This window comes from Arachis ipaensis, chromosome B4 (genome assembly GCF_059453495.1).
Source record: "Arachis ipaensis isolate K30076 ecotype BB chromosome B4, ASM5945349v1, whole genome shotgun sequence".
Classification (NCBI taxonomy): domain Eukaryota; kingdom Viridiplantae; phylum Streptophyta; class Magnoliopsida; order Fabales; family Fabaceae; genus Arachis; species Arachis ipaensis.
In genome coordinates this window covers 78,006,347-78,078,435 of record NC_142439.1, presented here as the reverse complement: position 1 = coordinate 78,078,435, position 72,089 = coordinate 78,006,347, and the positions used below count along the sequence as shown (strand labels likewise).

At 38.9% G+C, this 72,089-nt stretch overlaps 2 non-coding genes across 2 annotated transcripts; one reads left to right on the top strand and one right to left on the bottom strand.

Moving 5' to 3' along the window:
• The first annotated feature begins 29,553 nt into the window (after window positions 1-29,553).
• On the top strand, window positions 29,554-29,661 carry LOC148568037 (small nucleolar RNA R71). The gene has a single exon (XR_015882997.1). It is a non-coding gene; the product is annotated as a small nucleolar RNA R71 (small nucleolar RNA).
• A 36,074-nt stretch (window positions 29,662-65,735) lies between these two features.
• Window positions 65,736-65,839, bottom strand: LOC148568036 (small nucleolar RNA R71). The gene has a single exon (XR_015882192.1). It is a non-coding gene; the product is annotated as a small nucleolar RNA R71 (small nucleolar RNA).
• Window positions 65,840-72,089: the final 6,250 nt, after the last annotated feature.

The following is a 72,089-nucleotide window of genomic DNA, read 5'->3' as shown; positions in this document are numbered from 1 at the left end:
TCTCCCTCAATTTTTCTTCATGGTCCCTTTTTGCTATTTTCTCCTGTTCGATGGTTTTTATTATTTCTTCAAGGAGGAGTTCTATCCTAGTGAGTCTCTCCTCTACTCTACTTTTTCTGAGTTCTTCAATGATGAGTTCCACCCTAGCAAGTTTATCTAAAGGAGGTTGGGTAGGTTGTAATGGTTGGGCGGGGTTGGCTTGTGAATGGAATTGGTTGTTTTGTGGTTGTGTGTTCTGAAAGTGGTATGACTCTTGTGGGTAGTGGATTGAGTTTTGTGGATGGTGAAATGAATTGTATAGATTTGGGATAGACTTTTGTGCTGAGGCATACTCAAATGATGAAGAATTTAGGCATGTAAAACTTGGAGGTGAGGTTGTATAATTGAGAGGTGATGGCTCTTGATGAATGGGGTATGAATGAGTGAAATCTCTTTGATTATGATCTTCCCAACCACAACTTGAGTAGTGATCAATTTCACCAAAATATGGACCATTTTGTGGCTCTGGAAAGTACCCCATTTCATGTTCTTGATACTCCCACCCACCATGAGCATAGTAAAGTGAATCATTCTGTGGTGGTGGAGAGTTTCCCATGAAATTTGATTGACTAAAATATGATGGATGCTCCTTTCTTTCCTGCAAAAAGCTCTGTCTCAAACAATAATCACCAAAAAAAAATAGAATTTCCATTGTCACAGATTAGGAAATTCCCAGTGAGGCAATATCACAAACAGTTAGTTAGCACAAGAAAATAAGAAAGAAAAGAAAACAAAGAAAAAAGAAAAGTGTCTAATCTAGTAAATCAATCAACCGGTAGTTTGTTAATCACGATTAATCCCCGGCAACGGCGCCATAAACTTGATGCACGGAAAACTTGTCTCGCAACAAATTTTCCTTCGGCAAGTGTACCGAATTGTCGTCAAGTAATAACTCACAAAAGAGTGAGGTCGAATCCCACAGAGATTAACGGATTAAGCAATCAATGATTAATTGATTATCCTAGTTAGACGGTTCAGATTTGAATGATGAGCAGCAGGAAGTGTAAATAACATGAATGTAAAGGAAAAACTATAAAGTGCAGAAAAGTAAAATAGTAAGAAAAGTAAATGTAAGAACTAAAAATAAAATGAACATTGGGATCAAGAGATATTGCAATCCTCCGGATCAAGTTCATTCTCATCTCTTCCTCAATCAATGCATTCGTTGATCTCCTTGGCAATCTTAAGTGATCGAATTACAATTCCTTGTAATTCGATCTCTCAAATCTTGATCAATAGCCAATTCCTTGGTCAATTGCTCATGAGAAGAGATGAAGTATGGTCACTGATTATACCACATGCATTTCCCAAATCAAGTGTTGGAAGGATTATAGTCACATATCCATCCACACCCAATTTGGTCCAGCATGAGAAAGCATTTCTAGCATGATCTCTTCATTCCTCTTTCAAGGTTCAGAAGAGATCCAAGTATGAATAGTTTCTTTTCCAAGATAACTACCCAATTGGATGAAGATCAAAAGCCCTCTAGTAAAATCAAGAGGAAAGAAAGAAGAAGAAGAATAAGAACTACACTTAATCCATTGAATCACAATAGAGCTCTCTAACCCAATGTAAAGAGTTAGTTGATCATTGCTCTACAAAAATAGAAAAGAAAGAAAGTGCAGAAAAGTAAATATGAAGATTCAAACTGAAATTGAAAATTCAACATTTATAAATGAAAATTACAACTAAAAGAAAGAGAAGGAAAAGTGTGTGAGAGGAGGGAGTCCGAAGACCCCTCTTCAATCCCCCATTCCAGAATTTTAGTCTAGCCTCCTTTCAATGTAAAAACTAAGGCCTTTATATAGGCTCTCCTAAATTACAAAATGAAATTAAAAGCAAATTACAATTAAATGAAAATTCCTATTCTAGATGCTTCTTGTGGTCTTGATTGGTTGACAATTGTGGGCTTGCTTGCTTGAGCTTTGGAGTGGACTTGAGAGAGAAATGAGTCAAGTTGAGGTCCAGGTGCTAAAGTTGGTGCTAAAGTTAGCCACACTAACGCTACAAGTGTGGCGTTAGTGCTAAAGGTATTGTGGCTAATGTTGCACTTGTTGCCAGTTGGTGTTTTTGGGGCTTAAAAGATGCCTCTTGTTTGTGTTTCAATTTCATGCCTACTATAGATTATTATATATCGTTAGAAAGCTCTGAATTTCAGCTTTCTAACGCAACTGGAATCACCTCAATTGGACCTCTGTAGCTCAGGTTATGCTCCTTTGAAGTGGACATGGTCGCTGGCATAGTTGCTAGCGTTAATGAAAAACTTGAGTGCCAATAACGCTAGCGATCAGGGCTTCATTATTCCCAGTTTCTGAAGCTTAAAATTAGTGTCCACCCCATACTATTATATATTTTTAGAAAGCCCTGGATGTCTACTTTCCAATGCCTTTGGAAGCGCATCAATTGGAGCTCTACAACTCGAGTTACACTTCTTGGAAGGTGAAGAGGTCAGCTGGCCTTACTACAGGTTAATACCATGTTCATCTTTGAACTTTCAGGGTAGGTTTTCTCCCTTAAATTTAGTGTCAACCATATAGTGCTATATATTCTTGGAAAGCTCTAGAATCCTACTTTCTAATGCCACTGGAATCACCTCATTTGGAGCTTTGTGGCTCAAGTTATGCGTGTTTGAAGAAGGCATGGTCAGGCTGCCAGGTGGGACTTTTGCCCACGTTAACTACCACGTTAACTAAGTTAACGTGGCTCATAGTGGCTTGTGTGGGCTCATTCCAACGTTAGTGACAATGTTGGGTGTCACTAATGTTGGCGATCACCTCCCTTCTTCACGTTAGCTTCCACGTTAACTAGGTTAACGTGGGAGTTAACGTGGCTTACTGTGACTTGGCCAACGTTAGTGATAAAGTTGAATGTCACTAACGTTGGCTTCCCCTTTACTTCTTAACGTTAGAAGCCACGTTAACTAAGTTAATGTGGCAACTAACGTGGCCACTTATGAGCTTGGTCCAACGTTAGTGATAATATTAAGTGTCACTAACGTTGGCTCCATTTCCTTTATTCAAAGTTAATGCCACTAACTTTTCTCACTAACATTGGGGCTTTCCTTCCTTCCACGTTAGTGACCACGTTAGTGTAACTAACGTAGCCACTAACGTGGCTTCTTTTCTTCTTCTTTTGGCCTGAAATCAATTAAACAAAGTGCATCAAAGTCTTGCTCTTAATCATGGGATCATGCATCATCCAATTTATCATATAATTCATGCAAAATTCTCATGAAATCATGTAAAGTGCACAATGTATGCTTGAATCAAGATGTAAGTGAATATCTACCCAAAACTAGCTTATTTTCCAAGAAAATGCATGAAACTACCTTAAAAATAGTAAAGAAAAGGTCAGTGAAACTGGCCAAAATGCCCTGGCATCAAGAACCGACAGATGATTAGCCGTGCGGTAGCTGTGCCTGGTATTTTTCATTCAAGATGAGAGATCTGACAGTTGATTAGCCGTGCAAAAACCGTACATGGTATTTTTCATCCGAGAGGACGGATGGTAGCCATTGACAACGGTGATCTACCAACATACAGCTTCTCATGGAAGGGAGCAAGCATGATTGGATGTAGACAATAGAAAAGTAGAGGTTCAGAAGCAACAAAGCTTCTCCAAACGCTTATCTGAAATTTCCACCAATGAATTAGATATGTATCTTTATTTTATTTTATGTTTTGTTTATCTTTTAATTATCAAAACCTCATAATCATTTGAATTCGCCCGACTAATATTTATAGGATAACCATGACTTGCTTCAAGTCGACAATCTCTGTGGGATCGACCCTTACTCGCCTAAGGTTTTATTACTTGGACGACCCAATACACTTGCTGGTTAGTTGGACGGGAGTTGTGAAAAGTGTGATCACAATTCCGTGCACCACGTACGCGTAAAGCACGCGTGCGCGTCCCTGAGGTTTTTACGTTCCACGCGTACTGACGATCGGATTTTCTATCGGTAAAGAAATTCACAAATATAATCGCGTTGTAAGTATAGCTTCTAAATCAACAGAAAATCCTTTCGTACAAACGTTTGGGTGTCACAAGTAACAAACCCCTTTGAAATTGATAACCGAAGTATTTAAACCTCGGGTCGTCTTCTGAAGGAAATGCAGGGAAGTATGATTTATTATTGGTAATGCAAAGGTATATTTTCGGGCTTTTAAAAGTTTTGAACAAGGAAATAAATTGCTAAGAAAAATAAATTAATAATTAATAAAATTCTTGGCAAGGTATGAAAATCAGAAGTCCTATCCTAGTTATCCTTATCAATTGTGATGAGAATTGGATTTTTCTCCTACCTTGTTAACCTCTAACTATGAAGGTAAGTTAAGTGGATGAATTAATTTGAATCCTCAAGTCCTAGTCTTTCCTTGAGAAAGCCTAGAGTTAGTGGAACTCGATTTAATTCTTGAAGAATTCCAATTTTCAGTCAACACCTCGAGTTTGATAACTCAAGCATCACTAATTATTTAACCAAAGCCAAAAGGAAGAAAATATCTAAATTAAATTAAAAGCATTCATAAATAGAATAAAGTAATCATAAATCTGAAACACATCAAATTACGTTTAAACATAAATTCAAATCTAACATGGAAAAGTTCATAAAGTAAATTGGGAAAATAAATAAAAGGAACGTTGAACCTAAGAAGCAGTTGAAATCCTAAATCTTTTAAGAGAAATCCTAATCCTAAAACCTAAGAGAGAGGCGAGAACCTCTCTCTCTAAAAACTACATCTAAATTATGAAAAGTGAATTATGAGCTGGTGATTATGAATGAATGGATTCCCCCATTTTCTGAGCCACAAATTGGGTCAAAAACAGCCCAGAAATCGCTGGAGAAGAAATCTGCCACGCTGATTTTTGTCACTGCGACGCGTCTGCGTAGAGCGTGCGTTCGCGTCACCTAGCACTAGGGCAACTATGGTATATTATATATTAAATCGAAGCTCCTGACGTTAGCTTTTCAACGCAACTAGAACCGCGTCGTTTGGACCTTTATAGCTCAAGTTATGACCATTTTAGTGCGAGAGGGTCAGGTTGACAGCTTTGCAGTTCCTTCAACTTCTTGTATTCCTTCCACTTTTGCATGCTTCCTTTCCATCCTCCAAGCCATTCCTGCCCTGTAATCTCTAAAAACACTTAAAACACATATCAAGGCATCGAATGGTAATAGGAGAGGATTAATAATTAGCAATTTAAAGGCCAAAGAAACATGTTTTCAATCATAGCACAAAATCGGGAAGGAAAACGTAAAACATGCGATTAGTATGAATGAGTGGGTAAAAAGTTGATAAAAATCACTCAATTGAGCACAAGATAAACCATAAAATAGTGGTTTATCAACCTCCCCACACTTAAACATTAGCATGTCCTCATGCTAAGCTCAAGAGAAACTATAAGAGTGAAGAGGAATGGTAGAATTTATGAAATGCAACCTATCTATGTGAATGCAACTACATGCAAAAAATGTTTCTACCTACTTGGTTAAAAGTAAATAAGTTCTCCAAGACAAAAATAATTCAAATTCCACTAATTAAAATCATATAAAATAAAGACAAGTAAACTTGTAAGAAGATAGCTCATGAAAGCAGGGAACATAGAATCAAGCATTGAACCCTCACTGGTAGTGTATATCACTCTAACTCTCAAGTGTCTAGGGTCAATCACTCTAATCTTTCCTAGTCATGCTTTCTCAACCTTGTTCTTCATCTAACCAATCAACAAATATTTAATTTACCAATGCAAACATCATGAGGTCTTTCCAGGGTTGTAATGTGGTTGAGGAAAAGGTAAGGATATATGTATGGCCAAGTGAGCTTTATAAAGTGAATCCTTGATTAGTCTAAGATCTCACCTAATGGTTGATGTGCGGAAAACGATCCGACATAAAACTCACCGGCAAGTGCACCGGGTCGCATCAAGTAATAATAACTCACGTGAGTGAGGTCGATCCCACAGGGATTGAAGGATTGAGCAATTTTAGTTTCGTGATTGATTTAGTCAAGCGAATCAAGTGTTGAGTTGAGTGAAGTATGATTTCAGAAACTAAATTACTTGAAATGTAAAGGGGAGTGGGTGGATTGCAAGAAATTAAAGAGAACAGAAAATAAAAGTGCTGATTCTTAAAGAACAAGAAATTAAATGGCAGAAACTTAGAACGCAAGAAATGTAAATTGCAGAATCTTAAAGTGCAAGAAATGTAAATGACTGAAATTGTAAAGGGAATTGGGAATTGGATTTGCAGAAATTAAACAAGGAAATGTAAAATTGCAATAAGCAGAGAAATAGAAGAAGACTTGGATTGAACCGGATCTAAAAACAGAATTGTAAATGAGCATGAAAACAGTAAACAGGGAATGGGAAATGGAAATTTTGGATCTCAGGACCCAAGAGACTAGAAAGCCAAGTCTAGATCTCAATGCCTTCCTAGATCCAACAAGAACAATTGCAAAGAAAATGTAGATTGCAAAGAAAGTAAACGAAAAGCAATTAACCGAAACTGAATTCAATTGTGCAGTAAAATAAAGCAAGATCCTAAGGTGAGATTGAAACAGAATTTCTTCAATTCTCCACCCAAAATCCAAGACAAGAAAAGTAAAGAGTGTTGGGCAAGAACAAAGAAGAAGAGAGATCAATTCTCCTCCCAAATTCTCTTGAATTAAAATAACAATGCTAGGAAAAATAAAAGTGAGCTCTAAGCAAAAAAACTCAAAAGAAAGCTATTCTGAAAAACTGAAAAAGGAAGACTCCCCTAAACTTCAAATCCTAAGCTATTTATACACTTTCTTCAAATGATCATTAAGCCTTGAATTGGGCCTTTAGCCTTGATGGAATTGGGTTGATAGTAGCCTCCGTTGATTGCTCTTGGTGTTGGGAAGAAATCCATTAGTGAACCGGGGCATGAACCATTCACGTTTGAGCCAACGTTTGAGGCAAACGTTGACTTAAATGTTACTTGAGTAAGGCATTATGCAGCTAGGCCATTTGCTGTCATCCACGTTTGAGCCAACGTTTGAGGTCAAACGTGAGCTTAAACGTGGTTCTTCCCTTTTGTATGCTTCTTTGGGGCTACTTTGTCCTCTTGTTGTGTTGCCAATTTTTGTGCCCAATAGAGACTATTATATATGGTTGGAAAGCTCTGAATGTCAGCTTTCTAACCCACTTAGAATCACCTCAATTGGACATCTACAACTCAAGTTATTCTTGTTTGAAGTATGCCCCTTCATGCTGTTTGGTGCCAACGTTTGACCTCACGTTTGAGTCAAACGTTGGCTCAAACGTTGCTGCCTCCAGGGATGCCATTTCTCTTCTCTTTGGCGCCAATGTTTGACCTCACGTTTGAGGCAAACGTTGGCACAAACGTTGCCTTCCCAGGAGCTTCAATTCCCTTCTCTTTTGGAGCCAACGTTTGACCTCACGTTTGAGGCAAACGTTGGCTCAAACGTTGCTTTCCAGGAGCTTCATTCTTCAGCCAACGTTGGCTTTTCCCCAGGGTGTTCTTCAACTGCTACTCACGTTTGAGTTGACGTTTGAGGCAAACGTTAGCTCAAACGTGGATTCCATTTTCTCAAACCCATTCTTGCAACCTTCTTCCATAATGTTGGCACACCTTTTGTTTCCTTTCTTCACCTACAAGTAATCAAAACAACCGATCAAAGTATCACAAAATTCACAAGGTTTATAAATCAATTAATTATCAACTAAAGTTAGCTTGAACCTCATGATTTTGTATCAATTAAAAGGTGGTTGATTGATTTAAGGAAACCAAGCAATTCCAATTCAAATGGCTAATTTATAATGCAAGAAAGTGCATAAAACTAAATGAAAACAACAGAAAAAGGCTAGTGAAACTAGGCTAAGATGATTTGTCATCACAACACCAAACTTAAAGCTTGCTTGTCCCCAAGCAAGAAAAGAATTATGCTCAAAGGTTCTTTCAATTTTGAATGGATTTGAAGAATTACATGTTCTATCCGGTGAGTGAAGTGATTAAGTAACAGTGGGGTGAACTCTAAGTCATATGCTCTTGCACAGGCTTCAGTGCTCACTAGTCCTCACATATTGGGAGTCTTAGGTCTTAGGATTTTCATCCAAATGGTATCATGGAGATCTCTTTATATGTAGTCACCTTGAAGCAGCTTATAGTTTCTTTGCTTTGGCCTTGACTCTAAGTGTCATGTCTCAAAGCGGCTCTTTAGATAAGCTTTCAATCAATACTCCTAAACCAGTTGGTTTTAGGGTATTAGGTGTTGAAGCACCCCTAAGGATTTACTTGCTCAAGCCTCTTTCTTTGACACAACTCAACCACAAGCATTTTACTAGGCTAACAACTCTTTGAGTCATTGTTTCTTCTTTCTTTTCTGCCTAGTAATTGATGCTCAGAGCCTTGGGCCATGTTCTTTTTGTCTTTGTATTTTCTTTTCTTTCTTTTGTTTTGTTTACTGCTTCTTGGTTCATTAGATTTTTGAGAATCTCCACAATACTTCTTTGAACTTCATGTCCTGCCTATGAGCTCCCATGCAAGTTTTCACAAGCATGCAACCGTAATACATATTCATACAACTAGAACCACCACTTCTCCTAATCTTTTGCTTGCCTCAAAATTGTTTAATTCCTCAATCCTTCTTTTCAAAGAACTTTCATGTGATGCAATTTTTTTTGAACATTGAGTGCAAACAAGTTTTGAAGAGAAAAATGTTGTGAATGATCAAGCATCTTGCTTATTGAATTGCAGAAAAGAAACCATGCTAAACAGACAGATAATCAGGGAAACTAAACCACTCTCAATCATAGCAGTGTTTGATGTAAGATAATCACTTAACAATACAACCTTTTGGAGTTCACTTGCTTTCCTTCTTCTCATCATCATCATTGCTGGCCTTTAGGTTCATCCCTTGTTTCTTTGGTTGATGATGTTTAACCCTTCCAAAAGCTTGTATGGACCTCTGCAATGATATTGAAAGTTGCTTGTTCCCCAAGCACTTGGAAACAATGGTTAATCTGCATGATTTATTTGTGGGCCTTTATACTTACTTTGGTGTGGGAACACCAAACTTAGTACCTTGCCAATGATTCTTGTTCATCAAACTAACCAGCTGTGAAACTCTTTTTCTTTTTCAAAGGCAGTTAAACTGAAAACAGCAGAATGGTTAACTAGTTTGTCTACATGCTTGAAGCTAGCATTATGCAGAAGGTGAGAATATGTTTTATGATGAAATTTTGGTGAAACACCAAACTTAGAATCCTTCATTCTCCCTTATCTTGTTTTGGTGTGCAACACCAAACTTAGCTTCTTGCAATATAGATAAAACTAATTAATCTTTTTATTAAAATAGCTATGGAAAGAAAACTACCTCACGTTGGGTTGCCTCCCAACAAGCGCTCTTTTATTGTCATTAGCTTGACATCCTCTGTGCTTGCTCAGTTCAGATTTTGAGCTTCCTTCTCCTTGTCCCCTTGTCCTCCTAAGTGAGGCTTTGCTTTGTGATGCTCATCCTGGATGAGTGATTCTTTTCCTTCAGCCCTTTTCTCACTCATTCCTGTGAGATTCTTAGTTAATTGTCCCATTTGCCTCTCAATTCTCCCGAGTGAGGCCTCCTGGTGTTTGCTTATCATCTCTTGATGTGTCATCATTCTCTCTACTAAGATCTCCAGATTGGTGATCCTCTGAGAGTCTTGTGAAATTTGTAGGTTGTGGGGTGTTGGGGGTCGAAAGTGTGTGCATTGGGGTGGTGTGTGATGGTTGTTGTTATGGGGGTTGTTTTTATGCTGGTTTTTGAAATTGGGGTTGTTGTAGTTGAAGTCCCTTGGTCTTTGATTTTGGTTTTCAACCCCCTCCAAGTGGATTGAGTTCTCCAAGGTGGGTTGTACACATCATTCTGAGTCCTACGTTGGGACATGCTTGAGGAGCTGTTTGGAGAGTGTGATTGCTCATGATTTTGTTGCTCATAGTTAATTACTCCAGAACCGTTTTCAGGTTGATTCCAACAATGGGGATATTGAGGTGAGTTCTGTGCATTTCCCACAGCATGTTGCAACTCATCTACTTTTCGGTTGATCAGCTCCAATTGTTGCTTAAGCTGTTGATATATCTGCTCGCTTTGGGCCATGATTGCACGAATACCTTCAATTTCCTTCTCTTGTGCGGATGGTTGCATTCCTGCCTCTGGTTTAACCGTTCTTTGAGGTGGCTTCAGCTTGACTAGGAGTTCACTCATTAGTGCTTCCCATCCGATGATGTTTCCTTGTGGGAAAGCTTCAAACCACTGAGCAATGTCGTTCATGGTGATGAGTGGTTGCTTGTCATCTAAGGTGGGGATATCGCTCCCATGATTGCTGGCATTTATCGATTTCCCTTCCATGGTCTGCACAATCACATATAATTCAAATGAAGATGGAGTACATTTATGCCAGGATATGATTAAAGGGTTAGTTAACGCAATGTGTCAAACAGTTGGTAAACTTGAGAGATTAATGATCGAAAATCACTTTTCTCGTTGATTTATCAAGCTATGAGAATCATACTTAGCAGGTTAAACCAAGAGACTTTCACTCTAGTGCTAAAGTGAGGTTTTAATTAGCTCAAGCAAAAATTCAAACAGTTAGTGTGTCAGTCAAAAATTAGAGAAACAGAAAAGAAAAAGTGCTTGATCTAAACTACCACCTCACTTAATCATTGTCAATCTAATCAATCCCCGGCAACGGCGCCAAAAACTTGATGTGCAGAAAATAATCCGACACAAAACTCACCGGCAAGTGCACCGGGTCGCATCAAGTAATAATAACTCACGTGAGTGAGGTCGATCCCACAGGGATTGAAGGATTGAGCAATTTTAGTTTAGTGATTGATTTAGTCAAGCGAATCAAGTGTTGAGTTGAGTGAAGTATGATTTCAGAATCTAAATTACTTGAAATGTAAAGGGGAGTGGGTGGATTGCAAGAAATTAAAGAGAACAGAAAATAAAAGTGCTGAATCTTAAAGAACAAGAAATTAAATGGCAGAAACTTAGAACGCAAGAAATGTAAATTACAGAATCTTAAAGTGCAAGAAATGTAAATGACTGGAATTGTAAAGGGAATTGGGAATTGGATTTGCAGAAATTAAACAAGGAAATGTAAAATTGCAACAAGCAGAGAAATAGAAGAAGACTTGGATTGAACCGGATCTAAAAACAGAATTGTAAATGAGCATGAAAATAGTAAACAGGGAATGGGAAATGAAAATTTCGGATCTCAGGACCCAAGAGACTAGAAACCAAGTCTAGATCTCAATACCTTCCTAGATCCAACAAGAACAATTGCAAAGAAAATGTAGATTGCAAAGAAAGTAAACGAAAAGCAATTAACCGAAACTGAATTCAATTGTGCAGTAAAATAAAGCAAGATCCTAAGGTGAGATTGAAACAGAATTTCTTCAATTCTCCACCCAAAATCCAAGACAAGAAAAGTAAAGAGTGTTGGGCAAGAACAAAGAAGAAGAGAGATCAATTCTCCTCCCAAATTCTCTTGAATTAAAATAACAATGCTAGGAAAAATAAAAGTGAGCTCTAAGCAAAAAAACTCAAAAGAAAGCTATTCTAAAAAACTGAAAAAGGAAGACTCCCCTAAACTTCAAATCCTAAGCTATTTATACACTTTCTTCAAATGATCATTAAGCCTTGAATTGGGCCTTTAGCCTTGATGGAATTGGATTGATAGTAGCCTCCGTTGATTGCTCTTGGTGTTGGGAAGAAATCCATTAGTGAACCGGGCCACGAACCATTCACGTTTGAGCCAACGTTTGAGGCAAACGTTGACTTAAACGTTACTTGAGTGAGGCATTATGCAGCTAGGCCATTTGCTGTCATCCACGTTTGAGCCAACGTTTGAGGTCAAACGTGAGCTCAAACGTGGTTCTTCCCTTTTGTATGCTTCTTGGGGGCTACTTTGTCCTCTTGTTGTGTTGCCAATTTTTGTGCCCAATAGAGACTATTATATATGGTTGGAAAGCTCTGAATGTCAGCTTTCTAACCAACTTGGAATCACCTCAATTGGACATCTAAACCTCAAGTTATTCTTGTTTGAAGTATGCCCCTTCATGCTGTTTGGTGCCAACGTTTGACCTCACGTTTGAGTCAAACGTTGGCTCAAACGTTGCTACCTCCAGGGATGCCATTTCTCTTCTCTTTGGCACCAACGTTTGACCTCACGTTTGAGGCAAACGTTGGCGCAAACGTTGCCTTCCCAGGAGCTTCAATTCCCTTCTCTTTTGGAGCCAACGTTTGACCTCACATTTGAGGCAAACGTTGGCTCAAACATTGCTTTCCAGGAGCTTCATTCTTCATCCAACGTTTGACCTCAACGTTTGAGGCAAACGTTGGCGCAAACGTTGGCTTTTCCCCAGGGTGTTCTTCAACTGCTACTCACGTTTGAGTTGACGTTTGAGGCAAACGTTAGCTCAAACGTGGATTCCATTTTCTCAAACCCATTCTTGCAACCTTCTTCCATAATGTTGGCACACCTTTTGTTTCCTTTCTTCACCTACAAGTAATCAAAACAACCGATCAAAGTATCACAAAATTTACAAGGTTTATAAATCAATTAATTATCAACTAAAGTTAGCTTGAACCTCATGATTTTGTATCAATTAAAAGGTGGTTGATTGATTTAAGGAAACCAAGCAATTCCAATTCAAATGGCTAATTTATAATGCAAGAAAGTGCATAAAACTAAATGAAAACAACAGAAAAAGGCTAGTGAAACTAGGCTAAGATGACTTGTCATCAATGGTGCGTAGAAATCGTGATCGTTCATTCCTTGGTAACGGCACTGAAAACTTAATACGCACGTTCATAATCTTAGTTCTTTGTCACAACTTCGCACAACTAACCAGCAAGTGCACTGGGTCGTCCAAGTAATAAACCTTACGTGAGTAAGGGTCGATCCCATGGAGACTGTCGACTTGAAGCAAGCTATGGTCACTTTGTAAATCTCAGTCAGGTGGATTTAAATAGTTATGGTGAATTGATAATTAAAATATAATTAAAATATAAAATAGGATAGAGATACTTATGTAATTCCTTGGTGAGAATTTCAGATAAGCGTGTAGAGATGCTTTTGTTCTTCCTGAACCTTTAGTTTCCTGCTGTCTTCATCCAATCATTCCTACTCCTTTCCATGCCAAGCTTTATGTAGGGCATCACCGTTGTCAATGGCTACTTCCCGTCCTCTCAATGAAAATGGTCCAACATGCGCTGTCACCGCACGGCTAATCATCTGTCGGTTCTCGGTCATACTGGAATAGGATTCATTAATCCTTTTGCGTCTGTCACTATGCCCAGCACTCGCGAGTTTGAAGCTCGTCACAGCCATCCCTTCCCAGATCCTACTCGGAATACCACAGACAAGGTTTAGACTTTTTGGATCTCAAGAATGGCCGCCAATAGTTCTAGCCTATACCACGAAGACTCTGATCGTGAATCAGAAGGCTAAGAGATACACATTCAAGCTTGTTTGCATGTAGAACGGAAGTGGTTGTCAGGAATGCGTTCATAAGTGAGAATGATGATGAGCGTCACATAATCATCACATTTATCATGTTCTTGTGTGCGAATGAATATCTTAGAGAAAAAATAGGCTTGGATTGAATAGAAAAACAATAGTACTTTGCATTAATTCATGAGGAACAGCAGAGCTCCACACCTTAATCTATGGTGTGTAGAAACTCTACCGTTGAAAATACATAAGAACAAGGTCTAGGCATGGCCGAATGGCCAGCCTCCAAGTCTAAGGAAAAATGTTCCAAAGATGTCCAAAGATGTCTAATACAATAGTAAAAGGTCCTATTTATACTAAATGATATAGAAATCCACTTCTGGGACCCACTTGGTGTGTGCTTGGGCTGAGCATTGAAGCTTTCACGTGTAGAGGTCTTTCTTGGAGTTAAACGCCAGTTTGTAACCTGTTTCTAGCGTTTAACTCTGCTTTGCCACCTGTTTATGGCATTTAAACTCGGAGAAAGTATAGACTATTATAAATTGCTGGAAAGCCCAGGATATCTACTTTCCAACGCAATTGAGAGCGCGCCATTTGGACTCCTGTAGCTCCAGAAAATCTACTTTGAGTGCAGGGAGGTCAGAATCCAACAGCATCTGCAGTCCTTCTTCAACCTCTGAATCTAATTTTTGCTCAAGTCCCTCAATTTTAGCTAGAAAATACCTGAAATCACCGAATAACACACAAATTTATAGTAAAGTCCAGAAATGTGATTTTTATTTAAAAACTAATAAAAATATACTAAAAACTAATCAAATCATACTGAAAACTATGTAAAAACAATGCCAAAAAGTGTATAAATTATCCGCTCATCACAACACCAAACTTAAATTGTTGCTTGTCCCCAAGCAACTAAAAATCAAATGGGATGAAAAGAAGAGAATATACTATAAATTCCAAAATATCAATGAAACTTAGCTCCAATCAGATGAGTGGGAATAGTAGCTTTTTGCCTCTTGAATAGTTTTGGCATCTCACTTTATCCCTTGAAGTTCAGAATGATTGGCATCTATAGGAACTTAGAATTCAGATAGTGTTATTGATTCTCCTAGTTCAGTATGTTGATTCTTGAACATAGCTACTTTATGAGTCTTGGCCGTGGCCCTAAGCTCTTTGTTTTCCAGTATTACCACCGGATACATACATGCCACAGACACATAACTGGGTGAACCTTTTCAGATTGTGACTCAGCTTTGCTAAAGTCCCCAATTGGAGGTGTCCAGGGTTCTTAAGCACACTCTTTTTTTTTTTTGCTTTGGACCTTGAATTTAACCGCTCAGTCTCAAGTTTTCACTTGACACTTTCACGCCACAAGCACATGGTTAGGGACAGCTTGGTTTAGCCTCTTAGGCCAGGATTTTATTCCTTCAGGACCTCCTATCCACTGATGCTCAAAGCCTTGGATCCTTTTTATTATCCTTGCCTTTTGGTTTTGAGGGCTATTGGCTTTTTGCTCTTACCTTTTGGTTTAAAGAGCTTTTGGCTTTTTCTGCTTGATTTTTCTTTTTTTTTTCTTTCTCTCTTTTTTTCGCCATTTTTTTTTCACAAGCTTTTGTATTCACTGCTTTTTCTTGCTTCAAGAATCATTTTTATGATTTTTCAGATTATCAAATAACATGTCTCCTTTTTCATCATTCTTTCAAGAGCCAACATATTTAACATTCATAAACAACAATTTCAAAAGACATATACACTGTTCAAGCATTCATTCAGAGAACAGAAAGTATTGTCATCACATCAAAACAATTAAACTAGTGTCAAGGATGAATTCAAAATCATGTACTTCTTGTTCTTTTGTAATTAAAACATTTTTCATTTAAGAGAGGTGATGGATTCATAGGACATTCATAACTTTAAGGCATAGACACTTAAATACTAATGATCATGTAATAAGACACAAAAATAAACATAAATATAAAGCATTGTAAACAGAAAACAGGAAAATAAGAACAAGGAGATTAAGGAATGGGTCCACCTTAGTGAGGTGACATCTTCCTCTTCTTGAAGAACCAATGGTGCTCTTGAGCTCCTCTATGTCTCTTCCTTGTCTTTGTTGCTCCTCCCTCATAGCTCTTTGATCTTCTCTAATCTCATGGAGGATGATGGAGTGCTCTTGGTGCTCCATCCTTAGTTGTCCCATGTTGGAGCTTAATTCTCCTAGGGAAGTGTTGATTTGCTCCCAATAGTTTTGTGGAAGGAAGTGCATCCCTTGAGGCATCTCAGGGATTTCATGGTGAGGAATTTCCTCATGCTTTTGTTCAGGTCCATGACCTCTTGTTTGCTCCATCCTCTTCTTAGTGATGGGCTTGTCCTCTTCAATGAGGATGTCTCCCTCTATGTCAATTCCAGCCGAATTGCAGAGGTGACAAATGAGATGAGGAAAGGCTAACCTTGCCAAAGTGGAGGACTTGTCAGCCACCTTGTAGAGTTCTTGAGGTATAATCTCATGAACTTCCACTTCCTCCCCAATCATGATACTATGGATCATGATGGCCCGGTCTATAGTAACTTCAGACCGGTTGCTAGTAGGAATGATTGAGCGTTGTATAAACTCTAACCATCCTCTAGCCACAGGCTTAAGGTCCAGTCTTCTCAATTGAACCGGCTTGCCTCTTGAGTCAACTTTCCATTGAGCTCCTTCCACACATATGTCCATGAGAACTTGGTCCAACCTTTGATCAAAGTTGACCCTTCTAGTGTAGGGGCGTGCGTTTTCTTGCATCATTGGCAAGTTGAACGCCAACCTTACATTTTCCGGACTGAAATCTAAGTATTTCCCCCGAACCATGGTAAGCCAATGCTTTGGATTCGGGTTCACACTTTGATAATGGTTGCTAGTGATCTATGCGTTTGCATAGAACTCTTGAATCATTAAGATCCCGACTTGTTGAATAGGATTAGAGAGAACTTCCCATCCTCTTCTTCTAATCTCTTGTCGGATCTCCGGATATTCACTCTTTTTGAGCTTGAAAGGAACCTCAGGGATCACTTTCTTCTTGGCCACAACTTCATAGAAGTAGTCTTGATGGACCTTTGAGATGAATCTCTCCATCTCCCATGACTCAGAGGTGGAAGCAATTGCCTTCCCTTTCCTCTTTCTTCAGGTTTCTCTGGCCTTAGGTGCCATTAATGGTTATGGAAAAACAAAAAGCTATGCTTTTACCACACCAAACTTAAAATGTTTGCTCGTCCTCGAGCAAAAGAAGAAAGAAATATGGAGAAGAAGAACAAAATGGAGGAGATAGAGGGAGAAGGTGTATTCGGTCAAGGAGGAGAAAAGAGGGTTGTGTTATGTGAAAATGAAGAAGGAGTGAGGGGTTTATATAGGAGTGGGGAAGGGTTTAGGGTTTGGCCATTGGGGTTGGGTTTGGGAGGGAAAAGAGTTTGAATTTTGGAGGTAGGTGGGGTTTTTGGAGAAGAGAGGATGGATGTGAGTGGTGAAGAGGTATTTGTGGAAGAGAGTTATGAAAACGTGTGAAGAGGAGAGAAGAAAATGTGGGGATCCTGTGGGGTCAAGGACTTAGCATCCCTGCTCCAATTAGGCGTGTAAAACGCCCTTAGCATGCATGTCTGGCGTTAAACGCCAGCTTGCTGCTTGTTTTTGGCGTTAAACGCCCAAATGTAGCCTGTTTATGGTGTTTAACGCCACTTCCATGCTCTGTTCTGGCGTTAAACGCCAGTCTGGTGCTTGTTTCTGGTGTTTAACACTAGCTTGATGCTTCTTTCTAACGTTAAATGCCAGTTTGATGCTTCTTACTGGCGTTTAAACGCCAGTAAGTTCCTCCTCCAGGGTGAGCTATTTTTAAAGCTGTTTTTCATTCTGTTTTTGATTTTTCAGTAGTTTTTGTGACTCCACATGATCATCAACAAAAAAAAAACATAAAATAACAATAAAATAAAATAGATATAATTAAATAACATTGGGTTGCCTCCCAACAAGCGCTTCTTTAATGTCAATAGCTTGACAGTGAGTTCTCATGGAGCCTCACAGATGTTCAGAGCATTGTTGAGATCTTCCAACACCAAACTTAGAGTTTGAATGTGGGGGTTCAACACCAACTTAGAGTTTAGTTGTGGCCTCCCAACACTAAACTTAGAGTTTGACTGTGGGGGCTTTGGTTGACTCTGTAGTGAGAGAAGCTTTTCATGCTTACTTTCCATGGTTACAGAAAGAGATCCATGAGTTTTAAACACAAGGTTGTCCTCATTCAGTTGAAAGACCAACTCTCCTCTGTCCACATCAATCACAGCTTTTGTTGTGGCTAGGAAGGGTCTTCCAAGGATGATGGATTCATCCTCATCCTTCCCAGTGTCTAGGATTATCAAATTAGCAGGGATGTAAAGGCCTTCAACCTTTACTAACACGTCCTCTACTTGTCCATAAGCCTGTTTTCTTGAGTTGTCTTCCATCTCTAAAGAGATTCTGGCAGCTTGTACTTCAAAGATTCCTAGTTTCTCCATTATAGAGTGTGGCATTAAGTTTATGCCTGACCCCAGGTCATACAGAGCCTTCTCAAATGTCATGGTGCCTATGTTACAGGGAATTAAGAATTTACCAGGATCCTATTTCTTTTGAGGTAATTTCTGCCTATCCAATGCATTTCGTTCATTGGTGAGCAAGGGAGGTTCATCTTCCCAAGTCTCATTACCAAATAATTTGGCATTCAGCTTCATGATTGCACTAAGGTACTTAGCAACTTGCTCTTCAGTAATGTCTTCATCCTCTTTAGAGGATGAATACTCATCAGAGCTCATGAAGGGCAGAAGGAGGTTCAATGGAATCTCTATGGTCTCTAGATGATCCTCAAATTTCTTTGGTTCCTCAAAGGGAAACTCCTTATTGGTCACTGAGCGTCCCAGGAGGTCTTCCTCACTAGGATTCACGTCCTCCTCCTCCTCTTTGGGTTCGGCCACACCAAGTAAGGTAATGGCCTTGCACTCTCTTTTTGGATTCTCTTCTGTATTGCTTGGGAGAGTACTAGGAGTGGTTTCAGTGACTCTTTTACTCAGCTAGCCCACTTGTGCCTCCAAATTTCTAATGGAAGACCTTGTTTCATTCATGAAACTTAAAGTGGCCTTAGATAGATCAGAGACTATATTTGCTAAGCTAGATGGATTCTGCTCATAATACTCTGTCTGTTTCTGAGTGGATGATGGAAAAGGCTTGCTATTGCTAAACCTATTTCTTCCACCATTATTAAAGCCTTGTTGAGGCTTTTATTGATCCTTCCATGAGAAATTTGGATGATTTCTCCATGAAGGATTATAGGTATTTCCATAGGGTTCCCCCATGTAATTCACCTCTGCTATTGCAGGGTTCTCAGGATCATAAGCTTCTTCTTTAGAAGATGCCTCTTGAGTACTGTTGGATGCAGCTTGCAATCCATTCAGACTCTAAGAAATCATATTGACTTGTTGAGTCAATATTTTTTTCTGAGCCAATATGGCATTCAGAGTATCAATTTCAAGAACTCCCTTCTTCTGAGGCATCCCATTACTCATAGGATTCCTTTCAGAAGTGTACATGAACTGGTTATTTGCAACCATGTGATGAGATATTTTGGAGGAAATATAAATCTCTCCCAAAACACCCGAAACTAACCGGCAAGTGTACCGGGTCGTATCAAGTAATAAAAACTCACGGGAGTGAGGTCGATCCCACAGGGATTGAAGGATTGAGCAATTTTAGTTTAGTGGTTGATTTAGTCAAGCGAATCAAGATTTGGTTGATGGTTTTGTGACTTGAAGAATTAAATTGCATTGAAGTAAAGAGAATAAGAAATAAATTGTTGAAACTTAAAGAACAAGAAATTAAATGGCAGAAACTTAAAGTGCAAGAAATGTAAATTGCAGAATCTTAAAGTGCAAGGAATGTAAATTGCTTGAAATGTAAAGGGGATTGGGATGTGGATTTGCAGAAATTAAACAAGGAAAAATTAAATTGCATCAAACAGAAGAGGGAAAGGGAATTGGGATTGAACCGGATATGAAGCAGAAAAGTCAATGAACATAGAAAGCAGTAAACAGGGAATTGAAATGGGAAATTTAGATCTCAGGACCCAGAGACTAGAAAGCCAAGTCTAGATCTCAATGCCTTCCTAGATCCAACAAGAACAATTGCAAGAGAATTGTAAATTGCAAAGAGAATAGATGAAGAGCAATGAACCGGAAATTAAATTCAATTAACAGTAAAGAAACAGAGAGATCCAAGATTGAGATTGAAACAGAATTTCTTCAATTCTCCAATCCAAGATCCAAGACAAATGTAAGATGAAATTGAAAGCAATGAAAACAAGAAATTAAAGTTCACTCAAGTCAAAAGCTCTCCGAAAACTATTATGAAAATTCTAAAAGGAAAGCTCCCCGAATAACTTGAATTCTATCCTATTTATACACTTTCCAAAATGATCTTCAAGCCTTGAGTTGGGCCTTTGTTCTTGGTGGAATTGGGTTGAAAGAGGCCTTGGTTGATTGCTCTTGAAGTTTGAAGAAGAACCAAAGTGAACCAATTGAACCGGTTTTGAAGTTAGCCATAGTTGGACCTAAAGTTTGAGCCAAAGTTAGGGGTCTAACTTTGGCTCCAACTTTTCATAGCAGTAAGCAAAATTTACTGGTATGCACGTTGGTGCCAACGTTAGGGGTCTAACTTTGACCCTAACGTTGGCCTTGCTTATATGCTAGTGGCGCCAACGTTAGCCTCCAAGTTAGGGGGCTAACGTTGGCGCAAACGTTGGCCCTTCCCCCTTTGTAATTTATGTGCCAACGTTAGCCTCCAAGTTAGGGGGCTAACGTTGGCGCAAACGTTGGTGCCCAGGGGAAAAACTCTCAAGTTCCAACGTTAGCCTCCAAGTTAGGGGGCTAACGTTGGGGATAACTTCATGCCTCTTCCTTGAATGTTCATGTGCCAACATTAGCCCCCAAGTTAGGGGTCTAACGTTGGCACAAACGTTGGTGCCCAGGGAAGAAGTTTCTCTTGCCAACGTTAGCCTCCAAGTTAGGGGGCTAACGTTGGCTCAAACGTGGGGAGCCCAGGGAGTAATCTTCATGCCTAACGTTAGCCTCCAAGTTAGGGGGCTAACGTTAGGGCTAACTTCATGACTCCTGGTTCAATTTCACTTATTCCATTGTCCTCTCTTCACTTCTAGCCATTCCTCTTTGCTTCAACCTTTCTCCAAGCTTTCTTCACCTATCATTAATCAACCAAACTTATCAAAGCTTTGCTCAAAATCATGAGATATTCATTCTTTCATAATATGCAACAAATATAGCATAAAACCTCATGAAATGGCATAAATTCATATATGGTTGGTTCAATCAAGGGAAACATGAAAATCTACTCAATTAGCTTGCTTGTAGCTCAAGAAAGTGCATAATTCTAATGAAAACTAAAGAAAAAGACTAGCTAAAATAGGCTAGGATGACTTGTCATCACAACACCAAACTTAAAGCTTGCTTGTCCCCAAGCAAGAAATGAATTATTAAGAAGAAAGAATGAAATGGAAGAGGAAGTTCATGCTAGCAGAGTATTATTGATAGTTCATGGGGTTTTATGTGGATATGCAAATACTCACTTCTTATTGACTCCTAGGCCTAGAAAGTCTCCTTCAAGCTTCAAGTGACATACTGCTATGACCTCTCCTTATTCCTTTATCCTTGGCTATTACTTTATTCAAAAGCTTTATTTGAGTGTCATGTGTAGCAAGTTCATTTTCTTTTCTTTATACTTGACACATTATTCACCATAGACACTTGGCTCACATTCCTTCTTAAAACATTGATGCCCAGCACCTCTTTGGGCTACTAAATGCCTTGTAGTTAGGTTGCTCTTGATAGTGGACTTTCAGCTGATGATCCCGGGTTAGTTAACCCAAGTCACCAAGTGTTGAGGCACTCCTAAGAGCTTACTAATCCAAGCAGATCCTAGTACAAAGACATCACAGGCATATATTTTAAGGTTCAAGCTATTGGTGTCCAGCTTTGTTTCTTTTTGTTTTTCTTTTGTTTTGCCACTTTTTGGCTCTCTTTGTTCTTTCCTTCTTTTTGTTTTTCTTTCTAACCAAGGAATTTAATTCAATTGAGATTCCTAGACAGTAAGCCACTCTTTACTTAGAAGGAGATATCCTAGCTCTTTATTCACTAAAAGTGAGCTATTATACAATCACACACATACCACCAGTTACTTTTATTCCACTTCTATCTAACAGAGACCATTTCACTTCACATTCAAACTGTTCTTTTATTGAATTTAAAGATGCAGGGGACAATACATACTTCTTGTCAAGTGAAAATGAACACACAAGCAAACACAAAAACTAGCCTACTTATTTTGAAAGAAACAAACATAATGCAAAGATTTTTAATTAAAACGGACTACTTAGAAATGCAAAGGCAATTTAGAACAGATTGAATTTGTAGTGATGAATAAGGAGCAAGTCCACCTTTCATTTGTCATGCCTTTTCTTTCTCCTTTCATACACTTGGCTGCTAGTGTTCCCATCATCCTTGTTTGGTGGTTGTTGATCTTGCCAAAAGCCAGCCTTATTCATAGCCTCATCTTCAAGTCTCATAGCCCTGTTCACTTCTACCTCACTTCTCATTTTGAAGAATTCATCAAAAGTTGGGAATGCCGGATCCATGTTGTGCATATGTTCTCCGATATAGTTTAGTTTGATTTGGCTATTGACATTATAATCGGCTTGCACTTCATACCTTGCTTCTTGGAGTGTTGTGAACTCCTTGAAAGCCTTCAAACTTTCAGCTTGCATTTGTTCCAACTTCCCAAAAGATTCATGAGATTGAAAGGCATGTTCTTCTTGCATCGCAAGAAATCTTGACTCGAATTCATTTTGTTTGTTTATTATTCTTAGCTCTCTTTCTTCTTGTGCTTGTTGGTTTTGCATGTACAGAGAATGATATTCCTCTTGCCTCTCTTGGATTCTCGTGTACTGTTGAGACAACCTCCCTATTGCTTCTTGCATTTGAGTCATATCCATATTGCCATGTGGGAAAAAGTGTGGCTGCTCCTCCTCCTCTTGTGGCTCTTCTTCTATGTGTGGCTCATCTTCTTCCATTGGCTCTTCTCTTTCCCTTCCTCCATGTGGTCTTCGGCCTTGATGTGCTTCAAGGGGCATCATCATTCGTTCAATGGTTATGGGCATGCCTTGGCTTAACCACATTGGATTCTCCTCTTCCAATGGAACTTTAGCCTTTGCACACAACTTCCAAATGGTGCTCGGATAGTACAACCAAGATCCGGCCGAATTCTTTTCAGCTATCTTTTGAATGTCTCTTGCAAGGATTTCATGAACTCTTATCTCTCCACCCACCATGATACAATGTAGCATTAAGGCTCTCTCCCTGTTAACTTCTGAGGTGTTCACTGTCCCCAGAATTGACCTCTTCATCAACTCATACCATCCTTTTGCTTCCGGAATGAGGTTACATCTCTTCAGGAACTTGTATCTGTTCTTGTTGTCTCCTTCCCATTCTGAGTTCTCAAAACAAATGTCTCTCGCAATCTCCTCATAATCTTGATCCTCAGTCAATCTTTGTTGGTATCCCGGTTCATCAAAGCGGACTGACTTTAGTTTCAAGACTTTCTTTATTGCATCCGGGCTAAAGTCTACTTCCACCCCACGCACATAGCTCTTGTACGTTGGGGGTTCACGCATGTCAATCCTTGGGACATTTTCATAGAACTCTCTTATGATATTGGTATTAACTCGGGTGGCTGGTGATGTAAGTTCCTCCCATCTCCTCTTCCGGATTTTGTTCTTTATTTCTTGACATCCATCATCCGGTAACATGAATGGAATTTCAGGATAGATTCTTTTCTCGTTCATCCATTGAATTTGCATTTGATGAGACCAAGACTTGAACCTCCATTGGTCATACTCATGTGTTTCTTCCTCTACTATTGGATCTTTTCCTTTTCGTCGTTTGGTTCTTGAGGAGGATGCCATGATCACTTGGTTGGTTGAGAGGGGATGTGAAGAATGTTGGAGAATTTGATGTGTGTTTGGAGGAAGAAGAGATGAGGTCCGGACTTGCTATGACAAGAAGTTATGAAGAGGAGTTTAAGTGGTTGGAGTTTAAAGTAGAAGAAAGGTTGCACAAGGCTTGTTATGTTGAGGAGTGATTCGGTTATGTGCATGGCTTGAAGGTGGTATGCTTTTAAATGAGCAATGAAGGGCTAGGATGCAATTAGACACTATGGGAATCAAGGGTGTGCATGTATGGATGAATGAAGACAAAATTTGCTCCTTCCTTTTCCTTTGCCGTGATCATTCTCAAGGAGTGGCAGATTTCTTTCTTGAAGCATGTGATGGGATTTTGTCCTTATGCTATGCTTTCCTTTGTCTTGTCTTTTTCTTTGAAGATTCTTTGACTACCTAATCACCACAACAAGACAACATGCATTAGTCTTATCCAACCGTAGCAAGGGTGTGTTTTTTTTATTAAAACTTTGTGAACCATCAATCCTTGTCTCATTTGAACCGTGACACTTTCTTTGGAGGACACCAAACTTAATGTTTGGTAATGTATAAAGAAAATGAGTTTCTTCCTCCAATTAGTGAAGTTCAAACGTTAAATGTTCATAAGGATTGTTTCCATTACACTTTCTTCTTTTTTTTCTTTTTTTTTTTTTCATGAAGGATTAATTGCATCCTTGAATTGGTGCATCAAGGTTTGATGAACACCAAACTTGTTTCTTGTCAAAGGGTACATCACAATTAATTCCTTCATTATCGAATATAAAAAAATTTTCTATTTATAAGGTTTTGGAAAATAACAAATGTATGATTATTGATGCATGAGTTTCAAATTTTCATGAAGCTATGTGGACACCAAACTTAGTGTTCGGCCATATGCTCTATCAAAACATTTTAAGCATGTGAAACAAAATCCTTTGTAATATTGATTAAGTGTGCTTGAAGATGTACCGAACTTAGTATATGTTTCAAAATAGTGCATGCAATAAATGGACATGTTCATGAAAAGAGAAAAGAATTCATGCATCAAGTGATCATAATTTATTGAATGTAAAATGACATGAATCTTAAAGCATGGGTTGCCTCCCATGGAGCGCTCTTTTATTGTCACTAGCTTGACATTGAGGCTTTCTTTTATGGTGGTTGGTGCTTGTAGGGCCTCAATTTGTCTCCCCTGACCGTGATCCTCTTCTTTGTTTTCTGGTGTTCAATTTCAGCATGCTCTAATGATAGTATGTTGCTGACAGTGTAGTAATCCTCGGTTTGTTGATTTGCCCCCAACTGTTGATATATCAGTTGCACTTTGTCACCTTTAGAAAGTCCCTCTGTTGGAATCTTTCTATTCTTCCAGCCCCTTTTTGCTTTGTTTCTGCGTTTCATCTTTCCTTTTGTTGATCTTTCTTTTCTGGCCATAGGCTTTCCTTGGGGGCCTCTCTTTTCAGTGGCTAATACTCTACTACCCACTTGGGCTTTTTCATCAGTCTGCACAATCTTTAGCATTGGGATGTTGCTGTGACTTTCCTGGTCATTTTTCATATAGTCTTTCTCTTCCTTGCTAAATTGTGCTTCTGGCAACACCTTCAGAGTGATGCTCTGGTCATGCATCCTTAGAGTTAATTCTCCTTCCTCTACGTCTATAATAGCTCTAGCAGTGGCCAAGAATGGCCTTCCCAGTATAACAGAGTCACCATCATCATTGTTTGATTCTAGAACCACAAAATCAGCAGGGTATATAAAACTGTCCACCTTGACCAAAAGATTTTCAATTACACCTCTGGGGTATACCATTGACTTGTCTACCAGCTCCAGAGACATTTGTACTGGTTTGACCTCCTCTATATGCAGCTTTTTCACCAAGGAGGATGGTATTAAGTTAATACTCGCTCCGAGATCGCACATTGCTTTAGTGATGGTCAATTCCCCAATGGTGCAAGGCAACAGGAAGCTCCCTGGGTCCTCAAGCTTGGGAGGAAGCCCCTTTTGAATCAAGGCCCTGCATTCCTCAGCAATCATTATGGTTTCTTTCTCATCCCAGCTTCTTTTCTTGTTGATAAGATCCTTCAGAAACTTGGAATATAGAGGCATCTGTTCAAGTGCTTCAGCCAAGGGAATATTGATTTCCAGCTTCTTAAAAATCTCAAGGAATTTGTGAAAATGCTGGTCTTTAACCTCTTTGTTGAACCTCTGATGGTAAGGCAGTGGAGGTGTGATGCTTTTTCCTATTTGCTGCTGCCCCTGAGCTACTTCCTTTGAGCTATGTGGCTTGTCATCTTTCTCTTTGAGTTTCTCAATGCCTTTGTTTGGCATCACAACTTGCTTCTCAGCCTCATCTGCCTTTGTTTGCTTCTCATCCTCCGTTGGTTCTTTGATGTTCTCTGCTTGCTTCTTTGTAGTGTCATTGTTGCTTATCAATGTTCTCCCACTCCTCAATTGTATTACCTTGCATTCCTCCTTGGGATTTGGGATTGTGTCACTGGACAGTGAGTTTGAAGGTCTCTCAATAGATACTTGCTTGGAGAGTTGTCCCATCTGTCTCTCTAAGCTCTTCATAGAGGCTTCCTGATTCTTGGCTACCATTTCTTGGTGTTTCAACATTTTGTCTATCATGGCCTCCAAGTGAGTGATTCTTTGGGCTTCAGGTGATATTTGAGGTGGGTTATGAGATGTGGGTGGTGGATGGTAGGCATTTTGGTTGGTGGGTTGGTTATTAGATTGGTATTGGTTGAGGTTGGGGTAGTTGTTTTGAGGCTTTCTGTAGGGGTTTTGGTTAGTCTGCTGCTGGTTGTGATTTTGGTTGCTTCTTGGGTTGTGTTGGTTTGAGTTCCTCTGCCATGGTTGTTGGTTTTGGGTATGGTTTTCTCCCCATCTGAGGTTTGGGTGATTCTTCCAGGATGGATTGTATGTATCACCATACACTTCATTTGGTCCTTGGTTGTGCATATACTGTACTTGCTCTTGTTGTTGTTCTTCTTGAGTTTCTTCACTCTGTCCCCATGTGGTTGATGGTTGGCTGGTGTTAACTGCTGCAACTTGGAGACTATCAATTTTCTTGGCCATTTGCTCAAATTGTTGTTGAATTTGCTGCTGTATCATCTTGTTTTGAGCTAGGATTGAATCTACTCCCTCTAGCTCCATTACTCCTCTCCTTTGTGATGGTTGGTGGTTTCTTTGATGAGCAAAGAAATATTGATTGTTGGCTACCATGTCCACAAGATTCTGAGCTTCCTCAGCAGTTTTCATCAGTTGTAGTGAACCTCCAGCAGAATGATCTAATGCCTCCTGAGATTTCAATGTCAGGCCTTCATAGAAATTTTGCAGCACGTCCCATTCATTGAACATCTCTGGAGGACACTTTCTGATTAAGGCTTTGTACCTCTTCCATGCTTCATACAAGGATTCGGCATCTAATTGTGTGAATGTCTGCACCTCGGTTTTCAGCCTGATGACTCTTTGGGGTGGATAGAATTTGGCTAGAAATTTAGTCACCAAGTCATCCCAACTAGTGATACTTCCTTGGGGAAAAGTTTCAAGCCATTGTGCAGCCTTATCCCTTAATGAGAACGGGAACAGCAGAAGCTTGTAGGTTTCAGGATTCACGCCATTAGATTTGACAGTGTCACAGATCCTTAAGAAGGTAGATAGATGTTGATTTGGATCCTCCAATGGTCCTCCCCCAAATGAGCAATTGTTCTGGACCAATGTGATGAGTTGTGGCTTCAGTTCAAAGTTATTTGCATTGACATTAGGGGTGAGAATGCTGCTTCCACAATGTCTAGCATTTGCAAAGGTATAGAAAGCCAATACTCTCCGCTGTTGTGGTTGATTATTGACTCCTCCTTCTGGATTAGATGTATCTCCTTCCATCTCGTGGAATTCTTCGTCTGATTCCTCTTCTCCAATAATACTTTTCCCTCTTTCAGCTCTTCTTAACCTCCTGAGAGTTCTTTCGTCTTGTTCATGAAAATTGGGTATGGCTCTTCTTGTACCTGACATACAAGCAGAACATAAGAGCACACAAACCAGTGACACTTCAATCTACTGCTAGAATGAAGTTTTAGTTAACTTAAGCAAAAATTCAAACAGTTAGTGGGTTAAGCAAAATTAAAGAAAAAGTGCTTGATCTAGATTACCACCTCACTTAATCATTGTCAATCTAATCAATCCCCGGCAACGGCGCCAAAAACATGATGAGATATTTTGGAGGAAATATAAATCTCTCCCAAAACACCCGAAACTAACCGGCAAGTGTACCGGGTCGTATCAAGTAATAAAAACTCACGGGAGTGAGGTCGATCCCACAGGGATTGAAGGATTGAGCAATTTTAGTTTAGTGGTTGATTTAGTCAAGCGAATCATGATTTGGTTGATGGTTTTGTGACTTGCAGAATTAAATTGCATTGAAGTAAAGAGAATAAGAAATAAATTGCTGAAACTTAAAGAACAAGAAATTAAATGGCAGAAACTTAAAGTGCAAGAAATGTAAATTGCAGAATCTTAAAGTGCAAGGAATGTAAATTGCTTGAAATGTAAAGGGGATTGGGATGTGGATTTGCAGAAATTAAACAAGGAAAAATTAAATTGCATCAAACAGAAGAGGGAAAGGGAATTGGGATTGAACCGGATATGAAGCAGAAAAGTCAATGAACATAGAAAGCAGTAAACAGGGAATTGAAATGGGAAATTTAGATCTCAGGACCCAGAGACTAGAAAGCCAAGTCTAGATCTCAATGCCTTCCTAGATCCAACAAGAACAATTGCAAGAGAATTGTAAATTGCAAAGAGAATAGATGAAGAGCAATGAACCGGAAATTAAATTCAATTAACAGTAAAGAAACAGAGAGATCCAAGATTGAGATTGAAACAGAATTTCTTCAATTCTCCAATCCAAGATCCAAGACAAATGTAAGATGAAATTGAAAGCAATGAAAACAAGAAATTAAAGTTCACTCAAGTCAAAAGCTCTCCGAAAACTATTATGAAAATTCTAAAAGGAAAGCTCCCCGAATAACTTGAATTCTATCCTATTTATACACTTTCCAAAATGATCTTCAAGCCTTGAGTTGGGCCTTTGTTCTTGGTGGAATTGGGTTGAAAGAGGCCTTGGTTGATTGCTCTTGAAGTTTGAAGAAGAACCAAAGTGAACCAATTGAACCGGTTTTGAAGTTAGCCATAGTTGGACCTAAAGTTTGAGCCAAAGTTAGGGGTCTAACTTTGGCTCCAACTTTTCATAGCAGTAAGCAAAATTTACTGGTATGCACGTTGGTGCCAACGTTAGGGGTCTAACTTTGACCCTAACGTTGGCCTTGCTTATATGCTAGTGGCGCCAACGTTAGCCTCCAAGTTAGGGGTCTAACGTTGGCGCAAACGTTGGTGCCCAGGGAAGAAGTTTCTCTTGCCAACGTTAGCCTCCAAGTTAGGGGGCTACCGTTGGCTCAAACGTGGGGAGCCCAGGGAGTAATCTTCATGCCTAACGTTAGCCTCCAAGTTAGGGGGCTAACGTTAGGGCTAACTTCATGCCTCCTGGTTCAATTTCACTTATTCCATTGTCCTCTCTTCACTTCTAGCCATTCCTCTTTGCTTCAACCTTTCTCCAAGCTTTCTTCACCTATCATTAATCAACCAAACTTATCAAAGCTATGCTCAAAATCATGAGATATTCATTCTTTCATAATATGCAACAAATATAGCATAAAACCTCATGAAATGGCATAAATTCATATATGGTTGGTTCAATCAAGGGAAACATGAAAATCTACTCAATTAGCTTGCTTGTAGCTCAAGAAAGTGCATAATTCTAATGAAAACTAAAGAAAAAGACTAGCTAAAATAGGCTAGGATGACTTGTCATCACCATGTCAATGAGTTCCTGCGCTTCTGCAGGCGTTTTCTTTAGGTGAATGGATCCACCTGCAGAATGGTCCAATAACATCTTTGATAATTCAGACAAACTATCATAAAATATATCCAGGATGGTCCATTCTGAAAGCATGTCAGAAGGACACTTTTTGGTCAATTGCTTATATCTCTCCCAAGCTTCATAGAGGGATTCACCTTCTTTCTGTTTGAAGGTTTGAACATCCACTCTAAGCTTGCTAAGCTTTTGAGGAGGAAAGAACTTGGCTAAGAAAGCCGTGACCAGCTTATCCCAAGAGTTCAGACTATCTTTAGGTTGAGAGTCCAACCATATTCTAGCTCTATCTCTTACAGCAAATGGGAAAAGCATAAGCCTGTAGACCTCGGAGTCAACCCCATTGGTCTTAACAGTATCACAGATCTGCAAGACTTTAGTTAAGAACTGAAAAGGATCTTCTGATGGAAGTCCATGAAACTTGCAGTTCTGTTGTATCAGAGAAACTAATTGAGGCTTTAGCTCAAAATTGTTTGCTCCAATGGCAGGGATTGAGATGCTCCTTCCATGTAAATTGGAATTTGGAGCAGTAAACTCACCAAGCATCTTCCTTGCATTGTTATTATTTTCGGCCATGTCTCATTCTTTTTAAAAAATTTCTGTCAAATTTTCTCCAGAGAGTTGTGCTTTAGCTTCCCTTAGCTTCCTCTTCAGAGTCCTTTCAGGTTCAGGATCAGCTTCAACAAGAATGTTCTTATCCTTGTTCCTGCTCATATGAAAAAGAAGAGAACACAAAAGAAAATATGGAATCCTCTATGTCACAGTATAGAGATTCCTTATGTAAGTATAAGGAGAGAAGAATAGAAGAAGGAAAAGATAAGAATCTAAACACAGAGGGGAAGAGTGGGTTCGAATTCTAAGATGAAGAGAAGTGTTAGTAAATAAATAAATAATTAGAAGGAGGTGAGAGAGAAGAATTTTCGAAAATAATTGAAAAGAAAAGAAAAATATTTTTGTTTTTAATTTAAAATTAAAGTTAAAATTCGAAAATTAAGAAAGGAAAATAAAACTAAATCAAATTAAAATTTAAAACAAATAGTTAATTAATTATGAAAAAAAGGAATTTTAAAAAAGAGGAACGTGATTTTCGAAAATTTAAATAGAGAATTAGTTAGGTAGTTTTGAAAAGGATATGATTGAAACAAAAAGATAGGATTAGTTTGAAAAAGATTTGAAAATCAAATTTAAAAAGATAAGAGGTTAGAAAAGATTTTGAAATTGATTTTGAAAAAGATGTGATTGACATTTATTTTGAAAAAGATTTGAAAAAGAAATTTAAAAAGATTTGATTTTGAAAATTAAAGTTGATTACTTGACTAACAAGAAACAAAAAGATATGATTTTAAAATTTAAAGATTGAACCTTTCTTACTAGGCAAGTAACAAACTTAAAATTTTTGAATCAATCACATTAATTATTAGTAAAGATTTTGAAATTATGAAACAAAATAGGAAAAAATTTTTGAAAATCAATTTGAAATTTTCGAAAATTATGAAAGAAAAATGAAAAAGATTTGATTTTTGAAAAAGATTTGAAAAAGATAGAATTTTTAAATTGAAAATTTGATTTCACTCATAGGAAACAATTAAATTTAAAAACTTTTGACTAAATCAAACCAAATTTTCGAAAATTTATGAGAGAACAAGGCAAAGATATTTTTTGATTTTTGAATTTTTAATGAAGAAAGAGAAAAACATCAAAAAGACTCAATGCATGAAAATTTTTGGATCAAAACAAATGATGCATGCAAGAACACTATGAATGTCAAAATGAACACCAAGAACACTTTGAATGTCAAGATGAACATCAAGAATTTATTTTCGAAAATTTTTAAGAAAAGAAAAACATGCAAGACACCAAACTTAAAAATTTTTCATGTATAGACACTAACAAATTGAAAATGCATTTGAAAAACAAGAAGATATACAAAACAAGAAAATATGAAGATCAAACAAGAAGACTTGTCAAGAACAACTTGAAGATCATGAAGAACATATGCATGAGTTTTCGAAAAATGCATAAATTTTAAAAACATGCAATTGACACCAAACTTAAAATTTGACACATGACTCAAACAAAAAACATCAAATTTTTGGTTTTTTTTTTATGATTTTATTAAATTTTTTTATTTTTCAAAAATTATTTGGAAAAAGAAAATTAAGGATTTTAAAATTTTTAATGAGAATTCCAGGAATCATTCAATGTTAGTCTAAAGCTCCGGTCCAGGAATTAGACATGGTTCACTAGCCAGCCAAGCTTTTAGTGAAAGCTCCGGTCTAAAACACTAGACATGGCCAATGGCCAGCCAAGCTTCAGCAGATACAAATCAGGCATATAACAGCTGATTAGATGAGAGTCCACGGACTCTTGTGATGATAAGTTGAAATCTCGGTCCAAAGGATTAGACATGGCTTCACAGCCAGCCAGAATTCAACAGATCATCGTGAAACTCTAGAATTCATTCTTAAAAATTCTGAAGCCATAGAATAATTTATTTATTTATTTTTTTTTCAAAAAGAATAAAAATAAAAAGCTTAAAATTAAAATAAAATTACCTAATCTGAGCAACAAGATGAACCGTCAGTTGTCCAAACTCGAACAATCCCTGACAACGGTGCCAAAAACTTGGTGCACAGAAATCGTGATCGTTCATTCCTTGGTAACGGCGCTGAAAACTTAATAGGCACGTTCATAATCTTAGTTCTTTGTCACAACTTCGCACAACTAACCAGCAAGTGCACTGGGTCGTCCAAGTAATAAACCTTACGTGAGTAAAGGTCGATCCCACGGAGACTGTCTGCTTGAAGCAAGCTATGGTCACTTTGTAAATCTCAGTCAGGCGGATTCAAATGGTTATGGTGAATTGATAATTAAAATATAATTAAAATATAAAATAGGATAGAGATACTTAAGTAATTCCTTAGTGAGAATTTTAGATAAGCGTATAGAGATGCTTTTGTTCCTCCTGAACCTCTGCTTTCCTACTATCTTCATCCAATTATTCCTACTCCTTTCCATGGCAAGCTTTATGTAGGGTATCACCGTTGTCAATGGCTACTTCCTGTCCTCTCAGTGAAAATGGTCCAAGATGCGCTGTCACCGCACGGCTAATCATCTGTCGGTTCTTGATCATACTGGAATAGGATTCAGTAATCCTTTTGCGTCTGTCACTACGCCCAGCACTCGTGAGTTTGAAGCTCGTCACAGCCATCCCTTCCCAGATCCTACTTGGAATACCACAGACAAGGTTTAGACTTTCCGGATCTCAAGAATGGCCGCCAATAGTTCTAGCCTATACCACGAAGACTCTGATCGTGAATCAGAAGGCTAAGAGATACACATTCAAGCATGTTTGCGTGTAGAATGGAAGTGGTTGTCAGGCACACATTCATAAGTGAGAATGATGATGAGCGTCACATAATCATCACATTCATCATGTTCTTGTGTGCGAATGAATATCTTGGGGAAGAAATAGCCTTGGATTGAATAGAAAAATAATAGTACTTTGCATTAATTCATGAGGAACAGCAGAGCTCCACACCTTAATCTATGGTGTGTAGAAACTCTACCGTTGAAAATACATAAGAACAAGGTCCAGGCATGGCCGAATGGCCAGCCTCCAAGTCTAAGGAAAAATGTTCCAAAGATGTCCAAATATGTCTAATACAATAGTAAAAGGTCCTATTTATACTAAACTAGTTACTAGGGTTACAGAAATGAGTAAATGATGCAGAAATCCACTTTTGGGGCCCACTTGGTGTGTGCTTGTGCTAAGCATTGAAGCTTTCACATGTAGAGGACTTCCTTGGAGTTAAACACCAGTTTGTAACCTATTTCTGGCGTTTAACTCTGCTTTGCAACCTATTTTTGGCGTTTAACTCTAGAATAGGGCAGAGAGCTGGCGTTGAACGCCAGTTTGCATCATCTAAACTCGAAAAAAACATGGACTATTATATATTGCTGGAAAGCCCTGAATGTCTACTTTCCAACGCAACTAAGAGTGCGCCATTTGGACTCCTGTAGCTCCAGAAAATCTACTTTGAGTTCAGGGAGGTCAGAATCCAATAGCATCTGCAGTCCTTCTTCAACCTCTGAATCTGATTTTTGCTCAAGTCCCTCAATTTCAGCCAGAAAATACCTGAAATAACAGAAAAACACACAAACTCATAGTAAATTCCAGAAATGTGATTTTTATTTAAAAACTAATAAAAATATACTAAAAACTAATCAAATCGTACTGAAAACTATGTAAAAATAATGCCAAAAAGCGTATAAATTATCCGCTCATCACCTAACATATAGATACTTTATACAATTTTAAAATGCTTTACCTAGCTACCTAAATTTTTCCCACTTTTGTATTACATGCTCATGTATCAAACTTATTTTTGAACTTTGTCCCATGTGCATTGATTCTTTTTATTTTGCATTTGGGGTAATATTATTTTTCTTCTCTCTCTTTTTTTTTGTATCCCCTTATTTAATTACTTAATATATTTTTTTTTCAATGCACATGGTAATTTAATTATTTTGATTTCACATGAGCATGCTTCCCAAATTTTCAAATAACTTATTCAATTTAATTCCCTACTTTTTCATATCATCCCATGTTCCCATAAAATTCCCCACACTTAAATTATACACAATATCTATCTTAAGCTAACCAAGGATTCAACTTGGGATTTTTATTTTGTTTTTCTGCTTAAGGCTAGTAATGTGGTTATGAAATAAAAGGGGGTTAAAAAGTTCAAAGTGGCTAACAAGGGTGATGTAAAAGGTAGGTTTATTTGGGATAAGTGAGCTAATAACAAATAATGGCCTCAATCATATGCAAGCATGTAAATACACTAAATAATGGACATATAGAATGGAACAAAGCAAAGATTGCAATTATAGAGAAGAAAACACACAAGAATAAAAATTTATGGTTAAATAATGTAACCATATAAATAAGCTCAAAATCTCACAGGTTGTGTGTTCTTTGGCTCAAAAACCATGTTCCAAATACAACTTAAAACAAGTTTTAACATAAAAAATTTTTCAATTTAAATTACTGAAATACTATAAAAATTTCTTGAAAAAGAAAATATTACTTCAACTAAGTAGTAAAATATGCACAAAATCAAATAAACATGCAATCAAACATGCATATGCAACAATGAACTAATAAAGAAAAAAGAGTATTGGTGTTGAAAAGAAGGTAACTAACCCCTGGAAGTCGGTATTGAACTCCCCACACTTAAAGATTGCACCGTCCTCAGTGCATGCTAAGATGTGCAAGTGGATGGGGGTTGTGGTTCCTCAGCTGGGGCTCTTTTTGTTCCTTTCCTTGCCGGTGGTTTGGGAGTAGCTTTCTCTTTACCCTTCTTGGTGGCCATCTTGAAAAGGGAAAAAGAAAGTAACTTTTAAAGCTAAGGGTTAGAGCAAGGAAGAGAGCGGGAAAGGTGGTAATCAATGCACAATAAAGAAGAATGACGTTAACACATGGTCATGACTACATATGAAAAGTTCATCAATGGAAATATAACAAGTGCATGTAATGACAATTAAATGCAAGATATTTATTGGCATGCTGGCAAAGGCATGAGTAGCATAGATCAAGCATTCAATGTCCAAGTTAGATTACCAAGTCTTTCAAACTAACAACATGTTTGTAATAACAATTATATTTAAGTAATAAAATATAAAAAGGGTTTTGTGAAAAGCAAGCATTTAGAGTAGTAGAATAAAAGAAATCTAAAAATAGTCCACAATGTCATACGGGCTTTTTCACAAACACATAGCAAGCATGGTAAATAAGCTATTGAAAGTATTAAATTGAACATGCAAGCAACCTTTTAAAAAGTAATATATAATTGTCAAACAATTCATTTAATAATCCACAAGCAAAATATACAACATAATGACCCAAATAAATTTCTAACACCAATGAAAATAATGCAATTAATGAAAGTATGCAAATAAATTAGATGAAATGGAATGGAAGTGAAGAGGGATGAGAAGTTAAAGAGATGAAGAAGAAGAAAGTAAGAAAAGGAAGAAGAAGGAAGAAAAGATAGAAGAAATTAGGATTAGAAAAGAAAAGATAAGATAATTGACGCTGATCTAGATAAGTTATGCAGCGCAGGCGATGCGAGCGAGTGGGTTACGCGTTCGCTCGGATAGCGCTTCTATGAAGTGACGTGGACGCGTGGGTCACGCGTTCACGAGGAGTGATTTGTGCCATTAGCGCGAGGGCAGCCTCACGTTCGCGCAACTCTCTCTCCGAAACACTTTTTGCCAAATTTTTGGGTGACGCGGTTGCGTGGTTGACGCGATCGCGTGGATGGCCATTTTTGGAAAATGACGCGGCCGCGTGGGGAACGCGTTCACGTGGGAGGGCTTGGGCATCCAGCACGAGTCCAGCCCCATTCCAGCCCAACATACTGCCATACATGTCGATTTCACAGGGCCATGCGTTCGCGTGGGTGACGCGGACGCGTGGGAGGCATTTTTTCCACATCACGCGGACGTGTCAGCGATGCGGTCGCGTGGATCAATTTTGTGCCAAAGGCACGCCTCTAGCCACGCTTTCGCATGACTCTCTGTTCAATCTTCTTTTCTTCCTAATGCACTGGTGTGCGTGTTTTTTTTTATATAATAATGCAGTATGCAGAATACAATGCTAATATTAATGTTATGCATGATTCCAGGTCCAATCAAAACTCAAAAACAAACAAAACAGACTAGAATTAAAACTGAAAAAGGGACGATCATACCATGGTGGGTTGTCTCCCACCTAGCACTTTTAGTTAAAGTCCTTAAGTTGGACATTGGCGAGCTCCTTCTCATGGTGGCTTGTGCTTGAACTCATCTTGAAACTTCCACCAATGCTTGGACTTCCAATAAGCTCTATTAATACCAAGTAAATTCCTCAAGCTTTGATGGATTTCTTTATAAGCTTTGAGCTCCCAAAATTGATCCTCATATATTCCTGGATCCCAAATCTTGTTTCTACACCCGTCTTCAAGCTGATTATCATGATTCCATCCAGGTGGTTCAGCTTTAAAATTGTCACTGAAGCGTCCAAACAACTTCCTAGACCCATTCAATTGAGCTTTACACCAACCTTTGCGTTTAAACTTAAAGCTTCCAACCATAATGAACCTTGCAGGATAATTCTTACCACTGACCATCTTCCTCTTACTCTTAATGCCACAAAGAGCTCTAAGTTGACCATCCATCTCCAGTAGCCCATATTCAAGTGGGAAGGTAAAGGTCAAGGATAAGAATTTTACCCACTTGAACGTTGTGTTGGATGGTAATGGCCTTGGGAGAGGTATTTCTAATTAACTTGCAAGCTCCACTCCCTTGTGCTCTTCTCTGACAACTTCCACCTCTTTGCGAGTTTCTTCAATATCAACCTCTTCCTCTTGGTAGCTTTCTTCCAATTCAATCTCTTCTTCATTGCTCACCAAGGGCATGGGAGGCTGTGCTTCTTCTTCTTGAATCTCCATCTCTTGATCGACCTCTTCCAAGTCCTTAACCATGACATGCCTTGGAGGTTGTACACCCTCCTCAATATCAAATGTAACCGTCTTGGAAGGAGGCTCTATGTCTTGACTTCCCCATGGAGGTTCAGCATCTCGCAAGTCTTCAACCACTTCTTCCTCTTCAATAATTACTGCTTTGTCCAGTAGTTTTAATATAAAATCGTACTCATCCTTGATGATTTTCTTTCCATGACAACTCCTTTCAACTATTATTTCATCTTCAAGGGTCTCTCCTATCTCTATATTTTGGGCCTCCTCTTGCTCTAAGATAAAATCAGACTCCTCCTTGATGTCTTCCTTCACTAATTCTTCAACCACTCCTTCTACTTCAAGGGTTTTTACTACCTTTACCTTTAGGGCCTCCTCTAGCTCCTTATGAAGTATCGATTCACGAAGTTGATCCCTTCTCTCTTGTTCCATGCCAATAGCATCATTGGGATCATGTTGCTCTTGGATTGATGGATGTGGGTGCTCTTCCATGGATGGTGGTGATGGGATGGAGAGATCATTCTGTGGTTGAAAAGGAAGTGCACTAGAGCTTGAGGGTTGATTGTTGAAGGTATTTGGTGGTCCGATTTGGGCGACGAGAGCTTGTATAGTAGAGTTTAGATCGGTAAGTGCTTTCTCCATGGAGGTTTGGGGTTGATAGGAGGGTTCATTTGTTGGGAGAAAGGGTTCTTGGTAGGAAGGTGGTTCATCTTGATAATGATAAGGAGATGGTGTATATTGAGGTGGGGGTTACGAGAGTAGTTGTGTTGGAATGGGGGTGGTTCTGTGTATGGTTCATTTGGCTCATAAGGTGGTTGGTATGGTGGATACGGGTTAGGGTCATATGGAGGTGAATGGTGGAAAGGGGCTTGTGAGTATGGTGGTCCAAAGTCATGTTGAGGAGATGGTTCATAAGCATATGGCGGGGCTTGTTGGTAACTACAAGGGGGTCCACCATAGTCATCATTTTGGTATGCATCACAGAATGGTTGTTGGTTATAGTGCATTGGAGGGGGTTGTTGCCAAGAGGGTTGATCAAATCCTTGTGGCTCCTCCCATCTTTGATTCTTCCAACCTTGATGCCTATTTTCATTATAGTTTCCATTCCTTACAACAATATTGGAACCAAACTTAAAGCGATGGGGGTGAGAACTCATAATAGCAAATAAAAATTAAAAATAAAAATAAAAACATATTTAAATTAAAAGGTTATTGAAATTTAAATTTTGAAATTTGAAATTTGAAATTTGAAATTTGAAATTTGAAATTTGAATTTTGATTTTTGAATTTTAAATTTTGAATTTTGAAATTTGAAATTTTGAATTTTGAAATTTTGAATTTTGAAATTTGAAATTTAAATATTGAAATTTGAAATTTGATTTTGAAATAAGATAAGGTTTTGAAAAAGATATGATTTTTGAAAAAGATTTGAATTTTGAAATTTAAAAATAAGATAAGATAAAAATTTTAAAAAAGAAATCTGAAAATTTTTTTATGCAAATTTCGAAAATGCAATTAAAATAAAGAGAAAAGATTTTTTTGAATTAAATGAGGAAAGAGAAAAACAATAAAATGACACCAAACTTAAAATTTTTAGATCAAAACGAAGAAAACAACTAAGAACAACATGAAGGTCAATATGAACACGAAGAAAATTTTTGAAAAAATTTTTAATAACTAAATAAAAACCAATAACATCTTAATTTATGAAAAAGAAAAAATAAAAACAAATAAACAAGCAAAAAGCAAATATTTACAATAACCAATAATATGGCACACGTTTGCAATTCCCCGGCAACGATGCCATTTTGACGATCGGATTTTCTATCGGTAAAGAAATTAACAAATATAATCGCATTGTAAGTATAACTTCTAAACTAACAGAAAATTCTTTCGTACAAATGTTTGGTTGTCACAAGTAACAAACCCCTTTGAAATTGATAACCGAAGTATTTAAACTTCGGGTCGTCTTCTCAAGGAATTGCAGGGAAGTATGATTTATTAATGGTTATGTGGTGCACGAATTGTGAATCACACTTTTCACACTCGTACCACTAACCAGCAAGTGCACTTGGTCGTCCAAGTAATACCTTACGTGAGTAAGGGTCAAATTCCACGGAGATTGTTGGTTTGAAGCAATCTATGGTTATCTTGAAATTCTTAGTCAGGAAGTCAATTATATTTATCAGTTGAGTTGCAAATAAACAAGAGAGCATGGATTAAAGGTTGCTTGTTATGCAGTAATGGATAATATGTTGGAGTTTTGGAGATGCTTTGTCTTCAGAATCTCTGCTTTCCTCTGTCCTCTGATTCATGCATGCACGTCCTTCTATGGCAAGCTGTGTGTAGGTGGATCACCGTTGTCAATGGCTACCATCCATCCTTCCAGTGAAAAGGGTCCAGGTGCGCTGTCACCGCACGACTAATCATCTGCAGGTTCTCAGTCGTACCGGAATAGGATTTACTATCCTTTTGCGTCTGTCACTACGCCCAACACTCGCGAGTTTGAAGTTCGTCACAGCCATCCAATCCCAGAATCCTACTCGGAATACCACAGACAAGGTTTAGACTTTCCGGATTCTCATGAATGCCGCCATCAATCTAGCTTATACCACGGAGATTCTGATTAGGGAATCTAAGAGATATTCATTCAATCTGATGTAGAACGGAAGTGATTGTCAGACACACGTTCATGGATTGAGGAAGGTGATGAGTGTCACTGATCATCACACATGTTTGAATGGAAAACAGAAATACTTGCATTAATTCATCAAGACACAGCAGAGCTCCTCACCCCCAACAATGGAGTTTAGAGACTCATGCCGTCAAAGAGTATAAAGTTTTGATCAAAAAAATGTCATGAGATACAAAATAAATCTCTAAAAGTTGTTTAAATACTAAACTAGTAACCTAGGTTTACAGAAAATGAGTAAACTATAACAGATAGTGCAGAAATCCACTTCTGGGGCCCACTTGGTGTGTGCTGGGGCTGAGGCTAAAGCTTCTCACGTGCCTGGGCCTGTTTTGGGCATTCAACGCCAGCTTTGGATCCTTTTCTGGCGTTGAACTCTAACTTGCAACTTGTTTCTGGCGCTGGACACCAGAATTGGGCAGAGAACTGGCGTTGAACGCCAGTTTACGTCGTCTATCCTTGAGCAAAGTATAGACTATTATATATTTCTGGAAAGCCCTGGATGTCTACTTTCCAACGCGATTGGGAGCACGCCATTTGGAGTTCTGTAGCTCCAGAAAATCCATTTTGAGTGCAGGGAGGTCAGAATCCAACAACATCAGCAGTCCTTTTTCAGCCTGAATCAGATTTTTGCTCAGCTCCCTCAATTTCAGCCAGAAAATACCTGAAATTACAAAAAAACACACAAACTCATAGTAAAGTCCAGTAATGGAGATTTTGCCTAGAAACTAATGAAAATAAACTGAAAACCAACTAAAACATACTAAAATCTATATGAAATTAACCCCAAAAAGCATATAAAATATCCGCTCATCACAACACCAAACTTGAACTGTTGCTTGTCCTCAAGCAACTAGACAAATAAAATAGAAGACTAATATGTCAAGAACCAATAATATCTCAGAGTTTTTTGAGTGAAGCTCAGATTCTAATTAGATGAGCGGGACTAGTAGCTTTTTGCTTCTGAACAGTTTTGGCATCTCACTTTATCCATTGAAGCTCAGAGTGATTGGCATCTATAGGAACTTAGAATTCAGATAGTGTTATTGATTCTCCTATTTCAGTATGATGATTCTTGAACACAGCTACTTTATGAGTCTTGGCTGTGGCCCTAAGCACTTTGTTTTCCAGTATTACCACCGGATACATAAATGCCACAGACACATAATTGGGTGAACCTTTTCAGATTGTGACTCAGCTTTGCTAAAGTCCCCAATTAGAGGTGTCCAGGGTTCTTAAGCACACTCTTCTTTTTGCTTTGGACCTTGACTTTAACTGCTCAGTCTCAAGTTTTCACTTGACACCTTCACGCCACAAGCACATGGCTAGGGACAGCTTGGTTTAGCCGCTTAGGCCAGAATTTTATTCCTTTAGGCCCTCCTATCCACTGATGCTCAAAGCCTTGGGATTCTTTTTATTACCCTTGCCTTTTGGTTTTAAGGGCTATTGGCTTTTTCTGCTTGCTTTCTCTTCTTTTTTTTTTTTCTGCAAGCTTTGTTCTTTGCTGCTTTTTCTTGCTTCAAGAATCATTTTTATGATTTTTCAGATTATCAATAACATGTCTCATGTTCATCATTCTTTCAAGAGCCAACATATTTAACAGTCTTAAAAAACAAATTCAAAAGACATATGCACTGTTCAAGCATTCATTCAGAAGACAGAAAGCATTGCCACCACATGTTACTAATTAGAATTTTTCTTATTAAAAAAAACTCGAATTTATTGCCTCTTATTCAAAAGATCTACTATTTTATTAATGTTTGCTGATGATGAGAAAAATAGACTATAACTTAATTGGAGGTAAAATCAAAATAGACACTAATTACTACTATATGACTCCTAAGGTAAACTCTTATAACGACAACTATCACAGAGTTAAAGAAGAAATTGGAATTTAACAACCTTTGTTCTGGGAAGTGGATGTTCCTCGGATCTGTGGGGTGCTTGGTCCTTCAAGAGATAACTTCTGGCGCTTTAATTCCCTCAATTCACGCCCTTGCTCTTCCTGTTCTTTAATCAAATAGCAAAGAATTTGACTGTGTTCCTTCTGTTCCTTTATTATTTGTTCCATAGCTTCTTGTATCTTGGTAACTGATGTTTCAAGATACTCCCAATATTCAGATTGAGGGATTTCTGGGAGAAATTCCTATGTTTTCTTCTTGATGGGGTCATCCTGCGCTTGTTGTTTTTCCATTGATGCTTTGGTGACTGGTTTCTCAATTGAGATATACTCAGTTATTCCCATCCTTACCCCAACGTCCTTGCAGAGCAGAGAAATCAAGCTTGGGTAAGCCAACCTGGCCTCTTTAGAATTTTTATTAGCAATTTTGTAGAATTCAGTTGAAATCAGTTGATGAACTTCCACTTCTTTTCCTATCATGATGAAATGGATCATCACTGCTCTTTTAACAGTGACTTCAGAACGGTTGCTGGTGGGCAGCAGAGAATGCCCAATGAAATCCAGCCATCCTCTAGAGACTGGTTTAAGATCTTCTCTTTTGAGTTGGTTTGGGACACCCTTCGTGCTGGTGGTCCACCTGGCTCCAAGGATACATATATCCTCTAGGATCTTATCTAGGCCCTTGTCTATTCTCATCATTCTCCTGTTGAAAGAGTCTGGATCATCCTTCAGCTGAGGTAGCTTTAAGATCTCCCTGATCTTGTCAGGGTTGGTATGAACAATCTTTCCTCTGACCACGGTCAGATATTCATAGAAAGTAGTTCCAGATAGTTTTTGCTTGTCTGTCTGCCACATGTTAGCATAGAACTCCTGGACCATATTCCTTCCCACTTTCGTCTCAGGATTAGCTAGGACCTCCCAGTTCCTGATTCGAATTTGCTCCTGGATCTCCGGATATTCGTCTTCTTTCAGATCGAATCTAACTTCCGGGATCACTGATCTTAGACCCATTATTTTGTAATAATGGTCTGAATGTTCTTTAGATAAGAACTTCCCTTGATTCCAAAGTGGTTTTGGAACGCTCTCTTTCTTGCCTCTTGAAGTGGGTTGTTTTCCCTTAGGAGCCATGATCTTAGTGATCACGGATAAACACACCAAACTTAGAGGTTTGCTTGTCCTCAAGCAAAAGAAAAGAAAGGAGAGGGATAGAAGGAGAGCTAGGTGCAATTGTTGATGGAGGGGGTGGAGGCCGAACCCATATTTAAAGGGAGGGGGGTGGGTTCGAAAATTTAGGAAAGATATGGTAAAAAAAAGATTGATTTGGAAAAGATAAGATAGAAGATATGATAAGAGAGGATATAGTTTAAAATTGAAAAGATATGAAAAATTTTTTGAAAAATATAAATCTAGATTTTGAAAAAGATAATGTGGAGATTTGAAAAAGATATTGATGAGTTGAAAAAATTTTTGGAAAAGAGTTGAATTGGATTGAAAAAGAGGATTTGTGCTTATGGATTAAGATATATTTGATATTTTTAAAGTAGGATTTTTAGAAATTAAGGATTTTAGAAATCAAGGTTCTTAACATGTGTATGCAAGGAATCATGATTTGAAACATGGAAATTAAAATTAGAATGAAAAATATGAAGAAGAAACGAATTTACCTCCTCCCCATCATCCTGGCGTTTGAACGCCCAAACGCTGCCTGTTTTGGGCGTTCAACGCCCAAATGCTGCTCTCCTGGACGTTCAACGCCCAGTTGCTGCCCTTTTCCGGCGTTGAACGCCAGATAGTTATCCTTACTGGCGTTCAGCGCCCACTGGATGCCTCTTTTGGGCGCTGAACGCCCAAAACAGGCTCTTACTGGCGTTTTCTTGCTAGTGAGCTCCTTTTCTCTGTTTTGCGTGCAGATTCCTTCTGTAACCCTGTGAACTTATGCAATTGATTCTTTACCTTGTTATCAATGAACTTTATATAAACAAATAAAAATAAAAATAGGGCAAAATGCTTAGAGGATTGGTGCTCCATGGCTGGGTTGCCTCCCAGCAAGCGCTTCTTTATTGTCTTTAGCTGGACCTTGCTGAGCTTTTAATCTAGCTCCAGCCTTGAGCACTCTTGCTCAACGTTGCCTTCAAGATAGTGCTTGATTCTCTGTCCATTGACAATGAACTTCTTATCAGAATCAATATCTTGAAGCTCCACATAACCATATGGTGATACACTTGTAATCACATATGGTCCCCTCCACCGGGATTTCAGTTTCCCGGGGAATAGCTTGAGTCTAGAGTTAAACAGCAGAACCTTCTGTCCTGGTTCAAAGATTCTAGAAGACAGCTTTCTATCATGCCACTTTTTCGATTTCTTTTTATAAAGCTTGGCATTTTCGAAAGCAGTGAATCTGAATTCTTCTAGCTCATTTAGCTGGAGCAATCTTTTTTCTCCTGCTAATTTGGCATCAAAGTTTAGGAATCTGGTTGCCCAGTAGGCTTTATGCTCCAGTTCCACGGGCAGGTGACATGCCTTACCATACACAAGTTGGTATGGAGAGGTCCCTATAGGGGTCTTGAATGCTGTTCTGTAAGCCCACAGAGTATCATCCAAGCTCCGTGCCCAATCCTTTCGACGGGTACTTACTGTCCGTTCTAGGATTCTCTTTAATTCTCTGTTAGAGACTTCAGCTTGCCCATTAGTTTGTGGATGATATGGAGTAGCTACCTTGTGGCGAATCCCATACCGAACCATGGCAGAGTAAAGCTGTTTGTTGCAGAAGTGAGTGCCCCCATCACTGATCAGTACTCTAGGGACACCAAACCTGCTAAAGATATATTTCTGGAGGAACTTCAGCACTGTTTTAGTATTATTGGTGGGTGTGGCAATGGCCTCAACCCATTTTGATACATAGTCAACTGCCACCAGAATATAAGTGTTTGAGAATGATGGTGGGAAAGGTCCCATGAAGTCAATTCCCCATACGTCAAACAACTCAATCTCCAAGATTCCTTGTTGAGGCATGGCGTAACCAAGGGGCAGATTACCAGCTCTTTGGCAACTATCACAGTTATGTACAAACTCTCGGGAATCTCTATAGATTGTGGGCCAATAGAAGCCACATTGGAGGACCTTGGTGGCTGTTCGCTCACCCCCGAAATGGCCTCCATATTGAGATCCATGGCAATGCCATAGGATCCTCTGCGCTTCTTCTCTAGGAACACACCTACGGATTATTCTGTCTGCACATCTCTTAAAGAGATAGGGTTCATCCCACAAGTAGTACTTTGCATCAGTGATTAATTTTTTCTTTTGTTGCCTGTTGTACTCCTTGGGTATGAACCTTGCAGCTTTATAGTTTGCAATATCGGCAAACCATGGTGTTTCCTGGATGGCAAATAAATGCTCATCCGGAAAAGTCTCAGAGATCTCAAGAGAGGGGAGGGACGTCCCTTCTACTGGCTCTATTTGGGACAGATGATCAGCCACTTGGTTCTCTGTCCCTTTTCTATCTCTTATTTTTATATCAAACTCTTGCAGAAGCAACACCCATCTGATGAGCCTGGGTTTTGAATCCTGCTTTGTGAGTAGATATTTAAGAGCAGCATGGTCAGTATACACAATCACTTTTGATCCTACTAAGTATGATGTGAATTTGTCAATAGCATAAACCACTGCAAGTAATTCTTTTTCTGTGGTTGTGTAATTTTTCTGGGCATCATTTAAAACGCGACTAGCATATTAAATGACATGCAGAAGCTTGTCATGCCTCTGTCCCAATACTGCACCAATGGCGTGATCACTGGCGTCACACATTAGCTCAAATGGTAATGTCCAGTCTGGTGCAGAAATAACTGGTGCTGTGACCAGCTTAGCTTTCAGCATTTCAAACGCCTGCAGACACTCTGTGTCAAACACAAATGGCGTGTCAGCAGCTAGCAGATTGCTTAGAGGTTTTGCAATTTTTGAAAAATCTTTTATAAACCTCTTATAGAATCCTGCATGCCCCAGAAAGCTTCTGATTGTCTTAACATTGGCAGGTGGTGGTAATTTTTCAATTACCTCTATTTTTGCTTGATCCACCTCTATTCCCTTGTTTGAGATTTTATGCCCAAGGACAATCCCTTCAGTCACCATGAAGTGACATTTTTCCCAGTTTAAGACTAGGTTGGTCTCTTGGCATCTCTTCAGGACAAGTTTCAGGTGATCAAGACAGGAGCTGAATGAGTCTCCATATACTGAGAAGTCATCCATGAAGACTTCCAGAAAATTTTCCACCATATCAGAGAAAATAGAGAGCATGCATCTCTGGAAAGTTGCAGGCGCATTACACAGCCCAAATGGCATCCTTCTATAAGCAAACACTCCAGAAGGACATGTGAATGCTGTTTTCTCTTGATCCTGGGGATCTACTGCAATCTGGTTATAGCCTGAGTAGCCATCCAGAAAGCAGTAATAATTATGACCTGCCAGTCTTTCTAGCATCTGGTCTATGAATGGTAAAGGAAAATGATCCTTTCTGGTGGCTGTATTGATCCTTCTGTAGTCAATACACATGCGCCACCCTGTAACTGTTCTTGTAGGAACCAGTTCATTTTATTCATTGTGAATCACTGTCATGCCTCCCTTTTTTGGGACGACTTGGACAGGGCTCACCCAGGGGCTATCAGAAATAGGATAAATAATCCTAGCCTCTAGTAATTTGGTGACCTCTTTCTGCACCACTTCCTTCATGGCTAGATTTAGCCGCCTCTGTGGTTGAACCACTGGTTTAGCATTATCTTCCAATAAGATTTTGTGCATGCATCTAGCTGGGCTTATGCCCTTAAGGTCACCTATGGACCACCCAAGAGCTGTTTTGTGTGTCCTTAGCACTTGAATAAGTGCTTCCTCTTCCTGTGGATTTAAAGCAAAGCTTATGATCACTGGAAAAGTGTCACCTTCTCCCATGAATACATATTTCAGGGATGGTGGTAATGGTTTGAGCTCAGGTTTAGGAGGTTTTTCCTCTTCCAGAGGAAATTTCAGAGGCTCTTTCATCTCCTCTGAATCCTCCAAATCAGGCTGAACATCTTTAAAGATGTCTTCCAACTCTGATTCGAGACTCTCAGCCATGTTGATCTCTTCTACCAAAGAGTCAATAAGATCAACTTTCATGCAGTCTTTTGATGTGTCTGGATGCTGCATGGCTTTGATAGCATTCAACTTAAACTCATCATCATTGACTCTCAGGGTTATTTCCCCTTGTTGGACATCAATGAGGGTTCATCCAGTTGCTAGGAAGGGTCTTCCTAGAATGAGAGTAGCACTCTTGTGCTCCTCCATTTCCAGCACTACAAAGTCAGTGGGAAAGGCGAATGGCCCAACTCTGACAATCATGTCTTCAATCACGCCTAATGGGTATTTAATGGAGCTATCAGCAAGTTGGAGACATATCCGGGTTGGTTTAACTTCTTCAGTTAAGCCAAGCTTTCTGATAGTGGATGTAGGTATTAGATTGATGCTTGCCCCAAGATCGCACAAAGCTGTCTTGGTGCAATTACCTTCTAATATGCATGGTATCAGAAAACTCCCAGGGTCTTTAAGCTTTTCAGAAAAGCTTTTTAGAATGACTGCACTGCATTCTTCAGTGAGGAGAACTCTTTCTGTTTCTCCCCAATCCTTTTTATGACTCAGGATCTCTTTCATGAACTTGGCATAAGAAGGTATTTGCTCAAGTACCTCTGCAAATGGAATCTTTATTTCAAGAGTCCTGAGATAATCTGCAAAGCAAGCAAATTGCTTATCCTGCTCCTCTTTTCGGAGTTTTTGAGGATAAGGTATCTTGGCTTTATATTCCTCAACCTTAGTTGCTATAGGTTTATTGCCTACAGAAGTGGTTGAAGAAGCCTTTTTAGCGGGGTTGTCATCAGCACTTGTGTGTGTCTGATCCCTCACTGGCAATTGAGTGCCAGAGTTAGAAGCTGGAATGATGTTAGACGCCAACTCCTTGTCTGTTCCTGGTGTCTGAACGCCAGAACTGTGCCCATTTTGGGCGTTCAATGCTAGATCCTGCCCATTTTGGGCGTTCAACGCCAGATCCTTGCTTGTTTTTGGCGTTGAACGCCAGTCCTTGCTTGTTACTGGCGTTGAACGCCAGTCTTGGGCATGGTCTGGGCGTTCAGTGCCAGCCTTCCACCAGATTGCTGGCGTTTTAATGCCAGAATTACTTTTCCCTGGGCTCTTACTGTCCTCAGGTGAATTTTGGGTGGTTTGCTCATTCCTTGGCTCTTTGCTGTCTTGAGGTGGGGTATTTAATGTTTTCCCACTTCTTAATTGAACTGCTTGGCATTCTTCTGTTATTTGTCTTGACAGCTGCTGCTTTGTTTGCTTCAATTGTTCTTCCATATTTATATTAGCCATCCTTGTCTCTTGTAGTTTATCCTTGAATTCGGCTAACTGCTTTGTTAGAAAGTCCAATTGCTGATTGAATTCAGCAGCTTGTTTTACAGGGCTGAGTTCAGCACTTACTGTTTTAACCTCTTCTTTCATGGAAGGATCACTGCTTAGGTACAGATGCTGATTCCTGGCAACTGTATCAATGAGCTCTAGAGCCTCTTCAATTGTCTTTCTCATGTGGATAGATCCACCAGCTGAGTAATCTAGAGACATCTGAGCTCCTTCTGCAAGCCCATAATAGAAGATGTCTAACTGAACCCACTCTGAAAACATTTCAGAGGGGCATTTTCGTAGCATCTCTCTGTATCTCTCCCAAGCATCATAAAGAGATTCCTTATCTCCTTGTTTAAAGCCTTGGATGTCCAGCCTTAGCTGTGTCATCCGTTTTGGGGGAAAGTATTGATTCAGGAATTTTTCTGTCAGCTGTTTCCATGTCCTTATGCTGGCCTTAGGTTGGTTATTTAACCACCTCTTAGCTTGATCTTTTACAACAAATGGAAACAGTAATAGTCTGTAGACATCCTGATCTATTTCCTTATCATGTACTGTGTCAGCAATTTGTAAAAATTGTGCCAGAAACTCTGTAGGTTCTTCCTGTGGAAGACCGGAATACTGGCAACTTTGTTGTACAATGATAATGAGCTGAGGATTCAACTCAAAGCTACTGACTCCAATGGAGGGTATGCAGATACTACTCCCATATGAAGCAGTAGAGGGGTTAGCATATGACCCCAGAGTCCTCCTGGACTGTTCATTTCCACTTAGATCCATAATGGAGAAAGGGAGATGATGTCAAATAAAAAATTTATTTTTATTTATTTATTTATTTATTCAATTCGAAAATGAAATAAATTAAAATAAAATAAACAAAAATGGTTGAAAATTTTCGAAAAAATGAGGAGAGAGAAAGTGGTTAGGAAGTTTTAAAAAGGATATGATGATTTTTGAAAAAGGTTTTAAATTTTAAAAAAATAAAAAATCTGAATTTTAAAGGTAAATTTCGGAAATTTGCTTTAAAATAGAGAGAAAAGATATTTTTGAATTTAAAGAGGAGAGAGAGAAACAATAAGATAGCACAAGATTTAAAATTTTCAGATCTAATGCTCCTTGTTTTTGAAAATTTTGGAGGGAAAACACCAAGGAACACCAAACTTAAAAATTTTAAGATCAAGACACAAGGGAAACTCAAGAACACTTTGAAGACTCACAAGAACACAAGAACATGAAGAAAGAACATCAAACTTAAAATTTTTAGAAAACCAAACTAAAATTTTCGAAAACCAAAGGGAAATCAACAAGAAAACACCAAACTTAAAGTTTGACACAAAATTTAATAGAGAAATTATTATTTTTGAAAAAGATTTTTAAAAAGAGTATACCAAACTGCCATGGACTTAGACCAACGCTCTAGCCAATTGGGCAGTAAATGTAACACTTGTTTTGAAGAAGTATAAAATTTTAACCAAGAACAATAATGAGAGACTCTAAACCAAAAAAAAAAATTTCCTAATCTAAGCAGCAAAATAAACCGTCAGTTGTTCAAACTCGAAAAATCCCCGGCAACGGCGCCAAAAACTTGGTGCACGAATTGTGAATCACACTTTTCACACTCGTACCGCTAACCAGCAAGTGCACTGGGTCGTCCAAGTAATACCTTACGTGAGTAAGGGTCGAATCCCAGGGAGATTGTTGGTTTCAAGCAATCTATGGTTATCTTGCAATTCTTAGTCAGGAAGTCAATTATATTTATCAGTTGAGTTGCAAATAAACAAGAGAGCATGGATTAAAGGTTACTTGTTATGCAGTAATGGATAATATGTTGGAGTTTTGGACATGCTTTGTCTTCAGAATCTCTACTTTCCTCTGTCCTCTGATTCATGCACGCACGTCCTCCTATGGCAAGCTGTGTGTAGGTGGATCACCGTTGTCAATGGCTACCATCAATCCTTCCAGTGAAAAGGGTCCAGGTGCGCTGTCACCGCACGGCTAATCATCTGCAGGTTCTCAATCGTACCGGAATAGGATTTACTATCCTTTTGCGTCTGTCACTACGCCCAACACTCGCGAGTTTGAAGTTCGTCACAGCCATCCAATCCCAGAATCCTACTCAGAATACCACAGACAAGGTTTAGACTTTCCGGATTTTAATAAATGCCACCATCAATCTAGCTTATACCACGGAGATTCTGATTAGGGAATCTAAGAGATATTCATTCAATCTGATGTAGAACGGAAGTGATTGTCAGACACACGTTCATGGATTGAGGAAGGTGATGAGTGTCACTGATCATCACCTTCTCCATAGTTAGGCGCGAATGGATATCTTAGATAGGAACACACATGTTTGAATGGAAAACAGAAATACTTGCATTAATTCATCAAGACACAGCAGAGCTCCTCACCCCCAACAATGGAGTTTAGAGACTCATGCCGTCAAAGAGTATAAAGTTTTGATCAAAAAAATGTCATGAGATACAAAAGAAATCTCTAAAAGTTGTTTAAATACTAAACTAGTAACCTAGGTTTACAGAAAATGAGTAAACTATAACAGATAGTGCAGAAATCCACTTCTGGGGCCCACTTGGTGTGTGCTGGGGCTGAGACTAAAGCTTCTCACGTGCCTGGGGCTGTTTTGGGCGTTCAACGCCAGCTTTGGATCCTTTTCTGGCGTTGAACTCCAACTTGCAACTTGTTTCTGGCGCTGGACGCCAGAATTGGGCAGAGAACTGGCGTTGAACGCCAGTTTACGTCATCTATCCTTGAGCAAAGTATGGACTATTATATATTTCTGGAAAGCCCTGAATGTCTACTTTCCAACGCAATTGAGAGCACGCCATTTGGAGTCCTCTAGCTCCAGAAAATCCATTTTGAGTGCAGGGAGGTCAGAATCCAACAGCATCAGCAGTCCTTTTTCAGCCTGAATCAGATTTTTGCTCAGCTCCCTCAATTTCAGCCAGAAAATACCTGAAATTACAAAAAAACACACAAACTCATAGTAAAGTCTAGAAATGGGGATTTTTCCTAGAAACTAATGAAAATAAACTGAAAACCAACTAAAACATACTAAAATCTATATGAAATTAACCCCAAAAAGCGTATAAAATATCCGCTCATCATTATGCAAAGGTATATTTTGGGGATTTTAAAAGTTTTGAAAAAGGAAATAAATTGCTAAGAAAAATACATTAATAATTAATAAAACTCTTGGCAAGGTATGAAAATCAGAAGTCCTATCCTAGTTATCCTTATCAATTGTGATGAGAATTGGATTTTTCTCCCACCTTGTTAACCTCTAACTATGAAGGTAAGTTAAGTGGATGAATTAATTTGAATCCTCATGTCCTAGTCTTTCCTTGGGAAAGCCTAGAGTTAGTGGAACTCGATTTAATTCTTGAAGAATTCCAATTTTCAGTCAACACCTCGAGTTTGATAACTCAAGCGTCACCAATTATTTAACCAAAGCCAAAAGGAAGAAAATATCTAAATTAAATTAAAAGCATTCATAAATAGAATAAAGCAATCATAAATCTGAAACACATCAAATTACGTTTAAACATAAATTCAAATCTAACATGGAAAAGTTCATAAGGTAAATTGGGAAAATAAATAAAAGGAATCTTGAACCTAAGAAGCAGTTGAAATCCTAAATCCTTTAAGAGGAATCCTAATCCTAAAACCTAAGAGAGAGGAGAGAACCTCTCTCTCTAAAAACTACATCTAAATTATGAAAAGTAAATTATGAGCTGGTGATTATGAATGAATGGATTCTCCCATTTTATAGCCTCTAATTTGTGTTTTCTAGGCCGCAAACTGGGTCGAAAACAGCCCAGAAATCGCTGGAGAAGAAATCTGCCACGCTGATTTTCATCACTGCGATGCGTCCGCGTGGAGCGCGCATTCGCATCACCTAGTGTTAGGGAAACTATGGCATATTATATATGAAATCGAAACCCCAGATGTTAGCTTTTCAACGCAATTGGAACCGCGTCATTTGGACCTCTGTAGCTCAAGTTATGACTGTTTTAGTGCGAGAGGGTCAGGTTGACAGCTTTGCAGTTCCTTCAACTTCTTGTATTCCTTCCACTTTTGCATGCTTCCTTTCCATCCTCTAAGCCATTCCTGCCCTGTAATCTCTGAAATCACTTAGCACACATATCAAGGCATCGAATGGTAATAGGAGAGGATTAATAATTAGCAATTTAAAGGCCAAAGAAACATGTTTTCAATCATAGCACAAAATCAGGAAGGAAAACTTAAAACATGCGATTAGTATGAATAAGTGGGTAAAGAGTTAATAAAAACCACTCAATTGAGTACAAGATAAACCATAAAATAGTGGTTTATCACGTACGCGTCCAGTGCGCGTGCACGTGGATGGGTGCATCCAAATCTTTGGCTTTTTCCATGTGTTCTCCACTTTGCATGCTTTCCTCTTCACTTTTATTATCCATTCCTATCCTTTTCAACCTGAAATCACTAGCAAACAAATCAAAGAATCTAGTGGAATTAAAGGTGAATCAAAATTAGCTAATTTAAGGTCTAAAAAGCATGTTTTCACATTTAAGCACAAATTAAGAAAGAATCACAAAACCATGCTATTTCATTGAATAAATGTGAGAAAAGGTTGATAAAATGCTCTAAATTCAACACATGATAAACCCTAAAAACGGGGTTTATCAACCTCTCCACACTTAAACCATTGCTTGTCCTCATGCTATACCAAGAATGAAGTAAGGGGCCTGACATTTATTCAATTCACTAAACTATATGCAACCTATCTAAATACAACTACCTATTATGAATGCAAATGCTTGGTCAAAACAAATCAATCCCAATAGATATATGCAAGCACAAGGGCTAAAGCAATGAGAATCAAATCCAACCCACAATTGTATTGAATTATCAAAAAGATTTACAAACTTGCATGAATAAGAATGATTATAGTGAATACATGTAATTGAGCAATCGAACCCTCACTGGATATGTATCCGCTCTAGTCACTCAAGTGTTTAGGGGTTGATTCACTCAATTCCCCCCTAATCATGCTTTCCAAAATTTGTTCTTCATCTAACAATCAACAATTATTCAATGCATGCATACAATTATCATGATGACTTTCTCAAAGGTTGTATTGGGGCTAGGGTCAAGGTAGGGTCATATATGGTTAAGTGGACTAGAATTTAAACCTTTGATTAGCCTAGACTTTCCCACCTAACCTATGATAACCTATACAATTAAGTTCTAATCTAACTACCCATTCTTCACTTTTATTCTCACATACTTATGTATTCATTTTTATTTCACAACACTTACGCATTGATCCTTATTGAACTTCACTTTGGGGCATTTCGTCCACTTTTTATTTCTTTCTTTTCTTCTTTTCTTTCTTTCTTTTTCTATATTTTTTTTTTCTTTTCTTTTCTTTTCCTTATATTTTTTTTTCTTTTTTCTTTTGTTTTTCTCATTTTTCATTTCTTTCCAAGAGCATCAATGCATAAGGTCTAACATTTGATTAATACATGAGTATGTACCCAATTCCCAAATATAAAAATACAAAGCACCCTTTTATCCCCACCAATGTTCCCGAATCTCCCCAAACTTGAATAATGAACACTCTCACTAGCCTAAGCCAATCAAAGATCCAAACAAGGGACTTTTATTGTTTTTCACTTTAGGCTTGTAATGTGCTAAAATAAAGAACAATTGGGTTAAGCATAGGCTCAAAATTGGCTAACAATGGAAGGTAAAAGGTAGCTATTTGAGTAAGTGAGCTAATGAAACAATGACCTCAATCATATAAGTGCATGAATATAATGAATAATGGACATATAGAATTAAACAAATCAAGGATCACAATCATAGAAAGAGAACAATTGCACACAAGAAGGAAGATAAGTGGTTATAAGATATAACCACATCATTAGGCTCAAATATCACATGCTTGTGTTCTTAGCTCAAAAACATGCATCACAAAATATGTATGATTCAAGCAAGTTCCACAAAAATTTTCTCAATCAATTGGGGTGGTGCCCTATAGATAAATTCTTTGGAAAATTTATTGTTTTGACTAAGCTTATCCTAAATGCAATGTTGTGATTTAGAAATTTTAAAATTTCCTTAGTTTATCCCTTCTTTTTCCAAATCACACCAACTTTCTTATGTAAAAAGGGTAAACCAAGCTCTAATAATCTACAATTTTTAAATCACAACCAGAAACTAAAACAACTAAATAAAGCAAATCTAACTAAAAGTATGAAATATCTACCAACTAAGGTGCAAAATGCAACAACTAAAATAAAAGTATCAAAATAACAAATATATACAATAATCCCAAAAGTGCATTAAAAATAAAGTGCAAAGTACTAAAAATAATACAAAATAAGTGATAAATGTTCGAACTCATTACCCAAAATGGCAACTCCACCGACGGTGACAACGGTGACCTCCCCACACTTAGAATGGAGCATCATCTTCGATGCTACTGCTCGGGCTCGGGGGAAGGGTCAACTGTCATATCTGGCTACTGGGGCTGAGGCTGTGACTCCACGGGGGGCTGCTGCGCCTCTGGTGTAGCCTGTGTCTGTGGTGATGCCTCCTGCTGGTCCTGCTCCGCCTCATGCTCCTCCTCCTCTGAAGAAGAAGGTTCGGCAATAGGGGGCAACTCGACGCCCAGTGCGACAAACATCTGATCCACTCTATCAAGCCATCGCATGATGCGGCGCTCACTGCGCTCCATGAAGCAGAACAGATGCTGTACTAAGATATACGTCGGCTGGGGTGCTGGTGGTGGTGCTATTGGTGCTGCTGGTGCTGATGGACCTGCTGCGGCTGAGGAAGAAGACGGGCCAGGTGTCGCTGTTGCTCTGGCTCTAGCTTTGGAGCGGAGCCGGGATGGGGCTCTCTCATGCACCCATGTCACCCACGGAATCACTTCCTCCTTTCCGAGGACCGGGGGTGGTGTCTCATCATCCGCTTCCCATGGGGCATCGGCCAACTGAACCATTTGCATGACCAAAGTGGGAAATGGGAGTATGCCACGGACATGTGCTCGCCACATGAATCTCCTGATCAACCGGGGAAAGTATACCTCCTTCCCCTCTATAATACATTGGATCAGGACGAGCATGTCCACCGAAATCTCAATAAAGTGGGTGGTCGGTATGACGTAATAGGCAAAGATCTGCTGCCACGTCCTGGCCTCCCTAGTCAGATGAACAAAATGCATCCCCTTGGGTTTTTTGTTGTCAGTATCCATCACCCAAGGGGCATCCGAAGTGTTTACTACATCCCTCAGAGCATCATAGTCGAACGTCATACAATGTATCGCCACTTCCGCCTGCTCATATGCATCCGTATCACCGGTCTTTGGCAGACAGTGGAGTATACCCTCAATGGCAGCCTCTGTAACCAATATCTGACCGCCTCGCAGGTGGACTGAATCAAGGGTATGTCTGAAGAAGTTACAGTAAAACTCCTTAACCCATGATGAGTTTATCCTGCCTAGCTCCCTATCAATAAAACCTAGGCCCATCCCCTGAATACGTGTCTCAATTGAATGCCTTAGGTTAGTGGGGATGGCCAGTTTCTTCTCTATATTCAGATTCTTCTTCTGGTATGTCGGGAAGCAGAGCTCGCAGTATAGGTTAGGGAACCTATACGCATCTGTAGGTGGCAGCTGTTGGTAAGCTTTGTCCTTCTCATTAAGAGGGTTCTTGGCATAGTCATAGAAAGGAGAAATGGTAGAGGCCTGAGGTTTCTTCCTCTTTCTTGAAGTAACCTTGGCTTTCTTTCTGTCGGCCATCCTGAAAAAGAGATATACAGGATATAAACAATTAAGCCACATAGAGGAAAACAAAGCAAGGCGCTAAGCATATACAGAAGGTAAGAGGGTTGACATATTCATGAAGTGGGTCAAAAAGAAGAAACTTGGAATGCAAGCAAACAAAATAAAGAATTCAAATCAACTACAACCAAGAAATCATGCAATGAGAACAGAATGCTTGTTTGTTAAGCAACCATAGTCATCATGCCCAAAATAATATAAGTGTTAGTGAGAAAACTAAAACGAGAGTTAGAATGTTAACAAGGTCAAAATTTAGAAAACTAAGTCATATATTAATGGCATGACAATTATGGGGCTTAACCAAGAGAAGCTCAAATAAGTATATAAAGAACAAGCATGCCCACAATCATGAGGATGATGCAAGTCATTGATGATGAAATGTGAGTTTTCATAAAAGCATACAATAGGAAAGCGGTTCATCAACAATGCCCATGGTCACCAAGTATGAAATAATTGGTGTTTGCGAGATCAAAACATGCACTCGTGTAACCAAAAGCAAGTTGAAAACCGGTTTGAACGAAAGGGTTACACAAGTGGAATGCACCAATTATTGCAAAAGATTGAACCATATTCAAGAAGAATGCAAGTTAAGGTCAAATGGTAAACTTAGTATGAGTCAAAGGGCATTTGATTTAACTTGGAAGTGAAAGCACATGAAGGTTCGCATTGAATAACCAACACTGCCTTGAATGAGTCAAGTTCACTGCATATCAACGGGAATCCAAATAAATGGGGAAGCTGACCATCTTGACTAAGGAGTTGCATTTGGTATGAAATTAATGAATGTTGTCAAGCCAAAAAGAACCAAATGTAGCCCCTATGTTACAAGTTAACCTAAGAAGATTTTCCAAAAATTCGGCAGCATCCCAGTAGGAAATTGGGCATTCCCGGATAGCAGAAAACAGCAAATTAACACATATGAGTCCAACAAACATGTAACAAGTAACAAGTTCATATGGTTTAGGCGACAACAAGTAAAATTACCCAGCAAAGCAGTAGTGAGACAATATCTGAACCAAAGACCCACACAGCAGTGATAAAAATTCAACCACCATTCAGCAAAATAATTTCAAATCAGCCAATTCAGATAAACAGGAACGGAGCACTTATCAGGCCTAAAATTTTCTAACCACAACTTAACTACCTAAGAGCATGCATCTCTATCTAATCTAACAAGCAGAATCAAACACTATTCTAGCTAAAATAACAACAATAAAATGAATAAAACAAAATAGAGAACCAAGGCAGAAAGCAGGAGCATGGTGAACCTGGAATAGAGAGCAGAGACAAAATGGGGGACTAGGAGATAGAAGGGAAAGAAGACAGCAGCGCCACCCAGAAATGGTGGCAGCGGTCAAACAGAGTGGCGCAGGGCAAGGGCGCCCAACAGGGTTCCGAGCAGATGAGTGGTTGGCAAGGAGAAGAAGGGAAAAGAGGGTGTGAGTGGTGGTGTAGTGCTCGCCGGCGTTGATGGGTGGTCACGGTGGAGCTGGATGGAGGCAAAAGACAAAATGGTGAGAAAGAGGGAAGGAGAGGGGTAGAGGTGAGGAGAGCAGAAGAAAGAAAGAAAGGAGAGAAGAAGAGTGGTAGGCGACGACGGCGGGTTCGGCAGACGGAGGCGGGTGGTGACCAGAGGATGCATCGAAGGAGGTGGTTGTGGAGGAGGGACGAGGGAACGTTGGAAGAGAGAAGGGGTTGAGGGACGCGAATGTTAGGGTTCTCACGTCCCTGGGGGTTATGGATTGCAAATCCACGCGCATGCATCCTATACGCATCCGCGTGCGTGGGCGAAAGAGGAAATGGACGCGAAAGTGCCATGTGCACCTGAGCGTGGATGGGGATGTGCGCGACGGCGCGTACGCGTATGGTACGCATCCGCGTGGGTTAAAAGTTGTGCCAGACGTACAGTCTTGGCCCAGAGTTAACACAACTCTCGGGTCATATGTATGGGAACTGTGTCAGCGCATTGACGCGTACGCATACATTCCCTTGTGCCCCACGTCTAGTGTTTGCGCCAAGTTTGCCTAACTCTCTGGAATATATATGGGTTCTGCGTTGACTCATCGACACGTACGCATACAGCGTGTGTACGCATCCCTGCCCCCTCCCTTTTTTTCAGAAACACCAAAAACAACTAAAAATCACCCTAACACGACCTACAACTCAAAACCAATCAAAAATGCAAATTTACAAAAAATATTTTGGTTTTCGAAGGGTTTTCAAATGCAAGCAAGGAAAACTTGCATCACAAGCAACTAGCAACCAAATTATTAAAGCAACTATATGAAGAGAAAACTACCTACAATGGCAACTGAAATCATTTATTAATCAAATCAAATCTACAAGAGAGTGGAAAGAGTTTACCATGGTGGGGTGTCTCCCACCTAGCACTTTTTTTAAAATCATTAAGTTGGATATTTGGAAAGCTCTTTGTCATGGTGGCTTGTGTTTGTACTCATCCTTGAATCTCCAAGGATCTTTGCTCCTCAAATAGTTGACAGAAATTCCAACCATCTTCATTAATCTTGGATGAAGTTTTACCCAAGATATGAGGTCCCAAAGTTGGTCTTCAAAGTACGATCCAGGATCCCATATCTTATCTTCACATCCGTCTTCAAGTTGATTGTCATGGTTCTTCCATCCGGGTGGTCGATACATAGAATTCTCTTTAGCAAGCCACCTTCTCTTCCTTTTAGACATACACAAGTTTGCATTCTTCCAATCATGGTCCCTATGCTTTAAAGCTTCGAATCTAATGAGCGTAATTCCAGACCTCCAACCACTACACAACTCCCTCTTACTATTAACTCCACAAAGAGCTCTAAGTTGCCCATCCGTTTCAATCAACCCATATTCAAGTGAGAAGGTGAAGCTTAAGGATAAGAATTTTACCCACTTGAATGTTGTGTTGGAGGGTAATTTGGGAAGCGAGACCTCCCCACACTTGGAAAATACGAGGTCTACTCCTTTAGGCTCTTCCTTAATTGTTTCCACCTCTTGAGAACTTCTTTCAATTTTTTCTGCTTGTCAACTTCTTTCAATTCCTCCTTATCATCAATCAAGTTAACTCTTGGAGGTTGTGTGAAGTCCACTTTGATATTGGCTTCACATCCAATGGAAGGGTCTTCAACAAGGTCACCAATATCACTTGGCTTGGGGTTGTCTTTACTAACCTCAATTTTACATCCAATGGGAGATGATTCAATTTTTGATAAAAAGTCATTAATGATTGAATCCATCTCATGATCAACATCTTCATATTCTTCAATTTTGATATGCCCTGTAGGTTGTTGAGACTCCCATGGTTGTTCCGCATCTCCTAAATCTTCAACCACTCTTTCCTTTTTTTCAACAGTCATAGGTTTCTCCAATTGTTCCAATACAAAACGTAAGTCCTCCTTTTCTACCGGATTTGCCAATCTCGTCTTCATGCTTTGCTCTTCTATTGGTTTTTCACACGTGGGCACAGAAGCACCTTGAGTGTTCAAGCATTGGTAGGGTAAAGTGTGTACTACCTTGGTCAAGTTGGTCACAAACTCTAGGGTGTTCCTTTGCATATCTGCTTGTCCTTGAAGTAGCAAGGTGAGAGAATCATCTATTGGGGCTTGGGGTGGATAAGAAGGTTCATCATTTTGGAGAAAGGGTTCATAGTAGGAAAGTGGTTCTTCTTGAGAAGGGTATGGAGATTGTGAGTATTGAGGTGGTTCATGGTAGTAATCATAATAAGGTTGTGGTGGTTCTAAAGATTCATACTCATAATGGTCACAAGGATATGGTATGGGTGATTGGTCATATGGTGGATATGGATCATAGGAAGGTGTTTGGTCAAGAAAGGCTTGTGAGTATGGTTGAGGTTGATGTTGAGGATAAGATTCATAGGCATATGATCGTGGTAATTGATTGTCACAAAAAGAGTCACCATAGCCATTGAATTGACATGCATTTGGGAGGTGAGTATACCTATACGAATCCGGAGGTTGTTGCCAATAGGAGTGATCAATTCCTTACGGCTCCTCCCATCTTTGTTGGGTCCATCCTTGATACATGTGTTCATTGAAGTTCACATTTCCTACAACACAATTAGAACCAAACTCATAACCAAAAGGGTGAGAATTCATAGTGGAAGCAAAAATGAACTAACTAAGTCCTAAACTAACAACGACGAACAAACAAGTAAAAGACAAACATATTCACAATATTCACATATGTACAATAACCAATAACACAACACCATTGTAATTTCCCCGGCAACGGCACCATTTTGATGAATGGATTTTTGACAGTTTAGAATTTCACAAATGAAATCTCGTTGCAAGTATAGTTTCTAAACCAACAAATAATCCTTTCATACAAAAGATTGTTTGTCGCAAGTACAAACCCTTAAAATTATAAACCGAAGTATTTAAACCTCGGGTCATCTCTCAAAGGAATAGCAGGGTAGTGTTCTTGTTACTGGCTATGGACATGTATATTTTGGGGTTTTGAATAGGGAACAAGAAAAGTAAATGATAAAGGAAATCAAATGACGAAAAGGTCTTGGCAAGGTTTGGTGGTCAAGGATCTCTATCCTTATCACTATACACAATATGATAATTGCAAGGATCAATCCCATTAAGGCATCCTCTAACAAATAAAGGAAAGTCAAATGAGCTATATTAATCCAAGTCCATAAGTCCTAGCTATTCACTAATTGAATTAATGAGAGCTATAGTCAATGGCTATCAACTATCAATTACTTGGACATTAGTAACTCAAGAATTTCTAAGTTACCTTCCCAAGCCAAGAACATAAAATTCTACTCTAACATCCTTTCAAGCATTTTGACAAACACTTGGAAGGTATGAAAGGAAAGCATAGTAAATTGACAACAAGAATGAAATCTAACAACAATTATTGCAAGGAATTAACAACAACAATCAAAAAGAACATTATTGACATGAATTACCTCCAATTGAATTGAAAGAAAATAAGAGGAACAAGAGTAGATCAACAACAAAGTATGGAAATAACATAAAAGAAATTACAATAAGAGAATAGAAGAACAAGATGTAACAACAAAGAATTGAAAGGTAGAAGTAGATGAAAGCATGAATTAAAACCTAGATCAAAGCTTATTATCCTAAACCTAATCCTAATTCTAGAGAGAAGTGAGAGCTTTTCTCTCTAAGACTAACTAAAACTAATCCTAATGATTTCTAATGATTCAATATGTGAATGATGATGTATTCCCCTTCAATCCTTGGTCCTTTTAAGTGTTTTGGTGCCGAAATTGGTTTAGATTGGGCCCCACAGCCTCTGAGAATTCGCTGGGCACGTTTTTACTAAAAAATCACATGCCAGCACCGACGCATACGCGTACAGCACGCGTGCGCATCCCTGAGGTTTTTGCGATCCGCGCGTATGTGTCCAGTTCACGTGCGCGTGGATTGGTGCATCTAAATCTTTGGCTTTTTCCATGTGTTCTCCACTTTGCATGCTTTCCTCTTCACTTCTTTGATCCATTCCTAGCCTTTTCAACCTGAAATCACTAGCAAACACATCAAGGAATCTAGTGGAATCAAAGGTGAATCAAAATTAGCTAATTTAAGCTCTAAAAAGCATGTTTTCACATTTAAGCACAAATTAAGAAAGAATCACAAGACCATGCTATTTCATTGAATAAATGTGAGAAAAGGTTGATAAAATGCTCTAAATTCAACACATGATAAACCCTAAAAAGTGGTTTATCAGTTCCCTAACTCAATGAAGAGTGGTTTAGTTCATCATAGCTCAATTCAAATCACAAATAAAGAAAGTGCAGGAATAGTAAAGAAAGTATAAAAGAAAATGATTCCAGAGTTCCCAATTTGGGTCTCTGGCTCCCAGCATTTCTGAACTCCCAGAGCCCCCCCTCAGGGCCTCCAGAGAGCTTATTCAATCTTCAAAGACTCCTTTATTTATACTTACCTTCCCATCCTCAATTGAGTCTTCATTGTACTTGGATGTGAGCCTTGGGCTTGATTGAAGCAAGTTAAAGTGGCTCTCAATGATGTTGAGGATGGACATTTGGAAAACTAACGTTTTGCATTCTGCATGGTGCTCAATTATATTTCTAGTATCAACGTTGGTCATCAATGTTAGCAGGAAAATGTTTGGCTAAACGTTACTTGAAAAAGAATTTAAGAATGGCCACTAACGATTGCCTCAACGTTGGTTCACCAACGTTATGTCCAACGCTGCATACTTGTGCGTACGCACACTGCCTTGTGCGTGCGCACACTTTCAATTTTTCTACTTGTGCGTATGCACACTAGGTTGTATGTACGCACACAAGGCATTTTTGGAAGCTCAAATTTGCAAATCCATCGCAGACATTGGACCCAACGTTGGATTACCAATGTTACATCCAATGTTGCCCACCTGTGCGTACGCACACTGCCTTGTGCGTGCGCACACCATGAATTTTTCTTCTTGTGCGTACGCACACAAGGCAGTTTTCACAATTTCAAATTTAAGTCTCATCAAAGATGTTGGAGGTAACGTTAGTGAGCCAACGTTCCCTCCAACGTTGGCACCAGCAGTTGCAGAACGTTGCAGCCCCTTCCTCCAACATTTGAGGCAACGTTGGTGAGCCAACTTTGGCCACCAACGTTGCTTCCTCTTCTTCTTTCCATTGCCCTTTTTGTTGCTTGCTTGCTTGCCTTTCCTCGTCTTCTTTCCATACTTCTTCCTTACTTCTCTTCACCTATCATCAACCAATACATATACATCAAAGCTTTGCTAGATTCACAAGAGTTTGCATCATTCTTAACATACAAATAAATATAGCATAAACCTCATGAAAATGCATCAATTTAACCATGTTTGAATGAATCAAGGTGTGCATGAAAATTCCATCCAAATAATTACTTATTGCTCAAGAAAGTGCATAAATCCTACCTAAAACAAATGAAAACGGCTATTGAAACTAGCCTAAGATGCCTTGGCATTAGAGATTGATGCTAGGGAATCTTGGCTAGTTTTACTAGCCATTTTTGTATGTTTTAGGTTAGTTTCATGCATTTTCTTTGAAAATAAGCAAGTAATTGGTTGAATATGCATCCATACCTTGATTCAAGTAAACATTGTAAATTCTAAAAAATTTCATGGGAATAATGCAAGAGTTGAATGATATAATGCATGATGCATCATCTCATGATTAAGAATAGGACTTTGATGCACTTTGTTTGTTTGTTTTCAGGTAACAAGAAGCAGTGTAGAGCCACGTTAGTGGCCACGTTAGTACCACTAATGTGGCCATTAACGTGGAGAAGGGGAAAGCTTGCAATGTTAGTGGTATAGTTAACATCACTAACGTCTTCGAAGGTCATTCAATCCCACGTTAGTGGCCCCGTTAGTGCCACTAACGTGGGCACTAACGTGGAAGAAAGAAGAAGCCCCAACGTTAGTGGCATAGTTAACACCACTAACGTTAGGAGTGCCACCATAAGCCCACGTTAGTGGCCAAGTTAGTGCCACTAACGTGGAAGAAAGTGGGCTTTGCAATGTTAGTGGCATAGTTAACACCACTAACATTGGGGATGACCAAGAAGCCCACGTTAGTAGCCATGTTAGTGCCACTAACGTGGGCACCAACGTGGAAGAGGAGGAAGTTTTGCAACGTTAGTGGTGTAGTTAACACCACTAACATCTTCGAGCCAAGGTATTCCCACGTTAATGGCCACGTTAACTCCACTAACGTGGGCCTTTAATGTGGAGGAAGAGATGAATTTAACGTTAATGGTGTAGTTAACACCGTTAACGCAATCAAGGTTAGGAAAGGTTACGTTAGTGGCCACGTTAGTGCCACTAACGATGGGGTAAACGTGACTTCAAAAGGGTTTTGGAACGTTAGTGACAAAGTTAGTGTCACTGACGTCTTCGAACCAGGATTACACTTGACCTTTACCACACTAACGGCCTGACTAACGTGAAATTACCTGACTCAAACTCTTCCTGCAAGCTGAGCCAAGCCCACTAAGATTGTAACTGCTTCAACTATGCTAAAAGGCTCACATCCAGAGACTTGCAGAGCTAACCGAAGATCAGACGAGTAGTATATATAGGGGTAGTTTAGAACTAGAAATTGGGATTGGCACCTGGGGGATCTAGGATTGTACACACTCTGTATTTTGCTTTCTTTGTAATTCAGTACTTTAGAAATGCACTTTTCATTTTTAATTTCAATTACCAGAGATATGAACAACTAAACCCCTCTTCATTGGGTTAGGGAGCTCTGTTGTAATTCAATGGATCAATTGTAGTTTTCATTCTTCTTCTTCTTTCTTTTCTCTTGATTTACTTGAAAGCTTTCGATCTTCATCAAATTGAGCAATTGTCTCGGAAGAGAAATTGCTCATACTTGGATTTCCTTTGAACCTTGGAAGAGGAATGAGGAAATCATGCTAGAAATACTTTCCTACCAATGCTTTGATTTAGAAAAACATGTGGTATAATCAGTGATCGTACTTTATCTCTTCCCATGAGCAATTAGATCAAGGAATTGGGCAATTGTTCAAGCTTAGAGAGATTGGATTGCCAAGGAATTAGGATTCAATCACCTAAGATTGCTGAGAGATCAATGAATGCATTGATTGAGGAAGAGATGAGAATGAATTTTATCTGGAGAATGCAACATCTCCTAAGCCCAATGAACTCCCCCATTTCTGGTCTTACCCATTCTCTTTAATTATGCTATTTACATTTATGCTCATCATCCCCATTCCCATTTAAATTCCTGCAAGTTTACTTTCATGCAATTTATATTCTGCAACTTACTTTCCATCATTTACATTTTCTGTTATTTACTTTCCTGCCATTTTACTTTCTGCAATTCTCAACCCACCTTTGCTTAGTTCAACTAGAACATTCCTCTAATTAAAGTTGCTCAACCAATCAATCCTTGTGGGATTCGACCTCACTCTATTTTGAGTTTTTACTTGACGACAATTCGGTATACTTGCCGAGAGAAATTTGTAGTGATACAGATTTTCGTGCATCAAGTTTATGGCACCTTTACCGGGGATTGATTTTGCATTGACAATGATTAAATTGGAGGATAACTAGATTGAACAGTTTTTTTTTTGTTGATTTATTCATTTCAGCTTAGTTACTTTCAGTTTTTGCACTTTGATTTGTTTTTCCTTTGCTTATTTACATTTCAGCACATTAACCCACTAACTATTTGATCCATTGCACCACTCATCCTAACCGAAATTCTTAACAAGAGTGATTCCGTCACTTTTCTCTTTCTAGTGTTTTGTTGATTGTATGACAGGTCGAAGAAGTGAAGCTTCAACCTCTTTTGAATCTGAACCTGAGAGGACCTTCCTTAGATTAAGAATGGAAGCAAGAAGAAAGAGGGTTATTGGTGCAGAGGAAGAAGAGGAGGAGCTGGATATAAATATGGAGGATGATATGGAGAACCATCATGAGGAAGAGGTGCATAATCATGTTAGAGAAGGTGCAGCCAATCATGTTGGGCAAGAGAGAAGATTTTTAGACTTTTACATCAACCCAAACTCAGGAAACTGTGGAAGTAGCATCCTTAAACCAACCATTCCTGCTAATAACTTTGAGTTAAAACCTTAACTCATCACCCTTGTTAAAAAAAACTGCTTATTTGAAGGAAGTGCCCAGGAAAACCCCAACCAACATCTAACCACATTTGTGAGAATATGTGATACAGTGAAGTCCAATGGTGTCCATCCTAATACCTACAAACTACTTTTATTTCCCTTTTCTCTTAGGGATAAAGTAGCAAAGTGTCTAGAATCCTTTCCTAAGGAAAGCTTGACAACTTGGGAAGAGGTGGTAAATAAATTCTTGGCAAGATTCTACCCTCTCTAAAGAGTTAACAGGTTGAGAGCTAAGGTAAAAACGTTCAAACAACAAGATGGTGAAACTCTCTATAAAGCATGGGAGAGATACAAGGAGTTGACAAGAAAATGCCCCTCGTACATGTTCAATGAATGGGTACAGTTGCACATTTTCTATGAAGGCTTGTCACAAGAGTCAAAGAAGGCTTTAGATCACTCTTCAGGAGGCTCTCTCAGCAAGAAGAAGATAATTGATGAGGCCATTGACATGATAGAAACTGTGGCCAACAATGAGTACTTATATGCCTTTGATAGAAACTCAAATAGAGGGGTGATGGAGCTGAATCACATGGATATATTGCTAGCACAAAAGAAGTTGATCACCAAGTAATTGGCTGACCTCACTAAGCAGATGGAAAGGAACCAAGTTGCAGTAGTCCACACGCAACCACAAGCTCAAGAAGGAGTGAATATAGAGGAAGAAGGTGATTGGGAGCAAGCCAATTATGTTGAAAACTCATCAAGACAACCCTATGATCCACACTCCAAAACCTACAATCCTGGTTGGAAGAACTACCCAAACTTTGGATGGGAGAACCAACAAAACCAAACTCAAGATCATAAGCCCCAAAACTCCAACCATTACCACAATTCTACCTACCAACAAAGTAACCAAAGACCATATCAAACCCCACACAACAACTCTTTCTAGCCTCCATATCAAGCCCAAAATAGCCATTCTCAGCCTCCCAATTCCAACCTACCACCACTATCTGAGGATAGACTATCCCGGATTGAGGCCATGCTTGGAGAACTTTGCAAGGAGTCTAAAGACAAGCAAGATTTCAAGGAGGAGATGAGATCCAATATGAAAAACCAGGATGCTACCATCAAGAAACTTGAAGTACAGATTGGATACCTATCCAAGTAAGTCCCCAACCACAATCCATGTAATACCACCAGGGCCAACCCAAGGGAGGAATGTAAGGCCATCACACTCAGGAGTGGGAAGGAGCTAAAGGAAACCTCAAGGGAAACGCAAGAGAAAAAAGTGGATGAAAGCTCAAAAGATAAAGAGGAAGCACAAACATCTGCCCCCAACCCACCTCAAGAAAAAGAAGTCTTGAGACCATATGTTCCAAAAGCTCCTTATCCTCAACAATTAAAGAAGAATGAAAAGGACAATCAATTCTCCAGATTCTTGGAGGTTTTCAAGAGACTGCAAATCAAGATCCCCTTTGCTAAAGCACTAAAGAAAATGCCACTCTATGCTAAGTTTTTAAAGGAATTAATGACCAAGAAGAGAAGTTGGAAAAATGATGAAACTGTGGTGTTAACCGAAGGATGTAGTGTCATCATTCAACATAAGCTACCTCAGAAATTGAAAGACCCACCTAGGAGCTTCCGAATCCCTTGTATCATAGGAGAAATCACAGTGGAAAAAGCCTTATGTGATTTGGAAGCCAGCATAAATTTGATGTCCTTAGCAATGATGAAGAGAATGAAAATTGAGGAATGCCAAAACAACAAGAATGGAACTTCAATTAGCTGACCGATCATGCAAATTCTCCCATGGAGTAGTAGAAGACTTGTTGGTAAAGGTGGGAGACTTCATCTTCCCAGCAGACTTTGTAGTGTTGGATATGGAGGAAGAAGCCAAAGCTTCTATCATTTTGGGGAGGCCGTTTCTAGCAACAGCCGGTGCCATTATTAATGTCCAAAAGGGTGAACTTACCCTTAGGCTACATGATAAGACAATGGTATTCAATGTGTTCAAAGCCATGAGTTACCCACAAGAATCACTATGAGAATGCATGAGGTTGGATGCAGTGGAGATCTTAGTACAAGAGACCTTTGAAAAAGGAGAACTTGAAGAGGTGTCAGAAGAAGACCCCTGAGGCATTCATTTCAAGCATGTTAGAGGAAAAGAAGGAAAAGAATGAAGAACCCAAGGTCGAACTAAAAGCATTGCTCCCCACTCTCAAGTATCCATACCCGGGAAGGGGTGAGAGCTATCCAGTGATCATCAACTATACTCTAAGTCAAGAACAAGAGAAAGAGTTAATCAAGGTGCTGCAAAAGCACCAAGATACTATTGGATAGACCTTTGCTGACTTAAAAGGGATAAACCCCTCCATGTGCATGCATAAAAATCTATTGGAAGATGATGCCAATCACCTCTATTCAACCTCAAAGAAGGTTGAATCCAGTCATAAAAAAAGTGCTGCAATAGGAGGTCATGAAGCTATGGCAGGCAGGGGTGATCTATCCAATTTCGGATAGTCCATGGGTGAGCGATGTCCAAGTGGTTCCCAAGAAAGGAGGCATCACTGTGGTGCCCAATGAAAAGAATGAACTCATCCCTAGAAGAACTATCACAGGATGGAGAATGTGTATTGATTACAAAAAACTCAATGAGGCCACAAGAAAAGACCACTTCCCACTCCCCTTCATGGACCAAATGCTAGAAAGGCTTGCAGGGCATGCATACTATTGCTTCCTAGATGGCTACTCAGGCTACAACCAGATAGTAGTTGACCCAAGAGACCAGGAGAAAACATCTTTTACTTGTCCATATGGGGTCTTTGCTTATAGACGCATGCCCTTTGGATTGTACAATGCACCTGCCACTTTCCAAAGATGCATGTTGTCTATTTTTTCAAACATGATTGAAAAATTCATTGAAGTCTTTATGGATGATTTTTCAATATTTGTGTATTCCTTCCCTAATTGTTTACCTCACCTTTCTTTGGTGCTAAAGAGATGCCAAGAGACTAACCTAGTTTTAAACTGGGAGAAATGCCATTTTTTGGTAACAGAAGGGATATAGCTCAGTAGTAGAGCATTTGACTGCAAAACAAGAGATCATGGACCTCAACAAGAGCATGAAAAAATTCCTCACCATGAAATCCCTAAGATGCCTTAGGGGATGTACTTTCCTCCACAAAACTATTGGGAGCAAATCAACACCTCCCTAGGAGAATTAAGTTCCAACATGGGACAACTAAGGATGGAGCACCAAGAGCACTCCATCATCCTCCATGAGATTAGAGAAGATAAAAAGGCTATGAGGGAGGAACAACAAAGACAAAGAAGAGACATAGAGGAGCTCAAGAACACCATTGGTTCTTCAAGAGGAAGAAGACGCCACCCTCACTAAGGTGGACCCGTTCCTTAATCTCCTTGTTCTTATTTTTCTATTTTTTGTTTACTATGCTTTATGTTTATGTTTATGTTTGTGTCTTTATTATATGATCATTAGTGTTTAAGTGTTTATGTCTTAAAGCTATGAATGTCCTATGAATCCATCACCTTTCTTAAATGAAAACTGTTATGAAAATAAAAGAACAAGAAGTACATGATTTCGAATTCATCCTTTAAATTAGTTTAATTATTTTGATGTGGTGACAATACTTTTTGTTTTCTGAATGAATGCTTGAATAGTGCATATGTCTTTTGAATTTGTTGTTTATGAATGTTAAAATTGTTGGCTCTTGAAGAATGATGAAAAAAGAGAAATGTTATTTGATAATCTGAAAAATTATAAAAATGATTCTTGAAGCAAGAAAAAGCAGTGAATTCAAAGGCTTGCGAAAAAAAAAAAGAAAAAGCAAGCAGAAAAAGCCAAAAGCCCTTAAAACCAAAAGGCAAGAGTAAAAAGCCAGTAACCCTTTAAACTAAAAGACAAGGGTAATAAAAAAGGATCCAAGGCTTTGAGCATTAATGGATAGGAGGGCCTAAAGGAATAAAATCCTGGCCTAAGCGGCTAAACCAAGCTGTCCCTAACCATGTGCTTGTGGCGTGAAGGTGTCAAGTGAAACTTGAGACTGAGCGGTTAAAGTCGAGGTCCAAAGAAAAAAGAAGAGTGTGCTTAAAAACCCTGGACACCTCTAATTGGGGACTCTAGCAAAGCTGAGTCACAATCTAAAAAGGTTCACCCAATTATGTGTCTGTGGCATTTATGTATCCGGTGGTAATACTGGAAAACAAAGTGCTTAGGGCCACGGCCAAGACTCCTAAAGTAGCTGTGTTCAAGAATCAACATACTGAACTAGGAGAATCAATAACACTATCTAAAATCTAAGTTCCTATAGATGCCAATCATTCTGAACTTCAATGGATAAAGTGAGATGCCAAAACTATTCAAGAGGCAAAAAGCTACTAGTCCCGCTCATCTGACTGGAGCTAAGTTTCATTGTTATTTTGGAATTATAGTATATTCTCTTCTTTTTATCCTATTTGATTTTCAGTTTCTTGGGGACAAGCAACAATTTAAGTTTGGTGTTGTGATGAGCGGATAATTTATACGCTTTTTGGCATTGTTTTTACATAGTTTTCAGTATGATTTAGTTAGTTTTTAATATATTTTTATTATTTTTTAAATAAAAATCACATTTCTGGACTTTACTATGAGTTTGTGTGTTTTTCTGTGATTTCAGGTAATTTCTGGCTGAAATTGAGGGACTTGAGCAAAAATCAGATTCAGAGGCTGAAGAAGGACTGCAGATGCTGTTGGATTCTGACCTCCCTGCACTCAAAGTAGATTTTCTGGAGCTAAAGAAGTCCAAATGGCGCGCTATCAATTGCGTTGGAAAGTAGACATCCAGCGTTTTCTAGAAATATATAATAGTCCATACTTTGCTTGAGTTTAGACGACGCAAACTAGTGTTCAACGCCAGCCTTCTGCCCTATTCTAGAGTTAAACGCCAGAAACAGGTTACAAACTGGCGTTTAACTCCGAGAAAGACCTCTACACATGAAAGCTTCAATGCTCAGCCCAAGAACACACCAAGTGGGCCCAGAAGTGGATTTCTGCATCATTTACTCATTTCTGTAAACCCTAGTAACTAGTTTAGTATAAATAGGACTTTTTACTTTTGTATTAGTGAGCTGATCCGATCTTTGGACGTTTAGTCCCTAAGCCTTGGAGGCTGGCCATTCGGCCATGCTTAGACTATAATCACTTTTGTATTTTCAATGGTAGAGTTTCTACACACCATAGATTAAGGTGTGGAGCTCTGCTATTCCTCATGAATTAATGCAAAGTACTATTGTTTTTCTATTCAATTCATGCCTATTTGTTCTCTAAGATATTCATTCGCATGCAAGAACATGATGAATATGATGATTATGTGATGCTCATCACCTTCTCACCTATGAACGCGTGCCTGACAACCACTTCCGTTCTACATGCAAACAAGCTTGAATGTGTATCTCTTAGCCTCCTGATCGTGAGATCAGAGTCTTCGTGGTATAGGCTAGAATTATTGGCGGCCATTCTTGAGATCCGGAAAGTCTAAACCTTGTTTGTGGTATTCCGAGTAGGATCTGGGAAGGGATGGCTGTGACGAGCTTCAAACTCGCGAGTGCTGGGCGTAGTGACAGACGCAAAAGGATTACTGAATCCTATTCCAGTATGATCGAGAACTGACAGATGATTAGCCGTGCGGTGACAGCGCATTTTGGACCATTTTCACTGAGAGGACGGGATGTAGCCATTGACAACGGTGATGCCCTACATAAAGCTTGCCATGGAAAGGAGTAGGAATGATTGGATGAAGACAGCAAGAAAGCAGAGATTCAGAAGGAACAAAAGCATCTCTATACGCTTATCTGAAATTCTCACCAATGAATTACATAAATATTTCTATCCTATTTTATATTTTAATTATATTTTAATTATCAATTCACCATAACCATTTGAATCCGCCTGACTGAGATTTACAAGGTGACCATAGCTTGCTTCAAGCCGACAATCTCCGTGGGATCGACCCTTACTCACATAAGGTTTATTACTTGGACGACCCAGTGCACTTGCTAGTTAGTTGTGCGAAGTTGTGACAAAGAACTAAAATTATGAACGTGCGTATTAAGTTTTTGACGCCGTTACCAAGGAATGAATGATCACGATTTTCCACACCAAGCAGTGTTAGGACAGAGGAAAGACAATCTAGTGCATGTTATATACTATGCCAGCAAGGTCCTTAATGAAACTCAAAGGAATTACACCACCACTGAAAAGGAATTACTGGAAATAGTGTTTGCATTTGATAAATTTAGATCATATCTCATTGGCTCTAAAGTGATTATTTTTACTGATCATGCAGTACTAAAATACCTACTTGCCAAGCAAGAATCAAAACCAAGATTGATAAGGTGGATCTTGTTGCTGCAGGAGTTCAACATTGAAATTAAAGATAAGAAAGGAGTGGAGAACAAAGTAGTGGATCACCTGTCAAGAATTCCTTGTGAAGAGGTGATGCCAAGGCATCATGGCCTATTTTTCTATGCTTGTTCACCTTTAATTTTCACTAATCATGCTTAATTATTGAGTATTTTTATGCTTAAATCATAGATTACTTTCATCTCTTTGAGTTAATCTATTCTGCAGAAA